Genomic DNA, 52947 nt, shown 5'->3' on the forward strand with positions numbered 1-52947 from the left:
GAGCACCATGCCCCTGCACCCTGCCTGTCCGGGCTGGCTGGTGCTGGGGGGGGACAGACCTGGTGGGAGGGTTGACCCCTTGCACCAGCATGGGCAGTGTGACCATGGGGCGCGTGGCCCGGGGCAGTGGGGAGCTGATGGCCCGGAAGCTGGAGGCGGCAGTTCCGTTTTCTCAGAGTCACTTCCACCCGCTGCAGGCTCAGGGTGTGATTCATCCTGTGACAGCCGCCACACGCTGGCCGGGATGGGGGGGCAGCAGGCTCCATGCTGGGGCCCTGAGAGGCAGGCGCTGGAGACCACTGACGCCGTGTCACCCTCCAGGAGAGATCGGCCCCTCTGCACCAGCCAGCCCCATCTGCAGGCAGGGGGGAGGGCACAGGGTGCAGCTATGTGGGGGGGTTAGCCTGGGGAACCCTCAAGTTCATCGCCTTACTGAGGCATTGTTTGGGCCAAACATGGCTCCAGAGCCCCCACTTCCCCTGGGTTACCCCCACCCCTACAGCTCCCCCTCTGCCCGCAGGGGTGCAGAATCCCCCCCGCCCAGGCCGCTGTTTGCCCTGGCTGGTCGCAGAGGGGACTGTTCCCCCGCGCAGCGCATGGACCCTGCTGCTGCCTCCTGCTGGCTGCAAGGGGGTTCTGCCCGTTCAGGGAGTCAAGGGGCTCGCCTGGCCAGTGCGGATACAAGAACCTGCCCCAAAGCTTCGCTGGTGAGTGCATGGGGCAGGGAGAAGCCTGTGCCTGCTGAGCTCTGTGCAGGCCCTGGGGAACAGCGCCCTGGCACCGCCCTTCGGGCCAGGCTTCCACAGGGATGTAGGTGCCTAACCCCTAAGGGTTCAGTGGGCCTTTGGTGCCTAAATCCAGCCCTTAGTCTCCTGTGCCTCAGTTTCCCTCACATGATGAGGGTAGTGACCCTGCAATTGGGGGAGGGTTGTGAGGATAAAAGCATTGAAGCCCCTGAGGGGCCCAGGCACTGGAGGTATGGGGGCCACCTTACCCAGAGCTGGCAGGATGGGAGTGGTGCTGGGTTTGGGTGCACCCCACCCAGGGCTCAAAGAGCCACCTCTACCTTCCTCCCCAGAGCCCACAAGCTGACTGTTGTCGCTGTGGGTTTTACCCACTTCAATGCACCATCCTGGCATCACCGTGCAGCAAAACAACCCGCTCGCTGCCTAGTGCACAGCTGAGCTAGGTGTGCTGTGGGGACCTGCCCTTTGCAGCCAGTGGGGCGCGGCCCAGTGCAGACGGGCCAGGCGGCTCCAACTGCAACTTAGGGCAGCTCTGCCTGTCTGTGCTGGGGCAGCAGCACCACTGGGCTCTGGGCTACTGAGGCCTGAAACTGCCAGTGCAGAAAGGCCTGTGTGCCCCTTTCCTACGACGGGCTCCCCAGTACCCTGCGCTAGCAGGAGCCCCTGGGTCACAGAGAGAAGGGCAGAGCCACAGCCAGGGGGAGGAGCCACAGCCTGTGTGGCCGTGATAGCGGATTGTGGGAAACGGGGTCACTCTCCACTGGGGCAGGGTCGCCCCTCTGCCCTTCCCCCTGGGGCTAGGCCAAGCAGTTTGGGTCAGGGGGTCACAATCTGAATCTGGGCCAGGGGGCTATGGGCTGCACTGAACGGGCGAGCGCAGCAGCTGGGCCTGGCGCTTTGTTCAGCTTTGAGCAACCGCTCGGCCACAGGGGCACTGGGCTGCGGGGGGCAGCCCCTGGGGGGCTCAGCACCTGCGCTGGTGGGGAGGCACTTCCTGCACTCAGAGGTCCTGTGAGTGGGGCTTCTAGGCAGGCAATGGAGAGGTCAGCCTGGGAGGGATGTTGGGGGAGGGGTGAGAAGGCTGGGCTGGGAGGAATGCTGTGGGGTGATGGAGGGTCAGGCTGGGCTGAGCTGGGAGGAATGCTGTGGGGTGATGGAGGGTCAGGCTGGGCTGAGCTGGGAGGATGCTGGGGGGTGATGGAGGGGTCGGGCTTGGCTGAGCTTGGAGGATGCTGGGGGGGTGATGGAGGGGTCGGGCTTGGCTGAGCTTGGAGGATGCTGGGGGGTGATGGAGGGGTCGGGCTGGGCTGAGCTGGGTGGGTGATGGAGGGTTGCCAGTTCTTGGCTGGGCTGAGCTGGGAGGGATGCTGTCGGGAAGACAGAAAGTGGGGCTGGGCTGAGCTGGGAGAGATGCTTGGTGGGTACCAAAGCTGGGGGTTGTAGTGGAGGAGAGAGGTTGTCTTCGCAGTGTTGCTCAAGGATTGTCTTGTAGCAGGTTGGTGTGGTGGGCCTGTGTGGAAGAATCAAGGGTGCGGGCAGTAGAGGTGACTGGGTTGGCAGTACCAAGCTACCTGTTTCCACGGAGCTGCAGCCAGCTTGGCCAGGGAAGCACAGGGCTGAACTTACAGCTGATGTCCCCGATTCAGGCCAGGTAGGTGCATGGTGCAGTGGAACCCGATGGGTGGGAGGAGACTACCTCTCCCCGCATGGCGCCCTCACAGACAGCCATTCGGCAAGGAGCAGCTGCCTATGCCCGGGGGGCTTGGTGTTTGCAGTGTAGCTGTAGCCGAGTGGGTCCCAGGATATAGACCGGGGGGGGAGTGGGGGAGATATCTTTCATTGGACCAACTTCTGCTGGAGCCACACCAAGCCCTTCTTCAGGTCCGAAGTTCTCCCAGCGTCATGGCAATGGGCGAGTGCACAGATTGTTCAGCGTAAGGAATTAGCGCGTGTTGTAAGTGACCATGTGAGGTGAGGTGGTGCGTTAACACTGCTGCAGGTGCAGGAGAACAAGGGGGCTGGTGGGTTACAGGTGGTTGTAATAAGCCAGAGCCAGTGTCTGTTTAGCCCATGATTTTCAGTGTCTAGCACAGCGGTGGGCAAACTTTTTGGCTCGAGGGCCACATCTGGGTGGGGAAATTGCATGCAGAGCCATGAATGTAGGGCTGGGGCAGGGGGTTGGAGTGCAGGAGGGAGGGAGTGCGGGGTGTGGGAGGGGGTGCGTACTCTGGACCGGCGCTGCTTACACAGAGCGGCTCCGGGGTGGCAGTGGTGCACAATGGGGCTCAGGCAGGCTGGCACCATGCCCCTGCGGCCCGGGGTGGAGGGCAGAGGGCTGCTGCGGGTACTTTCCCCGAAGCTCCCATTGGCTGCGGCTCCTAGCTGTGAAGGCGGCAAGGGAGACTTGACAAAGGGATTCCCTATCCCAGCTCTTCAGCGCCATCTGCTGCCCCAGCAGCTTGGTTTGTTTGACAGAGGCCCTGGCTTAAGTATTTATTCTCAAGATGAAAGTGTTTTGATTAAACACAAGAACAAAATCAAAACAAGTGTTTATACTGAAACAGATTCAGCAAAACAACCGGAATTAAAACTTATTGCAGCCTTTCTTGGAGGCAAAATGTTTGAGTCTCTGATTTTGATGAACATCCTTTCTTTGATGAAAAAGGAAGGGGGCATTTCACCTTTAGCCTTGCTGGGTGCCAGGTATTTCGTTGTTCCCAGTTTTAAGCCAGACAGAGCCTCGGTGGGGGAGAGAGAGGACAGAAATGTGGGGGAAATACAGCATTTGTTGCTGTTCTTAGACCACAGGACAGCAGGCTGCTTTAGGCTGGCAGGTCGGCCACAACACCTGGGCTGGTCTCAGGCTCACATCCTGTCAGGGACACCATCTGGCTGGGTCTGTTCTCCTCAGACAGGACTGGGTGGTCTCGTCTCGCTGTGGCGATGCGTGCAGTGCAGCTGATTTCAGGAGTCGCGGAAAAGCCGAGGGAGCGCGAGAGAGGATGGGTGGGAAGAAATAGTGGGGCAGACAGTAACCCAAAGGGGATGCAAGGTTCTTACACGCCCCTGCAGTGCTGCCCATCGGCTGGCCCCTCTGGCAGGCTGGGGATTGGGTGCCAGGAGGGTTTTCAGGAATCTCACAAATGAAAAACAAAGTTCCTTGATCAAGAGCAAGGCCTGCTGGCCTGCTTGTGGGGAAGAAAGTCCTCCGATCTGGTCGGCTCCCTCTGCCTTGCGGGTGGGCAGGATGAGACGACGCGAGCTAGACAAGATGAGCTGGGATGCTGTGATCCAGGTGTGGGTCCAGGTGAGAGCTGGGCTGGGATTTTTTTTTTTTTTTGCCTTCTCTTTTTAAGAACCCCACAAGGAAGGACATGGGGGGCACAGTTCCTCCACTCAGTATTTTGTCCGCCCCTTAACCCTAATACCTGCCAGACCAATTTTGGCCCGTTACTTTCTGGCCCCATCGCTTGTTTGTTAAGTCCAACTTCAGCCCAGTTCTTGAGTCACCCCAGCCGGCCGTGCTTTGCTTGCACTGACAGCCTCTCGGGTCTGTTTGCCCTGGTTCATCACATTGATTGACCCCACTTGCTTTCTGTTTCCATGGTTCATCTCCAAACAGGCAACAAGCTACAGGTTCTTGTGCCATCAGAGCAGCAGCCCTCGGAGACAGGACAGAGCCTTGAACCCTTCCCCTCCTCCCGGCCAGCTAGGCCCCCTCCCCTTGAGCAATATGGGAAGGGCAGGGAGGTCATGACCCCTCGGCTAAGAGTCCTGCCCTAGCTGGAGCAGAGCAGCAGGCAGACCCCAGCGTTTCTGGTCTCCCCTTCGCTGCTTTCACTGCAGGCTTCCCGCCCACAGGGCCCTGGGAGGGTGTTGGGATCATGAGCCCCCACATCTCTCAGAAGGAAACTGAGGTGCACGTCCTTGGAGCTGGTCAGCTGAGGGTCTTGTGTCTGCAGTGGGGCCGAGGAGTCCAACAGGCCCAGAGTCCAGAGCTGACACTGCAGGAAGCCACCCTGTGCCCCATGGCGGAGGGGCCGGCTGGTGTGGCCTGGCTGTCTCCTTCTTTGTGTTCTGGTACCATCCTGAGCTCCCTCGGAAGCAGGAATCCCTCCCCTCCCCTCTCCCCCCATAAGGGGTGCACGGGGCTGCATAGAAATTCGTGCCCCCCTCTGGCCCAGTCCTTCCCTGCCCCGTTCCCCCCCTCTGGTCCTGCCCGTCCTTCACCGCCCCTGTTCCCCCTCACTCCCCTCTGGTCCCATCTGGTCCTTCCCTGCCCTGTTTCCCCCTCTGGTCCCATACCGTCCTACCATGCCCCCGTTCCCCCTTCATCCGCTTTGGTCCCATCCCATCCTTCACTGCCCCCGTTCCTGCCTCCTCACTCTGCGTCCTGTCCCACCCTGCCACGCTCCCCGCCTACCTCTCTGGCCCCGTCCCATCCTTCCCCGCCCCCCTCCCATCCTTCCCCACCCCCCTCTTTCCCTCTGCACCCCGTCCCATCCTTCCCCACCCCCGTCCCATCCTGCCCTGCTACCCTCCCCGCCTTCCCCCTCTGGCTTCATCCCATCCTATCCTTCCCCGTCCCCATTCCCCCCTCACTCTTCTGGCCCCACCCCGTCCTGTCCTTCACTGCCCCCGTTAGCCCCTCTGGCCCCATTCCGTCCTTCCCTGTCCTGCGCCGCCCCAATCCCCACCTTCCCCCCCAGCCCCATCCCATCCTTCCCTGCTCCCATCCCTGCCTCCCTCTTCTGCGCCCCATCCCATCTTTCCCTGCTCCCGTCCCCACCTCCCCTCTCTGTGCCCCATCCCATCCTTCCCTGCCCCGATCCCCAGCTTCGCCTCTCCCCTCTGTGCTCTGTCCCATCCTTCCCTGCCCCCACCTGTCCCCTCTGCGCCCCATCCTGTCCTTCCCTGCCCCTGCCTCCTCCCCCATTTTCCTGACATCTCCATTGGCCCAGACACCAGGAGCAGAAGGGACAACTCTTTTGCCCCCCCAGCTGTGGGTTACAGGCACAGGGCCTGCCAGCTGGTGCTCCCGGCTCAGGGGAAGAAGCAGCCACAACATGAACTATGCCGCCATCCTGATTTCCAGAAAGGCTCAGCCAGCATGGGGCCCTGCTGCTTGGCAGAGGAGGGTGAGGGCTTGTCTACACTGGCACTTTACAGCGCTGCAACTTTCTTACTTCGGGGGGGTGAAAAAACACCCCCCTGAGCACTGCAAGTTTCAGTGCTGGAACATGCCAGTGTAGACAGTGCATCAGCACTGGTAGCCGCGCTCCCAACACTGGTAGCTACGCTCCTCGGGGAGGTGGTTTTTTTAGAGTGACCATACAAGCCACGTTAAAGCACTGGCGCAGCAGTGCTGTAACGTTGCCAGTGTAGACTAGTCCTGAGACTGAGGGAGGGGGAGGAAGGGCAGGGGGCTCTTCCTCTTCTCGCCTCCCTCCTCTCCTGACCATGCCAGATTGTGCTGTCCTTGGGGCAGGGACCATGGCCAATAGCCAGGGCTGGTGTTAAAGGGGTGGGGTGGGACAGGCTGCACAGTGCCTGAGGCCGAGGAGCCAGGCCATTTCCTCAGGAGCCAGGGGTGCTTTGCCCTGAGGGAGGCTGCTGCGCAGGGGCACACAGATCCCAGCTCCCCCTCGTGCCCACAGGATGGGCTGCGCTCTGCCTGGCTGGGAAGGGGTTGGTGGGCTCAAACCCTCCCTCCGGAGGTCACTCCCGTCTCCTGTCCCACGATGCCACAGGGCCATGCCTACCAGGGCAGCATCTTGAGAGGTAATTGCCACCTTGCCTCCCTCCCAAGCCAAAGCCAATGGGGAGTCCCCCAGGGAGCCAGAAACAAACCAGGCACTCTAAAGCTCATCCTTCCATGCCCCAAACCTAGTGACCCCAGCCAGCCACCCTGCCTTAGAATCCGACCTCGGCTCAGCTCACGGGGCAACATCCACCCCAGGGCTCAACTCTGTCCCCCCCTACACCCTGCTGGCTCCTTGTATCTGGCAGTAACAGGATAAGGCCTCTAGCTTGCCCTCCGGCCATCAGCTGCAGCTTACCTCAGGAACAGGCCTGCCCTAGCGCTCGCTGATTATGGATAAATGCCAAATTAACAGTTGGGTTGATACTTTATTTTTGCAATTAAGAAGTATACCTGCCAGCCTCCCCGCACTTGCAGGGCATTGTGGGGATTATTCACTCCACCGTGGAACAGGTAGTGGCTATATGCTTTTATCCTCTCTCAGGCTGAAACACAAACACAGAGGCTGAGAAAAGCAGGTCTGCAAAGAACCCAATTTAAACAAGTCTGCAAGCAAAGCCCAGAAGGAGATTGCACAGCCAAAGCCTCAATTGCAGCCTTCCAGCCACAAAGCGCCTCGGAAAGCAAGAAAAGCAACTCTCGGCCCCGCGAGGTGCCTGCCGCGTGTGAGAGGAGCGAACGTGAGGGCTGCGAACGCTGCCTGCCCTTCAAAGCGCCCAGCGTTGACATTCTGAAATAAGGTTTCCATCAGGCGGTCTGTATTTCACAGCCACATGAAATAGACAACACACAATTTGCTGAAGCTATTGACAGAAATATGCTGCTTCTTAAGGTGCCATAAAGGGGTCAACGGCGTTTGAGATGCTTCTCCAGCCTGGTGGGAAGGATGCTCAGCTTCCAGCCTGCTCTAAATACTCCACACATAAATAAAGGGGATTTCACACTCCTGTCTGACAAGCACAGCTGCAGGCCTTGCAACTGTTTGTGCTTTAAAAAATTTAGTCACAGGCAGCAAAGATAAACAAGGAGTCACATGCGTTGTGAGAACCCCAGGACTGCAGGGACCTGGGAGGGGTTATTTAAAAGGTTATTTTCCCCCTCCCCAAATCAGACATTTTTACCTGGATTAATTCTGGCAGGTGCTTGAAGTGTTTGTTTCGCTTTGCAGTACCCAAAACCCAATTTTGAGACTATTTTAAACTGACAGCTAAAAAATGCGATCAAAGCAAAGGCAGCAGAACTAATGCACTGCAGCACCAGGGAACTTAATGCTTTCTTAAAGAACCTTCCCAAACCGGAATCGTCCTAGGGCCCATTCAAACGTGAACTCTCGCTTCAGCTCCAGTTCTCAGGGCACAGCACTAACCCCCCACAGAACAAACCCATCCCAACATAGTTCTCTGCTTCTGAAAGCCAAACTCGTGAGACAAGCACGGCTGACTCGTAAGCCTGGGTCCTGCAAACGTGTATTTAACGCTATGTGCAGAGTCCCATTCAATGGGACCACACATGCCTACAGAAAAGCACGTTTAGATAAGCCTTTGTACAACCAGGTTTAAGTCACCTTCTTCGTTAGTTCTGGGCCAGAGCTGGCTGCGGGTATAGATTGCCATCGCTCCAGTGTAGAGCTCTGAGTTTCCCCTAGCTGCTGATGTCCTTCTGTTTTAAATTTTGCATCACAGGCTTCAAAATTATACAGATTTTTTCTTTCATTCATGAAAGATTTTAGAAATAGCTTCCAAAAGAGAAGTGTGAAGAATTACAGACAAGGGTTCAAGGAACAGTACTTTGGATCATCACAATCTGTTTACATTAAACTCAAGTTTCTCATTCACTTTTGAAAATGGGATTTAGGTCTTGACTATCAGGGGAATACCATGAAACTGACTGATATGGTTTACAGACTGCCAAGGCTGAAGATTAGGTTAGTCATTGTGATTGGTATTTTGTTTACATGTAAGGTCAGTGTCAATATTATACTTTACCATAAGTTATACACACTGATGAAGATACTGTAGCTATTGCACTTCAGACTCAAAATTAGGTTAATTAGAATTGGTAATTTGGTTCAAGCGAAGGGGGGGGAGGGGTGTGTGTTTGGTTTTGTGACAATAAATTAGGAGTCTTGCTATTTTACCAGACAATGGAATTTACATTTAAATTTTAATTTTGTATTTCCTAATATTGCATGCTTTGGAAACTGAGAAATAAGTGATGTAAGTAAGATGAAGTAAGGTCAATGCAGCTGTTTAGGACTAGTGATGCCAGTGGTTTAACCCGCCTGCAGGGGCACTCTTAGTCCAGTAGAAGAGTGGCTTAGGGAGGCGGTTTAGCTTAAATCCCTTCTCAATTGATATAAACCAAACCAACAAAGGCCTTTTGGATACTGAACTCAATGTCCACAAGCATCAGATCCAAGCAGCTAGAATGGTTAAAATTCAGACCTTCACTTAAACCAAAAAATCTTTTCCCACACCGACAAGGCCAAAGGCTCTTAAGTAACTTAAGCATTGGAAATGTTACCTATAGCCTAAAATGTATTTGTGCTGTTCTAGGTTGCCAGTACTGAGGGCTCATTTTCCTGTTGCTAGACTGGATCAATTACCTCCTTAAATCAGATTTTATTCTCCAATGCACAGCCTTGTTAAAGGCATACACAGCTCAGTCACACCAATCTCACTACAACCTAGAATTCACCAGTCGGTGCTGGAGGTAATGTAATCTACCATTCTGAGATGATGGAATTCTTGAGAGCAGACAGGGCTGCTTATAGGATTAGCGAGAGAGATGCTATAAATAGGGTTACCATATTTTGTGCCTCCCAAAGGAGGACACTCCACGGGGGCCCGCCCCCGCCCCGAGCCCCGCCCCAACTCTGCCCCCTCCCCAAAGTCTCCGCCCCCTCCCCTGCTTCCCGCGAACATTTGAGTCGCGGGAAGCCTGAAGCAGGTAAGGGGGAGTGTGGGGGGAGGAGGCGCGGTCCAGGCTGTCCCCGGCCCTGGGGTGCCGGCCCCGGCCCACCACCCCCGGCCCGGCCTGGCACCGCCGGCCCGGCCCCCGAGTCCCCGGCCCGGCTGGCGCCCCCGATCCCCCCGCCGGAGCCCCCGGCCCCGCCGACCCGACCGGCCCCGGCCCCCGCCGACCCGACCGGCCCCGGCCCCGCCGGAGGCCCCGGCCCGGCCGACCCGACCCGACCGGCCCCGCCGGAGGCCCCGGCCCGGCCGACCCCGCCGGAGGCCCCGGCCCGGCCGACCCCGCCCGAGGCCCCGGCCCGGCCGACCCCGCCCGAGGCCCCGGCCCGGCCCCGCCCGAGGCCCCGGCCCGGCCGACCCGACCCGGCCCCGCCCGAGGCCCCGGCCCGGCCGACCCGACCCGACCGGCCCCGCCGGAGGCCCCGGCCCGGCCGACCCCGCCAGAGGCCCCGGCCCGGCCGAACCCGACCCGGCCCGGCCGGCCCCGCCCGAGGCCCCGGCCCGGCCGACCCGACCCGGCCCCGCCGGAGCCCCCGGCCCGGCCGACCCGACCCGGCCCCGCCGGAGCCCCCGAGCGCCCAGCCCCGGAGCCCCCGGCCAGGCACCGCACCGCGGGCCCGGCCCGAGCCCCCGGCCCGATCCCCGAGCACCCGCACCGCCGGCCGGCATGTCCCGATTTTCCCGGACATGTCCGGCTTTTTGGGCTTTCCCCCCGGACGGGGATTTGGAGCCCAAAAAGCCGGACATGTCCGGGAAAATCCGGACGTATGGTAACCCTACTATAAAAAGGTTATTTTTCTCTTTTTTTGTGTGGGAAGACAAAGGAAAAGGAAATAAGATGGCCTGCTAAAGTGGTGTAAGAAGACAAGGCCGTCTGAGCAATCCAAAAAGCAGGTTTTATTGAAATACAAACAAAATTACAGCCACAGACAGCTTTTAGGAACAGCATTTCCAAAACATGGGAAACGAAACAAAAGCTCAAGCTCGGGTTATTTTAACCTCTGAGAAATGAGCTAAACTCTTAACTGTGTCTCTTTTCTCTACATGGCTCATTGTTTTAGCTCTATGCAGTGTAACATTACTGCCCTGTGCAACGCAAACACACACAAACACACAGCGGTGTCCCCAAAAGCACTTAAAATGCAACCAAAGCAGCTCCCTCCACAATGCTGGTTTGAGCGCGTTTGGCCAGATTTCCCAGTAGCCTCCATTCTTCTTAATGGAAGCTCCTGGGTAATCTTGAAAATCTGGTACCAAGTTGTGGGACCCCGTTTTCAGAACTGCACCTAACTAGTGCAGGAATGGTGGCCCAATGGCTATTAGCTAGTTACACTGTTGCTAATGGCCCCGTGTACCCATAATCAGACTAGCAAATTGTAGGTTTTCAGCCCATCCTGAACACTTCCAAAAATAAAACTTTAGCTCAAATGCATTTTTTGTTTTGTTTTAAAGGAAACCAGAGAGTAACTTTTGCCAACAGGCTTCTCAAACTTCCCCTTGGTTCTAACCCTGGAGGAGCATCAAGTTGCTGGGTGGTCAGGTGAAGCTTTCTTGTAAGGAAGACCACCACTGATTTATCCTGCATACAGACATTCTGCCCCAGCTCACTGCTGTCCTGTGCCTTGAGACAGTCACTCCCACCACTGCAAAGCTGCTGTGACAAGCTACCACAAGTGCAAGGGCACCAAGGAACTGGGCCCTGTGTCTCTCTGCAGGAGTCACTGTCCAAACACCAGATCTGGCTCTGATTTAGGAAAAGGGCTATATTTCTAGGGTTACCATTCGTCCGGATTCCCCCGGACATGTCCGGCTTTTTTGAGTTAAAAATAGCATCCGGGGGGAATTTGTAAATGTCCGGATTTCCCCCCCATGCAGAGCGTGCACAGCTTACAGGGCAGCCGGCCGGATCGTGCCACTCGCACGGGGCTCTGGCAGCCAGAGCCCCTCCTCCACTTCCCCCTCCTCTCCCCTGCAACTTGAGACCACTCCCCTCCTCTCTCTCCCTCCCTCCCCCTCCTCCCTGCATTCGCAGATCGCCGGCCGGCCGTTCGCCTCGGGCCTCCGGCAGTCTGGAGCTCCGACCCTGCTCCCCTCCTCCTGCTGCCGAGCGCGCTGCTCTGCAGCACAGTAAGGGGGCCAGCGGGTCAGAGAAGCGGCAGGGAGGTTCTGGAGGGGGGGGGTAGTCAAGAGACAGGGAGCAGGGGGAGGGTTGGATGGGTCAGGAGTTCGGGGGGGGCAGTCTGGGGGTTGGGGGTGTAAGGTTTTGGGCAGTCAGAGTACAGGTAGGGGGGGGTCTCAGGAGGGGGCAGTTAGGGGACAAGGCACAGGGAGGCTTAGGTAGGGGGTGGGGTTCTGGAGGGCAGTTAGGAGCAGGGGTCCCAGGAGGGGGCAGTCAGGGGACAGGGAGCAGAGGGGTTTAGATGGGTCAGGAGTTCTGGGGGGGGCTGTCAGGGGGTGGGGGTGTGGATAAGGGTTGGGGCAGTCAGGGGACAGGTAGGGGGTAGGGTTCTAGTGGGCCAGTTAGGATGTGGGGAAGGTCTCAGGAGGGGGCAGTCAGGGGACAAGGAGCAGGGAGGCTTAGGTACGGGGTGGAGTCCTGGGGGGCAGTTAGGGGCAGGGGTCCCAGGAGGGGGCAGTCAGGGGACAAGGAGTGGGGGGGGGAGGGTTGGGGGTTCTGAGGGGGCGGGAAGTGGGAGGGAGTGGAAGGGGCAAGGGCGGGGCTAGGGCAGGACGGGGGCGGGGCTCCTCCCGTCCTCTCTTTTGATTGTTGAAATATGGTAACCCTAATATTTCTGCACAAGGCAGAAGGTGCTGGGTGGTCTCTGACAGCATAGCCCTGGTTTCCAGCTCAGGTACAAGTGCCTTTGGTGGGTCCATTTCAGGAAGAACACAGCATTTTAGAGTTACATACTCTGGACCAGATCCTCAGCCGGAGTAGACAGGCGTGGCTCCACTGAAGCTGATTCACACTAGAAGAGGATCTGGCCCATTGTACACAGTTCCTCTGCGTACCACTAGTTACAGCTATATCTGGGTGCCAACAAGAACCACTATTTTCAAGGGATTAAGATTCAGTCACAGTTTTGGTCCAGGCTGAAACTTGGTCACAGGCAAGCACCTTCCAGCTGCCAGTTTGAGGGTGACAAACAAAAGAGCTTCAGATACTTTCCCACACTTTTTGAAGTGGTTCTCCTGTTCGTTAGGACATTCCCCCTCAGCCAATGCCAATGGGGCTTCTGAAGACATACAACAGAACAGCTTTTCTAAGCAAAGCAGCTACAATTTTTCTGAGTTCACATGAGATTGACACCTCATAGGGGAGTGACGTATCTTTGGGCTGCCTACAACACCAGTACTGCTAGAGGCCCTGCCAGAAAGGATTACGGCCTGGTTTCATTCTGGAGCACACTTTCCTGAAGTGACTCAAAAGCCTTGAACAGGGCCAGGCTTCAGCATAGCTCAGGGATACGCTGCTGTCCTGTGTACTATACACACTCAAACCCTGTTTTTAGCAGAGATGGATCTCTCCAGCACTGCTGTACTTGGTGGGGGTGACAGACCAAATGAACTTACTGCTCCCAAACTAAGGATAACGAATGTGGAGAGTGGGTTGAGAAGAATCAAAGGGATTGATTCCTCACAATCCAAACCCACAAATAAAAAAAATGCAATAAAAAAACCTGTGGGTGTTAGAGCAGCAGAGAGTTTGGCCTTGGCTACACTGGCAATTCACAGCGCTGCACTTGCTGCGCTCAGGGGTGTGAAAAAACACCCCCCTGAGCGCAGCGCTGTAAAGCACCAGTGTAATCAGCGCCTGCAGCGCTGCACGCTCGCTCGCAGTGCTGCAAGCTATTCCCCTCGGAGAGGTGGAGTACTTGCAGTGCTGTGAGAGAGCTTTCGCAGCGCTGGCGACGCGACTACACTTGCGCTTCACAGCGCTGCCATGGCAGCGCTGTGAATCCGCGAGTGTAGCCAAGGCCTTTGTAACCTCAAGAGACAAAAGCAGCTGAGTGCAGAGTTCAGCAGCACTTTGCCTAACTCTGGCGGAGCAGAGAGGACATCAGGGTAGGTCTCCTCTTCTCCAAGATGTCCCCTTTCAAATTAAGGTCTTATCTTTCAGAGGGTTAAGAACAAAAACACCCCTGCAGTTGCAGTAACTTATCTGCAACCTACTAGATAAAAGGTTATAAACAGCTTGCTTCTATTTCAGTTAGGCGCCCCCACGCTGCCAGACCCCTTTTGGGTATGCTTTGAAAGGGGGGTGTATGTTGGTTATTTATTGCATGGATCTTTTAGATCAAAACTCAACCCAGCTTCTGATAACAAGTTAGCTGTAAGGTCCCAAGTACATTTTGCTAATGCCCTACTAAGATGAAAGGGCAGAAGGTGGGGCAGGCAGGGTAAGGTCAGAGCTTGTCAGTATGAGTGCTGCGGGTGACAGGCTGGGACAAGACACAGCACTGACTGACAACAGGGGATTATTTCCATGATCACATAGTGGGGGGATGGGGTACTCTGCCCTAAACCCAACTGAGAATTTCCTTGCCCTTTAATACTAGAGAGTGGGAGTTTGAGACACATGCAGCTTTGGCCTAACTGCTCCACTGAAGCCAGTGCCTCCCACTAGCATCACCAGGAGCAGTCAGGGTCTCTACACATGGAAGTTTCCCCAGAATAGCTACATCTGTCTAAGCCCTGTGTAGACATTCTGTTCTAGAATACAGAGTGCCTTTTTCTCATTTAGCTTAAACCACTTTGGATGTGGATTAAGCTTTAAACTAAATTAGAAAAGGGTACACTTATTCAGCAGTAAACGTCCACACAGGGAGTTAATCCGGAGCAGCTATTTCAATAACTTTCCCACTGTAGACAAGCCTGAAGACCAACATCAAGCCCTTTGGGTAATCCCAGAGGTAGCTCCAGGCAATGCTGTTTCAATTCCTGCCCTGGTGCTGACGGGCATGCTCAGTATCTGAGGTCTGTGCACCTTCCTGCCTCCACAAATCTTTGAGAATAGCTAGCCTAAAAGCAGTCCCATGACATCTGTCCCCTGGAGGCGAACATGCTGCCCTAACAGGACACTGCAGAATGCATTCTTTACAGGCGTTACAGACTGTACCAATCTGGAGTGGAGGTTAGAGACATGCTGCCACTACATACAATCGTTAGGGAGAGTTATTCTGCATGCACTGGGATTTTCACAGACTAGTTTTAATGGCCAAATTAAAGATGTATAGTTTGCTTTGCTGCTAAGAAGTTGACTATTTAACTCTGCCTTCAAGAGAAATATGTTCAAGTTGCAAAGACTTAAAAAAGCTACCCAACAAGTTTTATAACAGAGCTGATGCTAACAGAGGGGAAGGTGCTACTGACCCGTTATCACAAGTTTTCAGACATTTCTCTCATCGGGTTTGCAAGTGGGACCTACTAAACCACAATGCCAGGTGTGGAGCACTGAAATCCCTACCAAGAGAGTATGTCGTGGATGCAACAATGGGTGCATGAAGAGCTCACTAACCAGAGAACACTTTTAATTTCTTGTCAGAATGGCTAGGTGGCAAAAGGGGACTTTGCTACACTTGCCTTCTGACCAAACACACTTCACTTCCCCAAAGGACCAGCCCTATATTTGTTTCCATGGTGACAAGCGGATGTCAAGCGCAGGATTAGTCTTCCTATGCAGGATCAAGTAGTGATGCTAGGCTAAGGGTGAGGAGGGACCTTTGCTCTTTACTCAGAATATCAAATCTTCTCTTTTGTGCAGTGGGGGGGAACACGACAGGGCAGATTTGACTAGAATGTGATGGGCCAGATCCTAGGTCTGGCTGACACTCCGATGCTGAGCCAGCTGGGGACGGAAATATCTTCTAGAGTAATTAATGCAGCCTAAGGACTACTTGAAACTATGCTGACTACAGCAGTTCTCCTGAGACTGCTCTTTGGGCCAAGAATGGCTGGAGTGTACCATGCTTTGGGGAGGCCCACTCCTGCACTTCTTTGCCCCAGGAGAAGGGGGGCAGGTAGTGTGAAACTTGTTATGCCAGCTTGATGTCAGGGAAATCCCTGGCTGCCCTCTGTCCCCTTTGCTCTGCTGGACAGACACAGATGGGACAGAGCTATGCAGGGGCGGCTTTAGGTTGATTCTCCCAAATTGGGCCCCATGCCACGCCCAGTGGCCTTTTCAATTTTTACTCTCCTGGCGGCGCTCCGGGTCTTCAGCGGCACTTCACAGGTGGGTCCTTCACTCGCTCCGGGTCTTCGGTGGCACTTCCACCGAAGACCCGGAGCGAGTGAAGGACCTGCCGCTGAAGACTCGGAGTGCCGCCGGGTGAGTACAAGCCCCACGAATCGGGCCCCACACTTCCTAAAGCCGGCCCTGGAGCTACAGACCAGGATCTGGCAGGATATTCTCATGCTTTAATGTTATCCAGCTCACCTGACACCAGGTGCTGGACTGGGGGACGTTCTGGCATGCATAATGCTCCTGACACCCCAGCCCTGTCCTCATAAAAATTAACATTCCGTCACCTTCCCCATGAAGCACAAGGACACAAACGCCCCTGCTCAGAACTAAATGCCACTGAGTATAAAAATCATTTGCAAGCCCCCACTGCACAAGAGAGTCTGAGTGAGACTAGAGGGGGGCGCCAGGCCAGAGGTGCTCAAGCAGCAGCATGCACTGGGCATCACGTATGTGAGGTGTGGACGGTGTTAGGGTGCCATGGTGGGAGGGCACAGTGCAACTGTTTTATTGATAAGGCAGCTATTTCAAGAGACTCAGACTAAACTCCCTCTGTGTTGGCTAAGCACTCGCAGCCCTAACCTTCCTGAATCCCCCATCCCAGCTCCCTTACAGATCAACTTTTAGGCCTAATCAAAACAGCAATGAAAATATTTTGTTTTAAAGGCTTTTTGCTTTGACTCCCCCATACACCATCTACAGTCTGAATGGCAGCTCCTTTTCACATGTAGGTGGATGGGCATAACAGGCAGGCCTTAGGGCTGCGGCTGATCTGACCCTGGGACACACGAGGACCAGTACACATTCAATGTCTCTCGAGAGAACCAAACATTCAGATGCCTACCTCCTCATCAGGGAGAGACGTACCACTTTGAGAGCTCACCCCCAGTGTGAGGGGGCTCACATGGACCAATGGTCTGACCTGGCACTGCAATCCCTATGAGAGAAACGTACCATCAGCACCATGCGGTGGTAAACAGACACAACACATTTTAATCCAAAGCCATGCAGGAGTCCAGCAATGATTTATGCAAACACCCTACAGGAGGTAACTTGTAGAGCATGCTGATCCAGACTGTTTGAACTCTGCTGGCTCCTTGGCACCAGCGTGTATGGAGTTAGTTTTTGAGAGTCTCTGGTATCAAAGATTAACAGCATTCTGTCTAATTACCTTGGTTGGGATAATTTGGGACAGCAGCCAGATATGTGAAGGACAGTTCTGCAGGAAGGTTAGGGCTGCGAATGTTCAGCCAACACAGAGGGAGTTTAGTCTGAGTCTCTTAACCAGCACCTCACATTTCTAAAGGAAACAGATGAGCACTCAATAGCAGCCTCTTCTCTGGCCTTCAGTTACCAGCTCCTGCAATTAGATTAAAAAGCAAGACATTTTAGATAATCAATAATAGCAGCTCTAACCTCATCCCCCAGTTGTAAGCATACTAGGGAGCATTAGTTCCTTCCCAAAAATAGACCCAGCCTGTCTGGCTGGAGCTCCAACACCTTCAGTGGAATGAAAACCAAGCAACCGTCCTTACTGCTGAGACTTTACCCCGCAGAACAAGGCTGATCCTGTACATTAGCCCATAGTGCAATGATTCATTAGGAAAGATCAAATATAAAGCACAGGTACGTTCTATAGGTCTCTGGGAAGCCCTGCTAGACTGGATCCGCACCACACCTTAGCTAAAAAGCTGGCTAAAGCTTTATATGACCAGCTGCTCTATTGGGGCACGTTAAGGGTCGTTATCACACACTTGGAATAAGTCCTTCTGCTTTAACTCACTCTTAACCAATCCAAATGTACGCAGACACATCTGAACTCATCTCCAGTGTTTGTGTCAGTGCTGTGACCTTCAGGCATTGAGCTAAGCCATTCTCCCTTCCTCCCAAGTATCCTTCTCAGAACACCTCGTCTTACAAGATTAATGAACTAGAAAATCTAATCAGATACAGGTGCACACACACCCAAGGTGGCCTGCCCATACAGTGACAAGACGGATTGAAGGTTTTGTCTGTGAAATGTTCCAGTACCTGTCCAATGATTCCAGGTGGAGAGTCCACATGTATCAGGATACCTACTTTCCAGCATCTGGAAATGGTCTATTATTCCATAAAACAGCCAACCAGCCCACAGTGATGACTGTAGCAAAAGCTGATGAGCAGTTGTTTTTCCAAGTACCAATTTCCCATCCATGCACCTCTGCATTTAAAAAAAAAAAAAAAAAGCAGAGGATTGCCGACAATGCATCCTGTACTCCCTAGACACATGCACCCAACAGATTTTATTGTGAAATTGGTACAATATCCTGGGCTGGCTGGCTTTTTCATGTGGGAGGTGATGAAGCATCTGGTTATACCTAAGAGCCATTTTGGTTAAAAATGATTCCAAAAGAGGGGTGTTTTGAAGGCAAAATGCAAACTTCACTGCTGCTCTAAGTAGATTGACTTAATGGGGCATTTTTAAAGTATAGTACTGGCTTGAAAAGCGAGGATATTAGACAGTTCCCTTTACTCTGATCTGCTACTTATGTGCATTTGCTTGTTATCTTTCTGCTTACTTTACTGACCAAACTACTTTCGTTAGCACTGCAAAGCCAGAACAGCTGAGAGTGAGAGCTGGCTTGTTTATAGCCAGATTAGTCAAACTGAGTTCCAGCTGCAGAATCTCTAATTCTTGGCGATGCACAAGCCAGTGTGACTTTCAGATTCTTACTTGGATTCTAAGCTCTTTGGGGAAGGGACTGTCTTTTTGTTCTCTGTTTGTACAACCCTTAGCACCATGAGGTCCTGGTTGTAATAACAATATAAATAATATCATCATGAATTTGCAGGCCTAACAGCTGAGGAAAACACATTTCCTTGGGAATTTATCATCTCTCTCTCAGCTTCCCTCCCCCATGGCATAGTGTATTACGATTTTCAGATTTTTCTTAAATCAGAGTATTACAGCCAGACTGTTAGACATTATGCTTTTGAAACGTATTCATCACTCCGCACCTCAGAGTTACAGTTACATGAATCCTGACCTGCTAGCTCAAAATACAGTGATAAAATTAAAGGGTGTGAAAACTACAGAAATAAGCTTCACACCAAGCCCCCATTTATGTGGAGTGTATTTTGCACTGCAAATAACTGAGTCCACGATGCTGCATCCTCAGTTCATTCACGCTTTTGCCTGGCAATTTACAGCTGGTGTCAAGTAATGGGTGTATTTCAATGGGGATCTCCTGCAAAAGTGGAGGCCTGCTTTTTTTTAAACTGGCAAATTCCTACTCAAAGTGTAAACCCTAATAATGCTATTTTGTGCTTCTCCATCACCTTTCATCTGAGGATGCTTCATAAGTTACATGTTTATCTTCTCAGGTAGCTAGTAATACTTAGCTTGCAGGGTAAGTATTACTATCCCTCCATTCTATAGATGGGGAAACCGAGGCACGGGGAGCTTAAGTAACTTGCCCAAGATCAAAGAGACAGTCTCTGTAGCTGGTGGGGCTCACACTGGGAACAGATGCCCAGATCACAGAAACTCTGTCATATACTTGGAAATAAAAGACCATAATCCTCCCTAATGTTTAAACTAATGGGCACTTCAAAGGAATTCTCTTGCAATATCTTGCTTTCTTTCAAGCCTCAGGCATCCCCAGAACAGGACAACTTTATGGCCAGTCTCATAGACTCATAGACTTTAAGGTCAGAAGGGACCATTATGATCATCTAGTCTGACCTCCCGCATAATGCAGGCCACAAAAACTGACCTACCCCCTTTCCCTTGACTCAGCTGTTGAAGTCCCCAAATCCTGTGATTTAAAGACTTCAAGTTGCAGAGAATCCTCCAGCTAGCGACCCCTGCCCCATGCTGCGGAGGAAGGCGAAAAACCTCCAGGGCCTCTGCCAATCTACCCTGGAGGAAAATTCCTTCCCAACCCCAAATATGGCGATCAGTAGAACCCCAAGCATGCAGGCAAGATTCTCCAGCCAGACCCTCATTGGCCATTGATACTATTTACCAGCGATGGCACGCTGTTGATTAATTGACTAAAATCACTAAATTATCCCATCAAACCATTCCCTCCATAAACTTATCTAGCTTAATCTTAAAGCCAGAGAGGTCTTTCGCCCCCACTGTTTCCCTCGGAAGGCTGTTCCAAAATTTCACCCCTCTGATGGTTAGAAACTTTCGTCTAATTTCAAGCCTAAACTTCCCCACGGCCAGTTTATATCCATTCGTTCTCGTGTCCACATTAGTACTGAGCTGAAATAATTCCTCTCCCTCCCTGGTATTTATCCCACTGATATATTTAAAGAGAGCAATCATATTCCCCCCTCAGCCTTCTTTTGGTTAAGGTAAACAAACCGAGCTCCTCGAGTCTCCTTTCATACGACAGGTTTTCCATTCCTCTGATCATCCTAGTGGCCCTTCTCTGTACCCGTTCCAGTTTGAGTTCATCCTTTTTAAACATGGGAGACCAGAACTGCACACAGTACTCCAAATGAGGAGTCCATCACAGCTACAGTTTGACAAGGGGACCAAGACAAACACTCAATGGGTCACCCCTCCTTCCAGTTAGTGCTTGTTGCTGTCTAAGGGGTAAAAGATTTTCAAGTAAGTATAGTGCAAGTACATGAAACTCCCTCCTAAGATCCGAATGGCATGGAATCCCACCAGGCTGTTTAATAATAGTTACTCTGAACTCAATGCTTTGGGGATCGGGCTATTAGGACACCGGGCAACTGAATCCGTTTTTAAAGAACAAAACCTTGTGAAGAGTTAGATGTGGCAAGAGTTCATAAGAACATAAGAGCTGCCATACTGGGTCAGATCACGTTCCATCTTGCCCAGTATCCGGTCTCCAATGGTGGCCCCGACCAGAGCTTCAAGGGGAGTAAACAGAACAGAGCAATTAGGGAGTGATCCACCCCTCTCTTCCACTCCCAGCTTCTGGCAGTCACAGGTTTAGAGTCACCTAAAGCATGGGGGTAACATCCCTGATCATCTTGGCTAATAGCTATTGATGGATCTATCCTCCAGGAACTTATCCAATTCTTGCTTAAACCCAGTTACACTTTTGGTCACCACAACATCCCATGTCAATGAGGCCCACAGGTTAGTTGTGCACTGTGTGAAAAAGGACTTCCTTTTGTTTGTATTAAACCTGCTGCCTATTAGTTTTATCAGGCGATTCCCCTGGTTTTTGTATTGTGTGAAACGGTAAATAATGCTTCTCTAGTCACTTTTTCTACAACAGTCATGATTTTATAGGCCTCTATCGTATCCCCCTTAGTCATCTTTGTAGTCTCTCCTTGTATGGAAGCCATTCCAGACCCTTGATCATTTTTGCTTCTCTTTTCTGAACCTTTTCCAGTTTCAGAGACCCCCATCCTCTCCACTGGCATGACGTGTAGCTGACAGGAAAGCAGGACAGCCATGCAGCAAGGGGCTGAGATAGGGCATTCAGAGTAAGGCATGGAGCTGAAGCCCAGGATCAGACTCTGGAAGGGATAACAGCCATTTCAGCACATCAGGGATGGACTCAGATGACTGAGAAGAATGCCAAGTCTTGAGCCCACACTCCCGAACAATGACAATAGACTCATCCATAGACACCGCTGTGCACAGACCCAGGTGTTTATATAGGGGAAATTTTCCAACATTTACTTCAGGGGGAATTTTGTGCCACAACACAATGCAGAATTTGCGCAGAATTTCATTTCCTCCCTCTCACAGCAGAATTGGTGCTGCAGAGCTGCTGGCTGTCAGTAGCACATGTGGGACCTACCAGAGCCTGGCTCTCCAGCTTGCAAATACATGACACTGTCAGGGGAAGGGGGAGGGGGAGGGAGAACTGGACTGTTCCATGCAGGTGCAGTTCCCAGCATGTCCTGAAGGAAGGAAATGGCATGCAGGAAACTCTGTACAAGCCTGCTGGGACCCAGCATCAGGCTGTTTCTCCCTCTCGATCCTTGGACTCTTGGTGGTAGGGGGTGCAGGTGTCTGGGCTAGGGGGGTGCCCCACAGCTGGACTCTGGGGGTGTGGATGTCTAAGACTGGAGGGGCAGAGATCTCTCCCAAGATGTGCCCAGCTGACACATGTGACACACATTCAGACAGGTGCCCAACAAAAGCATAACAAAGAAACAGGGACTGGGCTGTCATAGGAGTTTCTTTGACTCTCTGCTCCTGGGGGAATCTTTTTTTCTGGCTGACAGGTATTTTGAAACAAATTACCAAAATAATTGAAACTGGTGTGATTATATTGTGTTATTTTGACAAATAAAATATGCAGAATTTTAAAATATTGTGTGCAGAATGTTTAATTTTTTAGCACAGAATTCCCTCAGGAGTACACATTACTACACCACTATGCGGGTGGCTTCCTACATTCCAAATAACAATGGCCTTTTCAGTTTAGGTTACATCCCCTTGGAAGTAATACTGTTAGGTTTCCTTGGATAGACACACCCTAGCTATAAGATTTCAATCAGGTTTTGCAAAACCAAACCAAATGCTACAGCTGCTACACACGTGTACAGCTTCCACTGACTCCAGTAGCAGCTATACCTGAAGAGCTACAACTGTGTTGTGCTCCACTGTGCCAAACTCAGACCTGTCTGTAAGCGGTGAATAATAATCTGACATTTAGATGTCAGATGCTATAGTAATGGGGGCAATACATGGAGCCAGACCACCTTTGCCACAAGTGAACCTTTATTACAGCGAAATAAAACCTGGACACAGAAGACACTCCACCCACCACAGAAATGCAGCTGCTTCTAGGGAGGACTGTGTTACAGAGCTCTCCATCTCCACTTGCTGATGGTGGGAATAAATGCATTTCAGTTTATGTAGGAGAATGCTGACACGTGGAATCAAAATACAGAGGAAAGTTGTCCTGTTCCACTTTGAGCTAACATGTAGGTCCCAGCTTACAGCAGGGGGAGACCACCTGTCTTTGCACTTACTGCTTTTCCAGGATAGGCTATATGGCAAGGACTTGGGTGCTCTCATGCCTGGCATTAGCTTATTCTTTGGTTCCATCACTACGCTGGACCCAGGGCTGAAAGAGATCAAATAAGAATTATCCTACACATGTGTACTTCTTTAGCCAAGTATCTTTTACTATAAATATTTGAGTATTTTTCTAACATTGAAGACAGAGTATGTTAATTTAAACAAACCTTCATGCAATCAGAACAGTTACTTCTCCTCGCAAAGGCTAGAGAAAAGTGTAAAATACGTTGATGCCATCTACTTTTTGACTAAAATCCCCAGTTAATCAGTCATCCAAACAAGAAAGAAATAAGCCAAAGACAGCAAGAAAAATCAGAGTTAAAGCTTGATTATAAATATTGCTCTGCCCTCAACTTTAAATGGCATCTCAGCACACATGCCCTAGTCGTCTCTATCTCCATGCAGATGTCTAACAGTGAATGCCAATGAAAATGAGGTAGGATCAGAGGCTAAAATAGGGAAAGAAAAAGTTAAAAATTACGTAGACAAGTTGAATGTCTTCAAGTCGGCAGGGCCTGATGAAATGCATCCTAAAATACACAAGGTGCTGACTGAGGAGATATCTGAGCCATAAGTGATTATCTTTGAAAAGTCATGGAAGACAGGAGAGATTCCAGAGGACTGGAAAAGGGGCAAATATAGTGCCAATCTATAAAAAAAGGGAATAAGGACAACCTGGGGGATTACAGATTAATATCAGTTCCCGGGAAGATAATGGAGAAAATAATTAAGCAATCAAATTGCAGAATCCTAGAAAATAATAAGGCGATATGTAACAGTCAGCATGGATTTGCCAAGAACAAATCGTGTCAAACCAACCTAATAGCTTTCTTGTCTGTCTACACTACGAAATTAAGTCAAATTTATAGAAGCCGGTTTTATAGAAATCGGTTGTATACAGCTAATTGTGTGTCCCCCTGTGACAATGCGGTTCTGGCGGAACCCAACTGAGAGTGCCAACTCAGGACAAATTGTTCAAATAGGGCAGTTACAGCCCAAGGCTGGGTTTTTTTCCACCTCTAAGGCAAACCAAACCAGCCAGACTAAGAGGACTTCAGTCTCACCCCACTGGCTAACTGCAAGTCTCACAAGCAATCTCCTTAGACACTCCAGTTTCCCAGTATTACCACCAGTACCACTCGTTATGGGGACAAATGGTTATGAAAACCAATACCCCAGTAAAAGAAAAAGGTTCTCCTGATCCCAAAGGACCAAGCCCCAGACCCAGGTCAATATACAAATCAGATCTTACCCACAAATCACGCTGTTGCCAATCCTTTAGAATCTAAAATCTAAAGGTTTATTCATAAAAGGAAAAAGATAGAGATGAGAGTTAGAGTTGGTTAAATGGAATCAATTACATACAGTAATGGCAAAGTTCTTGGTTCAGGCTTGCAGCAGCGATGGAATAAACTGCAGGTTCAAATCAAGTCTCTGGAATACATCCCCCGCTGGGATGGGTCCTCAGTCCTTTGTTCAAAGCTTCAGCTTGTAGCAAAGTTCCCCCAGAGGTATGAAGCAGGATTGAAGACAAGATGGAGATGAGGCATCAGCCTTATATAGTCTTTTCCAGGTGTAAGAACATCTCTTTGTTCTTACTGTGGAAAATTACAGCAAAATGGAGTTTGGAGTCACATGGGCCAGTCCCTGCATACTTTGCTGAGTTACAAGGCGTATCTGCCTTCTCTCAACGGGTCCATTGTATAGCTGATGGTCCTTAATGGGCCATCAAGCAGGCTAGGCAGAGCTAACACCAGTTTGTCTGGGATGTCACCCAGCAGCATAGCATAAGTTTGAAATACAGACAGTATAAAGCCAATATTCATAACTTCAACTACAAAAGTGATACACACATATAGACAGCATAATCATAACCAGTAAACCATAACCTTGTCTTAGACACCCCATTTGACCCCCTTTATACAAGATTTGCGTGCCACTACAGGACCTTGGTTGCAACAATGATCTATATGGTCCCAGATTATATCAATAACGTCACACCCCCCACATAAAATGCTCTAAGTGCTCTAGTCGGCGGACCGCGTCCACAGTACCGAGGCTAGCGTCGACTTCCGGAGCATTGCACTATAGGTAGCTATCCCACATTTCCCACAGTTTCCGCCACCCATTGGAATTCTGGGTTGAGATCCCAATGCCTGAATGATTCAAAACAGTGTCGTGGGGTGTTCTGGGTACATGTCGTCAGGCCCCCTCCCCCTCCATCAGAGCACCGGCAGACAATAGATTCGCGCCTTTTTACCTGGGTTACCTGTGCAGACAACATACCACGGCAAGCATGGAGCCCGCTCAGCTCATCGTCACCATATGTCATCTGGGTGCCGGCAGACGTGGTACTGCATTGCTACACAGCAGCAGCAGCAGCTAACTACCTTTTGGTGGTAGATGGTGCAGCATAACTGGTAGCCATGGGGCTGGCAGCCGTAGGGCTGCATTGCACCAGCCCCTTGCCTTTTGTTAGAAGATGGTATATTACGACTGGTAACCATTGTCATCATACTGCAGTGGCTGTCAATCATGGGCACCTGGGCAGACATGCAACTGTCTCGATGATGATGGCTATCAGTCCTAGTATGCTATTTTCTGCCAATCGCCCAGTATTGTCTGCTAAGCACCCAGAAGAGGCAGAGGGCGATCTGGGTGCTGGCAGACGTGGGGCTGCATTGCTACACAGCAGCAGCCCCTTGCCTTTTGGTAGAAGATGGCATATTACGATTGATATCCACCATTGTCATACTGCAGTGGCTATCAGTCATGCTGCACCGTCGGCTGCCAGCTTAAGATGTAAAAAATAGATTTGTTCTGTATTCATTTGCTTCCCCTCCCTCCGTGAAATCAACGGCCTGCTAAACCCAGGGTTTTCAGTTTAATCTTTGGGGTGACCATTCTGTGTGACAGTTGTTTGTGTTTCTTCCTGATGCACAGCCACCTTTCTTGATTTTAATTCCCTGTACCTGTACGCCATGTCGTCACTCGGCCCTCCCTCCCTCCCTCCCTCCTTCCCCTGGTCCGTCAGATACTAGTTTCGCGCCTTTTTTCAGACCAGGCACCATAGCTAGCACTGGGATCATGGAGCCCGCTCAGATCACTGCGGCAATTATGAGCACTATGAACACCACGCGCATTGTCCTGGAGTATATGCAGAGCCAGGACATGCCAAAGCGAAACCTGGACCAGCCGAGGAGGCGATTGCAGCGCGGCGACGAGAGTGATGAGGAAATTGACATGCACTTAGACCTCTCACAAGGCACAGGCCCCAGCAATGTGGAAATCATGGTGTTACTGGGGCAGGTTCATGCCGTGGAACACCGATTCTGGGCACGGGAAACAAGCACAGACTGGTGGGACCGCATCGTGCTGCAGGTGTGGGACGATTCCCAGTGGCTGCGAAACTTTCGCATGCGTAAGGGCACTTTCATTGAACTTTGTGACTTGCTTTCCCCTGCCCTGAAGCGCCAGAATACCAGGATGAGAGCAGCCCTCACAGTTGAGAAGCGAGTGGCGATAGTCCTGTGGAAGCTTGCAACGCCAGACAGCTACCGGTCAGTCGGGAATCAATTTGGAGTGGGCAAATCTACTGTGGGGGCTGCTGTGATCCAAGTTGCCAGGGCAATGAAAGACCTGGTGATATCAAGGGTAGTGACTCTGGGCAACGTGCAGGCCATAGTGGATGGTTTTGCTGAAATGGGATTCCCAAACTGTGGTGGGGCCATAGACGGCACCCATATTCCTATCTTGGCACCGGAGCACCAAGCCACCGAGTACATAAACCGCAAGGGGTACTTTTCAATGCTGCTGCAAGCCCTGGTGGATCACAAGGGACGTTTCACCAACATCAACGTGGGATGGCCGGGAAAGGTACATGATGCTCGCGTCTTCAGGCACTCTGCTCTGTTTCGAAAGCTGGAGGAAGGGACTTTCTTCCCGGACCAGAAAGTAACCGTTGGGGATGTTGAAATGCCTATCGTGATCTTTGGGGACCCAGCCTACCCCTTAATGCCATGGCTCATGAAGCCGTACACAGGCAGCCTGGACAGGCTGAGCAAGTGCCGAATGGTGGTGGAATGTGCATTTGGATGTTTAAAAGCGCGCTGGCGCAGCTTACTGACTCGCTCAGACCTCAGCGAAAAGAATATCCCCATTGTTATTGCTGCTTGCTGTGCGCTCCACAATATCTGTGAGAGTAAGGGGGAGACATTTATGGCGGGTGGGAGATTGAGGCAAATCACCTGGCCGCTGATTACGCGCAGCCAGACACCAGGGCGGTTAGAGGAGCACAGCAGGGCGCGGTACGCATCAGAGAAGCTTTGAAAACGAGTTTTGTGACTGGCCAGGCTACGGTGTGAAACTTCTGTTTGTTTCTCCTTGATGAACCCTCTGCCCCCCCCCACCCGGTTCACTCTACTTCCCTGTAAACCAACCACCCCACCCTCCCCTCCCCACTTCGAGCACTGCTTGCAGAGGCAATAAAGTCATTGTTATTTCACATTCATGCATTCTTTATTAATTCCTCACACAACTAGGGGGATAATTGCCAAGGTAGCCCGGGATGGGTGGGGGAGGAGGGAAGGAAAAGGACACACTGCATTTTAAAACTTTAACTCTTATTGAAGGCCAGCCTTCTGATGCTTGGGCAATCATGTGGGGTGGAGTGACTGGGTGGCCGGAGGCTCCCCCACCATGTTCTTGGGCGTCTGGGTGAGGAGGCTATGGAACTTGGGGAGGAGGGCTGTTGGTTACACAGGGGCTGTAGCGGTGGTCTCTGCTCCTGCTGCCTTTCCTGCAGCTCAACCATACGTTGGAGCATATCAGTTTGATGCTCCAGCAGACGGAGCATCGACTCTTGCCTTCTGTCTGCAAGTTGACGCCACCTATCATCTTCAGCCCGCAACTTGCTCTGTTCATCCCGCGATTCAGCCCGCCACCTCTCCTCTCGTTCATATTGTGCTTTTCTCATGTCTGACATTGACTGCCTCCACGCATTCTGCTGTGCTCTATCAGCGTGGGAGGACATCTGGAGCTCCGTGAACATATCGTCTCGCGTCCTCAGTTTTCTCTTTCTAATGTTCACTAGCCTCTGTGAAGGAGAAACATTTGCAGCTGGTGGAGGAGAAGGGAGAGGTGGTTAAAAAAGACACATTTTAGAGAACAATGGGTACACTTTTTCGTTACAAGGTCGCATTTTTCCTCTTATAGTGAGGGCCTGCCGGTTTGGTGTGAGAGATCACTCACGCAGTGCCAGGCAACAGATTTCGGCTTGCAGGCAGCCATGGTAAGCCACAGTCTTTTGGCTTTTTTAACCTTCTTAACATGTAGGAATGGTTTCAAACAGCAGCGCCCTCATTTCCCATATCAAGGATGAATTGGGTTGGCCATTTAAAATGGGTTTTCAATGTAAAAGGAGGGACTGCGGTTTCCGGGTTAACATGCAGTACAAACCCAACTAAACCCCCTGTCCCCCCCCACACCCAATTCTCTGGGATGATCACTTCACCCCTCTCCCCACCACATGACTAACAGCGGGGAACATGTATGTTCAGAAGAGCAGGAACGGGCACCTCTGAATGTCCCCTTAATAAAATCACCCCATTTCAACCAGGTGACCGTGAATGATATCACTCTCCTGAGGATAACAAAGAGCGATAAGGAATGGATGTTGTCTGCATGCCAGCAACCACTGGGACCATACGCTACAATGCTTTGTTATGCAATGATTCCAGACTACGTGCTACTGGCCTGGCGTGGTAAAGTGTCCTACCATGGCGGATGGGAAAAGGCAGCCCTCCCCAGAAACCTTTTGCAAAGGCTTTGGGAGTACATGAAGGAGAGCTTTCTGGAGATGTCCCTGGAGGATTTCCGCTCCATCCCCATACACGTTAACAGACTTTTCCAGTAGCTGTACTGGCTGCGATTGCCAGGGCAAATTAATCATTAATCATTAAACACGCTTGCTTTTAAACCATGTGTAATATTTACAAAGGTACACTCACCAGAGGTCCCCTGTGTGCCCTCAGGGTCTTGGGTGAGTTCGGGGGTTACTGGTTCCAGGTCCAGGGTGACAAACATTTCCTGGCTGTTGAGGAAACTGGTTTCTCCACTTCCTTGCTGCTGTGAGCTACCTACATTACCTCCATCCTCATCTTCCTCGTTCCCCGAACCCTCTTCCCTGTGTGTTTCTCCAGTGAGGGAGTCATAGCACACGGTTGGGGTAGTGGTGGCTGCACCCCCTAGAATGTCATGCAGCTCCGCGTAGAAGCGGCAAGTTTGCGGCTCTGCCCCGGACCTTCCGTTTGCTTCTCTGGCTTTGTGATAGGCTTGCCGTAGCTCCTTAATTTTCACACGGCACTGCTGTGTGTCCCTGTTATGGCCTCTGTCCTTCATGGCCTGGAGACCTTTTCTAATACTTTGCCATTTCTTTTACTGCTACGGAGTTCAGCTAGCACTGATTCATCTCCCCATATGGCGAGCAGATCCCCTACCTCCCTTTCTGTCCATGCTGGAGCTCTTTTGCGATCCTGAGACTCCATCACGGTTACCTGTGCTGATGAGCTCTGTGTGGTCACCTGTGCTCTCCACGCGGGGCAAACAGGAAATGAAATTCAAACGTTCGCGGGGCTTTTCCTGTCTACCTGGTCAGCGCATCTGAGTTGAGAGTGCTGTCCAGAGCAGTCACAATGAAGCACTGTGGGATACCTCCCGGAGGCCAATAACGTCGAATTCCGTCCACACTACCCCAATTCCGACCTGCAAAGGCCGATTTTATCGCTAATCCCCTCGTCGGAGGTGGTGTAAAGAAACCGGTTTAAAGGGCCATTTAAGTCGAAAGAAAGGGCTTCGTTGTGTGAACGTGTCCAGGTTTAATTCGATTTAACACTGCTAAAGTCGACCTAAACTCGTAGTGTAGACCAGGTCTTTGACAGGGTAACAAGCCTTGTGGATGGGGAAGGGGAGTGGTAGATGTGGTGCATCTTAAGTTTAATAAGGCTTTTGATTCTGATTCGCATGACCTCCTCGTAAACAAACTAGGGAAATACAACCTAGATGGAGCTCCTATAAGGTGCGTGAATAACTGGTTGGAAAATCGTTCACAGAGAGTAGGTGGTTCACAGTCAAGCCGGAAGGGGATATTGAGTGGGGTCCCACAGGGATCAGTTCTGGGTCCGATTCTGTTCAATATCTTCATTAGTGATTTAGATAATAGCATAGAGAGCACATTTATAAAGTTTGCAGACGATACCAAGCTGCGAGGGGTTGTAAGTGCTTTGGAGGATAGGATTAAAATTCAAAATTATTTGGACAAACTGGAGAAATGGTCTGAAGTAAATAGGACGTGCGACACTACACTCCATATTCATCATAGTAATATTATTAGGATATGATCATGGCATAATTATGAAGCATTTTGTACAAGATGGATCATGTAAGGAGTCATTGGGAAAATTATGATTTGCTGAATATGATTATCCTATTTGTATGCATGTATCATTTTTGAATCTGAAGTTATGAATATTGACTAGGTATCTATATTTCAAATGGGCTTACTCTAGAAAACACCCACAGCCAGCCTTTCAGATACAATAATGAAGAAGCCAAAGAGTGATAATGCCTCATCAATGAAGACAATGGGCTGTGCAATAGCTTAGCCTTCCTGTGGAAGGCCAGCCTGTAAGTTATGGCTGTTAGGACTCTGCAATGGCATGTGACCAGGTCACATGTCTCTGGACTCCATTTTGGGTATCTGAATTTTTCCACAAACTGGTCTGGAAACCAAGTTTGAAACAGAGTTCCCGCCATATTAAAAAGCTATACAAGGCAGGGAGTGACATCACCAGTTGTTCTTCACTCCCACACAACTCAACAACAGACAGAAGCTCTGAAAGAAAAAGTCTTGGAATGGGGTACGAGATCCCAAGCTGCAAAACAAATGCAGCTTTTCCCTTAAGAATCTGCAAGCGTGCTTATATCATCAGCCAGGGTGAGAAGCTGCTAATTCATATCCAATCTTTCTAGAATTTTAGGCTTAGTTTGTGGTTCTGTTTATTTTCTAGGTAATCCGCTTTGGTCTGTTTTCTATCTTTTGTAGTTAATAAACGTGTTTTTTGCTTTATCTAAACCAGTGTGCCTGAGACCGAAGTGTCTTGGGAAAAATCTCAGCCTGGTTAACACAAGTATGCATTGTCCTCTCCACATTGAGGGAGTGGCGAACTGGGTAATAAATTCATACTGGTCGGGGCAGGACGGTACAGCTCTGGGGTCCCAGGCTGGGGGTTATTTTAGCTGTAGCCTCTCTGTTGTTGGTTCATGCAGTGGCTGTCCAAAGCCTGCATGCAACTGCAGCTGGGTGTGTCCCTGCCTGTGTGAATGCTGGTGGGAGTGTAGGACTGGGAATGGTCTATAGCCGGTCACAGCAGCACAGTGCTAAGAGGGAGCCCAGGCTGGTGAGTTATAGGGCTCAATGGAACCCATCACTGGATGAAATTCAATAAGGACAAATTCAGAGTACTCCATTATCAGTTGCACACATAGAAAATAGGAAATGACTGCCCAGGATGGAGTACTGAAGAAAGAGATCTTGGGGTCATAGTGGATCACAAGCTAAATATGAGTCAACATCATTTTGAGATGCATTAGCAGGAGTGTTGTAAGCAAGATTAGAGAAATAATTCTTCAGTTGACATTTAATCAGCATGGAGTAGAGCAGGAGTATTGTGTCCAATTCTGGGTGCCACATTTCAGGAAAGATGTGGACAAACTGAAGGAAGTCCACGGAAGAGCAACAAAAATTATTAAAGGTCTAGAAAACATGACCTATGAGGGAAGACTGGAAAAAATGGGCTTGTTTAGTCTGGAGAAGAGAAGACTGAGAAGGGACATGATAACAGTTTTCAAGTAGATAAAAGGTTGTTATGAGGAAAAGGGAGAAAAATTGTTCTCTTTAACCTCTGATAATAGGACAAAAAACAATGGGCTTAAATTTCAGCATGGTTTAGGTTGGACATTAGGAAAAACTTCATGTCAGGGTGGTTAAGCACTGGAATAAATTGCCTAGGAAGGTTGTGGAATCTCCATCATTGGAGATTTTTAAGAGCAGGTTAGACAGACAGCTGTGAGGGATGGTCTAGATGAGGGATTTTCAAACTTTTTTTCTGGTGACCCAGCTGATCCAACAGAACTGGGGATGAGGGGTCTGGGGTGTGGGAGGGGCTCAGGACTCGGGCAGAGAGTTGGGGTACGGGGGTGAGGGCTGCGGGGTGGGGCCAGAAATGAGGGGTTCAGAGTGTGGGAGGGGACTCTGGGCTGGCACAGGGGGTTGGGGTGCAGGAGGGGGGTCAAGGCTCTGGGTTGGAGCCAGGGATAAGGGGTTTGGGGTGCAAGAGGGAGCTCTGGGTTTGCGGGGGCTCAGGGCTGGGGCAGGGGCACGGGGTTACCTCGGGCGGCTCCCGGTCAGCGGCGCAGCAGGGGTGCAGAGGCAGGCTTCCTGCCTGTCCTGGCACTGCGGACCACGCTGCGCCCCGGAAGCAGCCAGGAGCAGGTCCGGCTCCTAGGCAGAGGTGTGCAAGCGACTCCGCGTGGCTCTCGCCCACAGCCACTGCCCCACACCAGCTCCCAGGGCAGAGCCGGTGCTTGGGGCAGGATCAGCGCATGGAGCCCCATGCTTCCCCCTGAACCCAGGAGACAGACTTGCTGCTGGCCACTTTGAGGGCGCAGCACAGTGTCGGAACAGGTAGGGACTAGCCTGCTTTAGCTGGGCAGCACCGCCGACGGGACATTTAACAGCCCGGTCGGCAGTGCTGACCAGAGCCACTGCAACCCAGTGCCTTCTGTTCCGTGACCCAGTTCTGGGTCACAACCCACGGTTTGAAAAGCACTTGTCTAGATAATACTTAGTCCTGCCGTGGGTGCAGGGGACTGGACTAGATGACCTCTTGAGGTCCCTTTCAGTCCTACGATTCTATGTCACTGTTACAGGCTGTGGAAGACCGTAAGTTGATGACCTCTGATTAGACAGGTAAGGCATAGTACAATGATTTGGTTGTTCAGGGGTGAGACAGAGATAATGACCAGACACAGTATGCTTTATTTCCAAACCTGCATTGTGATTACACTTCACAAATAAAATAATTATTTCTGACTCAGGGCTCTAATTGCCTGCAAAATCTCCTGGCTGTTAAAAGTTACTTGCAGCAGGTCATGAGAGATTAGATTAGCGGTCGAAGTTTAAGCCTAAATTGCCTAAGGGCTGACATCAGTCTGCATTCCTATCAAGCCCAGCATAACAGTTTAGTGTTTAACCCCCCAACAAATATATAACCAGTGGGGATTAAATCCAGAACCATCAGCACTAATAGTACTACAGTAGAACTAGAGGAGTAACCATTAGCTGGTAGCAATAGTATGTTCTTATACTCTCATATGGATCTGCAACTAAAAGGAGACAGGAAACACTGACCCAGAGGCATAGGAATGATGATTCATGCCGGTGGGAACTCCCCCACTATCACCCAAAAATAGGATTAATAAAGTAAATTGCATCTGCCCATCAACACAGCAGCGTGAGTTAAAAGTAGTTTGAAAACACATCTTCTATGGAAAGCACTGTCACAAGAAATACACCTTTTGTTACCTGTTGTTTATGACACTATTGAACGTGCCCCAAACAAACATAGAATTTGATTGCTCCTGTAGATCTGCCAAAGGAAACAGACATCACTGTGGCTCAGTACTGAGTAACTTCTGCAAGCATCATAGCAACATAAAATGAGAAATATGGCAGAGATGCTGCTAGGTTTACAAAACGGAATGAGAATTGAGCTAAGGCTTGGCGTAAGTGACAGCAAAGCAGACATTTAATTGAAAAATATAAAGTGTAAAGGTTATCATCAATTTCCACTTTCATCAAAGCACAGATGGGGCAACAGACTACATGGAAAACAACAGATGTTTTGTAGAGAATAGCAGGCATGTGGTAGAGCCTCTGAAGCAGGAGAACTTAATTTGTTCAGGGACATTATAATTGGGTGTCCCAACACATGATCTGTGCAGAAGGATCTATGGGACCTCTCTCTTAGTCCATGTCACTTCTTTGGGGGCAAGAAGAAGGGAATAGCATGGGGCTGACAGCCACCCTATGTCAATCTACTTCCTCACCTTTATCCCAGTCTTCGTCACATGGGGACGGCTGCCACATACTGACAGTGTTCATCTTCTCTCTGTAGCAGTTATTCGACTGACTCACTTAAAGCAAAGAAGATTCTTAGTGAGAAAATCTTTTTGGATAAAATACAATCCTATTTTAGGGACAATCATGTTTTGACCTAGCTGCAGAATAGCTCTAGGCTTTGGAGAGGAGCATCACACACTGGAAGCTGATCAGTACTCCCCTAGCAAAACTCTTTAGGCCAAAGATGGGCACCTTGAAGGTAGCAAAGGGACAGAAAATCCACGAGAACCCTTTGGTGGCCCATACCTTAAGAGGCTATATATTGCCTAACTCTGAAAGGTTTGCTACAACACAGAATGTTTGGCAGGCCAAAGCAAACCATCTGGCAGGGTGGTTGCAGCCCCCCATTTGCCAATCCCTGTTTTAAGTCCAACATACGCACTGGGAGAGGGTTCGGGTGTGTTTCTATTGTCATGTCACAAAAATCTGCTCAGGGTTTTTTTACTACTATCATGCTCTAAGCCCCATCTACATTAACATGCACATTATTGCTAGCTTCAGTACAACTCTACTTTTGCCAGAGAACAGGTATGTTTTCCAGTGTGGTGATAGCCACATAGACATCAGTGGGGAGAGAAATTGGAACACGACCCACATAACCAAGTGATTTAGGTGCTGGGGTGACAGACCTGGACAGTGAACTCCTCGTCAGAGCTGACAGCATGGGCAGTGGTAGGAAAGCTTCCCCATAATCCCCTCCCCAACTTGCCCCACTCTGAACTGGAGGAACCCACCTTCAATTGGGAAAAGTTATTCAGCCTCCCTGGCCCAGTCATGGCTTTTCTGCTAAGATAGTCAAGTAGGATGTAACAGAAGTGAGGACTGTTATGATCTAGACACTTGTCCATTAAGAACTGGACTGAGACCAATTTATTTCACATATCAGGGGGTAGCCGTGTTAGTCTAGATCTACAAAAACAACAAGGAGTCTGGTGGCACCTTAAAGACTAACAGATACAAAAACAACAAGGAGTCTGGTGGCACCTTAAAGACTAGTCAGATAGTCTGTTAGTCTTTAAGGTGCCACCAGACTCCTTGTTGTTTATTTCACATATGCCACTAGACAGGCTATAAAGATTTTTGGTCACTATCAGGTCAGATCTGCATTGCAGACCCACCTCTCTCATGGCTGTTGAGATGAGTTCCTGTCTGCATCCTGTAAAACTTGCCCTGGCCTCTTCTTTTGTCATTCAGTGTTGCATGCATTCTAAAACAATATGCATTTCCTCACCTTTTGGGGGCAAAGCCAGACTTTGAGGCACCTGTTCCCCTACTTGGTGTAAACTTTGCTTGTGCCAATCAGAAACGAACACAAACAGGTTTTGGGCCCCGTCCCCTATGACACTTCTATGATGTCATAGTTGGTACTTTATGGGCTGCCTGCCATGTGCAGGCAGGGAGAGGAGAAAGAAAAACGAATCCTGTGTATCCTGTGTACACCCATAACCGAGGCTGATCACCTCGAAGCCTCTCTTAGCTCACGTGTTTCAAACAGAGTTTCTACGTTTGCTGGTCGTTATGCGTTGGTTTGTATTTGTAAGGATCAGTTATTACTAAATGCTGCATCTTTGTTTATAAATATTGTTAGTAGATATTTTAGTCATTGTGTGTTTTAAGTTTCATTAACTCTATTAGCTAATCAAACGCTGCTCCCTTACCCCTTGTAATTATCCCCAATAAAACTTTAAATTGATTAATTTTAGTTGTTTGTGTGTGTGTGTGTGTATCTGCAGTTTGCATCGTGACCCATACTCTCCTTGCAACCCTTACCAATATAGTCTATTCCCACGTGCAGCCTGGTAAATAACAGGCCTGCATTTTCTTTCGCCCCTGCGTGCCCGTGGCAATCCACAATGGCCACTATCTTTCCGCTCTAAGCGGTCCAGATTACCAACTAGATCTCATTTCAACACACACAGTTTATGGCACAATGTACAGTTCCCATTTTAATGCTAAAATCTCTGGCAGATAACACGTGTAATGCAAGCCAGTTGCCTCTCAGATGCTTAGAAAAAAGAACAGGAGTACTTGTGGCACCTTAGAGACTAACCAATTTAAAATCATGAGGTTGATGGATTTCCACTCCATACGGCTAAATGCAGTGCCTTGCATAATGACAGGTTTCAGAGTAGCAGCCGTGTTAGTCTGTATCCGCAAAAAGAACAGGAGTACTTGTGGCACCTTAGAGACTAAATTGGTTAGTCTCTAAGGTGCCACAAGTACTCCTGTTCTTTTTGCGGATACAGACTAACACGGCTGCTACTCTGAAACCTGTCAGATGCTTAGGAGAATTTGCATGGACACAGAATGAATGAAACTCAAGTCTCCAAGGGCTCCTGCTGTTTCTGTATCACATAGCACTACAGGTAAAGGGTTGCTTATGGAATAACAGAGTATTAAAACTATCTTTAACAGCAAAAATTAAGTTAGAACGCTGTTAGCCCAAGAGCTCCAGAAGTGACTTTACAGAGCCAAAGGAATCTAATATTTTCTCACCAATGTCTTGCTCAATGCAGCTTTTGTCATCACAGCTTGAGATATGATGGCCGATCTCAGCTCTGGGAACCTGATGGTGGGCATTAAAGGGGCATGTGGCTAGCTGCTTTGCAATATCAGGGTGGTTCTAGAGAAACAGAAAAAGTACGTGCTATCTCACTGAATTCATCCTAACCCTTGTGTTTTCTAGTCACTAGTGAAGGGTTTGTGCAATCTGCATCCTGAAATAGGTTGAAAAAATGTAAACAAGGAAAGCCAAAACTCAGCCCAGGTCCTGAGCACAAATGCAGTGTAGAAACAGCAAAGCATATGCATCCTTTATGATACAGGCTATGTTTGTTCATTTTTACATTTAAACAACACCCTGAATTTATCTGATTGAAGATCAGCCCCAGAACAAACACAGTGAAACTGTTGCAGTGTCATCACTGGCATGGTTCGATGCACAGATGAAATTGCCCTAAAAAGCTACACGGGGAGTAAGTGCCTTGAAACCCTAAATAATTCAGCCACTTTATTTTTAAATTAAGTGAGCGACAGACTAGAGAACAAGTTCCTGCCTGCGCTAGAGCTTAAGTCTTTGCAGTTAATTTAACCCGCCTGAAACAGGAGGGAAGTTACTCGATGTTCCAGCTGAGGTCACATCTATATTGGGAGCACTTTGCCAGTAGAGGTGAACTAGTGTGGACATAGAAGAGCACTACTATCCCCCACTGAAAGAAGAAACTTTACCCTTAGAAAAGATCAAGAAGACAGCGAGGAAGAACACACACTGCTCAGGCCTGCTCTGCATGGCTTTTATATTACTATAGCTATGTTGGCTAGGGGTGCGATTCCTAACCAATACAGTTATACCGGTACATCATCTTAACATGTGGATGCAGTTATACCAGCACAACTAAGATACACTAGCACTGGAGAGGTTAAAACATGATCCTGACTGAGAGGACAAAAGAAAGGGGCAGCTTCTCCTGTTAAATATATAGCATTCTAGCCCAGGATAGAAGACTGAGAAGAGAGAAAGTTTCAGACAGATGTACACTGAATAGACTTAGTAGCAATATAAAAAAAAAAATAGATGTCTTAGCAGCTGCACTGCTCTAATGGCAAAGTCAAGAATTAGCTGCAACATCAGCTCATTTCTGCTTTGGCCAGCCAGAAGGCATCCATACAACGCTGGCCGCATTTGCTCCATGGCCTGAAGTGGGAAGTAAATACCCTGTCCCATGAGTGAACAGTTGGAAGAGAATAGGATCCTGTCACTGACCTAGGTATTCTGAAGAACCTGTTTCACCTTTCTTCGGGGTAAACGCACTGATCTGAAGCGCATTACTAAATATGAACTGGATGCTTTTACTAAGTGGTAAATGGATGACAAAGATATAAAGACGGCTTCTTCCAGCCTAATAAATGCAGGTTTCAGAGTAGCAGCCATGTTAGTCTGTATCCGTAAAAAGAACAGGAGTACTTGTGGCACCTTAGAGACTAACAAATTTATTAGAGCATAAGCTTTCGTGGACTACAGCCCACTTCTTCGGATGCATACCATTCTTCTTGGATATGCATCCGAAGAAGTGGGCTGTAGTCCACGAAAGCTTATGCTCTAATAAATTTGTTAGTCTCTAAGGTGCCACAAGTACTCCTGTTCTTTTTGAGGATACAGACTAACACGGCTGCTACCCTGAAGCCAGGACCGGCTCTAGGCAGCAGCAAAACAAGCTGGTGCTTGGGGCGGCACATTTTTAGGGGCGGCATGGCCGGCAACAGAATGCCGCCCCTAAAAATGTGCCCCGGCCGACCTAGCTCACCGCCACGGCACGCGAAACAGCTGATTCGCGCGCCGCTGCTCCCCCTCCCTCCCAGGTTTGAGAGCCTGGGAGGGAGGGGGAGACTCTGAGTGGCTGCAGCGTGCGTGCCACTTCTCCCCCTCCCTCCTAGGCTTGAGAGCCTGGGGAGAGGAGGCAGGGCTGGGGATTTGGGGAAGGGGCGGAGCTGAGGCGGGGCCGGGGGTGGGGGTAAGAAAAAAAACGGGGGGGGGGCCCAAAATTGTTTCTGCTTGGTGCGGCAAAAATCCTAGAGCCGGCCCTGCCTGAAACCTAATAAATGCATCCTTCTACCAAAAGGCAACACAGCATACTGAGTTCACCATGCATTAGCATTTACAAAAATAGGATTTCCCCTTAACATCCTGTCCTACCTTCCTGCACTTTATAAGATGATAGGGAAACCGACAGGCCCTGATTTGATGAGATTTATCACATGGACATTGTATTAACCTCTCCGGATCCAAAGCATCAACTGGAAGAGAAGGAATAAAAAGACAAGAAAACATTCTATAAAACAAGATCTAAGAACATCATGAACACAATTAACAAGTGTGGAAACATACTAGGTACTGGAGATTTCCTCTAATGGGGTTAAGCCATCAACTGTTAATAGCCTAGACAAAAATGTAAAATTGCTAAGTTGGCACTCGTGTACACGCAACCAAATTCACTTTGGACTTCTGGTGAGTGGAATATTAAATTAAAAATGAGAAAAGTGCAGTCAGTAGTGCAGAGTGGCCAGTATATATCAACGAGTACACTTATGCAGAACAGTGAGCTGGAAATAAACTCATTACTATAAAAATCCTTGAAGCTACCAAATTAGCTAGTTGTATAGTAGTGACATGCTAAGGGTCAGCAGAAGAACAACATTCTGAAATAAATCCTTTTGCATTTACCTTCATGCTCAAAGGCCATCTCTGCTGGAGTAAGAAAAATCAAACTAAAACAAACATGTCTGGAGTTAAGGCTGCAATTTGCACTACAGTGCACTTGGCCCTGTAAAGTGCAGAGGGTTGGCAGGTGCTTAGGGTGACCAGATCACTGACAGGAAATATCGGGACACGGAGGGGGGAGGGAGAGCAAAAAAAAAAAAATGCGTTTGGCAGGTGCCGGGGGAATTAGCAGGCCCTAGCCATGCCGCGACCCCGTCCCCCCTCAGGGCCCCGGGCACGTACCACCGCCCCGCGGGGAATGAGCCACTGGAGCTAGAGGCGCGGGGCTCCGGACCCCGGCAGCAGCGGGGAAGAGCGGTTCAGGGCCGCGCGAGTGGGCACGTAAAGTTTATCGGCTTGGAGGGGGACCCCGGCCGGCTCCTTGCCCCTGTAGGGGGGTAGCGTCCCCGCCCCGCGCCAGCATGTCCCGCCGGCCCCTCCCTCCACCCCGCTCCTCAGCTAAGCGGCATTCCTCCTCCCTCCCTCCCAGGCTTGCAGCTGGAATGCTGGCGCACTCCTGGAGGGAGCGGGTGGTGGTCGGCTTCCAGTTCCTGGAGCTGGTGAGTAGGGGCACCGGGTGGGCAAGGGGGGCTGGCAAGGGGGCTGCTCCCCCAGGAGGGCGATGGGAGAGGCTCATCTGAGGAGCCAGGACGAGGGGGGAGGGGTGAACGCTACCCCCCCACAGAGGCGAGGAGCCAGCCGGGGTCCACCCCGAGCCAATAAACTTTACATGGCCACTCGTGCGGCCCCGAGCCGCTCTCCCCTGCTGGGGTCCGGAGCCCCCCCCCCATCGGCCTCCTGGGGAGCAGTCCCCTTGCCAGCCCTCCTGCCCACCTGGTGCCCCTACTCACCAGCTCCAGGAACTGGAAGCCGGCCACCACCCCCTCCCTCCAGGCTTGTGCCGGCATTCCAGCAACAAGCCTGGGAGGGAGGAGGAATGCCACGTGCTTGGGTAAGAGGTGGGGCCAGGGCGGGGATTTGGGGAGGGAGCCAATGGGGGAAGGAGGGGGTGGAGTCAGGCGGGGCGGGGGGCTGAGACAATGGACAAACAAGCAAATATCGGGACAGTCCCGATAAAATCGGGATGTCTGGTCACCCTACAGGTGCTTAAGAGCCCAACACCCACTGAACATAGTGAGGGCCTAAGTCACAGGCACTTTTTGAAAATGTTCCCTCCTAGTCCACACTAGGACTCAGAGAGCCACAAGTCACCTTAATCACTTAAAACTTACATAGAGGGGACAAGGTAGGTGAGGACCAACTTCCGATAGCGACTCTAAGGTGCCACAAGTACTCCTGTTCTTCTTTTGGCGGATACAGACTAACACGGCTGCTACTCTGAAAGCTTTCAAGCATACACAGACCTCTTCTTCAGGATTCAGTCTGTGTTCGTGCAGCAGCTGTCTCCCCTCACACCTTCCAAGCTATTTACCCACATTTGTATCAGTGTACAGAGGGCATGCACACAAAGAAACAAGGGACAACAGACTGTGGGAGGTTTTCTAGATAGCTGGAAGTAAGGGGGACGGGCCAGACTGATTACATAAATCAGTGATTTCCAACCTTTCTGATACCAGGGACCAGCTTGCAGCCTTTCTAAACAGGGAGATCAGAGGGACAGGCCATTGAGAAAGACTGACACAGGTAATTGGGACAAATGGCTACTTGTGACAAAGTGGGAATTGTCAATGTTTGTATGAATACTTGTGCGCCTCATTTTCCCTATGTGTTGCACAAGTATCTAGGCGGTGGGATAAGGGTGTGAGAGCTTTGCAGATACCCCAAGAGGGAAGGTACAAGTGCCATCTAGCTACCTGGGCCCAGACAATGGTTCGACATTCTGTATCCTAGCAACTGATGGCTAGTGCCCATCCTCTGCAAGAGCCAGTCAGAGGAATTAGAGAACAAAGAGGTAGAGGCCAGGTGACCGGTTTGCCTGGGCAACAGCATACAGGATGGAGGAGGGGCAACTGGGTGTGACAGAGTGAGCTGCTGGAAGCTGGTCAGTCTCCTGGTTTGGGACTCAGGGGGAGAGCCCAGGGCTTTGAGTCTCCTCAAGATGGACTTTGCTTTAACTTCTGTGCTAACAAGATTCTGCTCGATGCTGTGTTTCAGATGACTAATAAACCCTTCTGTTTGACACCGCTGGCTGAGAGTCACTCCTGACTGGCGAAGTCGGGGGTGCATGGCCCCTTTGGGGGGCATGTAAGGTTCCCCAGGTGTTCTAGTCAGGTGGACTCGCTGCAGGGAGTTTATGGCATGAAACAGGGATGCTGAATGCTCAGAGATCAGACCCAGGAGGAGCTGAAGCCCAGGAGGCTCGTCCTAGTGAGTGTGCGCCCCGAGGGGTAGTCACACTACAAGAGGGTCTTGTCTGAGGGCTAGTCTACATTACTGCGCTGCTGTAGTGTCTGGTGAAAACGCACTATGCTGACCAGAGAGCACTCTCCCATCAGCATAATTACTCCACCTCAGTAAGAGGCGGAAGCTATGACAGCAGGAGAGTGTCCGCCACTGATTTAGCACTGGTGTGGACAGCTCAGGTGGTGCGTTGCTCAGGGGGGTGGCTTTTTCACATCCGTGACCGACAAATGACATTAACTTAAGTGGTAGTGTAGACAAGCCCTGAACTTCATTCAATGGTTCCAGTGCACCAAGCCTGTGCACCCATGAATTACTGGGATGGGGGCGGGGAGGGGAGGAGTCCCCAATGCATCAAACCAGTGCGATATGCCAGGCTAGGCCTCTGAAGAGGGCAGCTCCCTTACCTGACCATGGTACTAACTAGGGCTGTATATTAATCACAATTAACTCACGCGATTAACTAAAAAAAATAAAAATAAAAAACCCCACACAATTAAAAAATTAATCACGATTAATCGCAGTTTTAAGTGCACTGTTACACAATATCATACCAATTGAAGTGTAATAAATATTTTTGGATGTTTTCTACATTTTCAAATATATTGATTTCAATTACAACAGAATACAAAAGGTACAGTGCTCACTACTGTTTTTATTACAAATATTTGCACCGTAAAAATGATAAATAGTATTTTTCAATTTACCTCATACAAATAGTGTAGTGCAATCTCTTTATTGTGAAAGTGCAACTTACAAATTTAGATTTGTGTTACATAACTGCACTCAAAAACAAAACAATGTAAAACTTTAGAGCCAACAAGTCCCCTCAGTCCTACTTCTTGTTCACCCAATCGCTAAGAGAAACAAGTTTGTTTACATTTATGGGAGATACTGCTGCCCGCTTCTTATTTACAATGTCACCTGAAAGTCAGAACAGGAGTTCGTATGGCACATTTGTAGCCAGCATCGCAAGGTATTTACATGCCAGATATGCTAAACATTCATATGCCCCTTCGTGCTTCAGCCACCATTCCAGAGGTCATGCTTCCATGCTGATGACACGTTAAAAAAATAATGTGTTAAATAATTTGAGACTGAACTCCTTGGGGGAGAATTGTATGTCTCCTTCTCTGTTTTACCTACATTTTGTCATATATTTCATGTTATAGCAGTCTAGGATGACGACCCAACACACGTTCATTTTAAGAACACTTTTTAATTACAGATTTGACAAAATGCAATGAAGGTACAAATGTGAGATTTCTAAAGATAGCTACAGTACTGGACCCAAGGTTTAAGAATCTGAAGTGCCTTCCAAAATCTGAGAGGGATGAGGTGTGGAGCATGCTTTCAGAAGTCTTAAAAGAACAATACTCCAACGTGTAAACTACAGAACCCGAACCACCAAAAAAGAAAATCAACCTTCTGCTGGTGGCATCTGACTTAGATTATGAAAGTGAACATGCGTTGGGCCACACTGCTTTGGATCGTTATTGAGCCAAACTTGTCATCGGCATGGACACGTCCTCTGGAATGGTGGTTGAAGCATGAAGGGACAATCGGAGGGTCTCAGCCGATTGAAGTCACTAAAACACAGGATTGGGGACTTCAACGGTAGAGTCCAGGGAAGGGTCTTGCGGCCTGCAGCATGCAGGGGGTCAGACCAGATGATCATAATGGTCCCTTCTGACCTTAATGTCTAATGTCTAATGAATCTTTAGCGCATCTGGCATGTAAATACCTTGCAACGCCGGCTACAATACTGCCATGTGAACGCCTGTTCTCACTTTCAGGTGACATTGTAAACAAGAAGTGGGCAGCATTATCTCCTTGTAGTGAGTCGGTGTGGCTCCCCTCCTGTCCAGAAGAGGGAGCCCACGTGCCGGCACCAGAGTGGGTGGGACCACCACCGCCTGTCCCCGCCCCCCGGAAGTCAAGGGGCGGGACAGGAAGTATAAAGGCCGGCCGCCAGAGCTCAGTTGGGTCTCAGCCACCACAGGGAGCAGATGTGCGGCCGGTAGCTCCTGGCCAGGAGACCGTCGAAGACCGGGGCTTGGACCCTGGCTGGCCTGAGCTACCCCGGGCCCGCTACGAGGAGGAGCCGCCGGAGCCCGTTCACGCCCGCCACTGGGAGAACCCCTGGGAACCGGACCCCACTAACCCTGAGGATGAGACTGGACCCGAACCCCTTCGCCCCTGCTGCTATCCAGAGGAGCCGCCTGAGGACCATTGGCCGGACTTCCCGGCAGAGCTACCAGACTTGCCGCCGAGCCCGGGCAGAGAGGAGCCCATGGAGATGGACTGGCCCGATCCCGGCGTAACGAACGAGGTAGGCTGTGAGGGGGATCACGGAAGTAGCCCGGGGATAGCCGACCCCGGTCCGGCTGCAACTGAGTGTGAGCCTATGTCAGTGTGTTGCGGCCTGGATACCCCACTGACCAGCAGCGGCAGCAACCGCTGTTAGGGCCCCGGGCTGGAACGCAGTGGAGTGGGTGGGCCTGCGTTCCCCCCTGCCACCCCCTGCATGGGTGGCAGGCTTCCCCCTCACCCAACGCTCGGCTACAGCAAGCCTAAGCGTACCTTACCAGAACTATTTGCTCGCTCAGCCCCTGCAACAAGGGCCTGAGCCTAACTGTGTTTGCCCCGCCCTGATCCAGGGCCTGGGCTTTGAACTATTTGCTCGCTCAGCCCCTGCAACAAGGGCCTGAGCCTAACTGTGTTTGCCCCGCCCTGATCCAGGGCCTGGGCTTTGAACTCCTTGCTCGCTCAGCCCCTGCAAACAAGGGCCTGAGCCTAACTGTGTTTGCCCCGCCCTGATCCAGGGCCTGGGCTTTGAACTATCTGCTCGCTCAGCCCCTGCAAACAAGGGCCTGAGCCTAACTGTGTTTGCCCCGCCCTGATCCAGGGCCTGGGCTTTGAACTCCTTGCTCGCTCAGCCCCTGCAAACAAGGGCCTGAGCCTAACTGTGTTTGCCCCGCCCTGATCCAGGGCCTGGGCTCTGAACTATTTGCTCGCTCAGCCCCTGCAGTCAAGGGCCTGAGCTTTAACTGTGGTTGCTCCGACTCTGCACTAAAGAGCCGGAGTTTCGGGACTAACTGACTACTTGTTCCCACAGTAGTGAGTCGGTGTGGCTCCCCTCCTGTCCGGAAGGGTCGAGCCCCGGCTAGGACCTACTACACTCCTGTAAATGTAAACAAACTTGTTTATCTTAGCAATCGTCTGAACAAGAAGTAAGACTGACTGTACTTGTAGGCTCTAAAGTATTAAATTGTTTTGTTTTAGAATGCAATTTTTTTGTACATAATTCTACATTTGTAAGTTCAACTTTCATGATAAAGAGATTGCACTATATTATTTGTATTACATGAATTGAAAAATACTATTTCTTTTGGGTTTTTTACAGTGTAAACATTTGTAATAAAAAATAAATATAAGTGAGCACTGTACACTTTGTATTCTGTGTTGTAATTGAAGTAAATATATTTGAAAATGTAGAAAACATCTACAAATATTTAAATAAATGGTATTCTATTATTGTTTAATCGTGCGATTAAACTGTTTAATTGTTTGACAGCCTAGTACTAACAGGATATTAACCATGTTGCGTCTGTAGCCAAACACATTTTGGAGGCAGCCACTGGTAATAAAGTCAATTATGAATTGTGGCACAGAGAGAGCCTTAATAAGAACAGTCACTTTACTGGGATGATCCCCAGGAATCTGATTTAGGCCCTGTCTGCACCAGACGTGACTGTAGTTTTGTAACCAGTTTGTACCACACACAGCAAATCTGATCTGCTAGTTCGATCATCCATTTCTCCAGACCGCAGACATGCTGTAGCTGGGGGACGTAGTCCACTAGGTCAATGTGGAAACCCACAAACCATGACGCACACGGTGGAGGACTGCAAAATGACAACTTCCTGGAGGCCTTCATGCCTTGAACATTACTGATAAGAACACTGTGGTTGGCCAGATTGCATATGCTAAATAAATAAAATGAACCACACACAGCTGAGTTATGCCCCCACTCCAGCCTTCCTGGCTCACAAAGGTTGGGGCATGGTGTTGCGTGTCTGCACCCAATATGCTGCCTAGAAGCATTTGTCTCAGTACACCCAGTAACCCACCCAGCAACTACATATTAGCCAAGCAGTCTCACACCCACCTTGCAAAACCTAGGTATGGTTTCTTGCTGTGATATTGATCCACATCATCCTCTATTGTCTCTAAAATTTGTGTGGTTTTGAACTGCAAGAAGACCACTGCACCTAATTTTGGGTCCCAGAATGAAAGAATTTGTGAACCGCTGCTCTAATATACAGATACATATATCCACCAAACTTAATGCCTAGAGTGGAAAGTTACTTCCCTACAAGCCACTCCCTCCTTTAACCAAGTTTAAGATACTTTAATACTTTCAAAGATCTAAGCTGTCTCTCACTGTATCTTTGCAGGAACCATGAATAGGATCATAGAATTGCAGGACTGGAAGGGACCTCCAGAGGTCATCTAGTCCAGGCCCCTGCATGAATGTTACAAGCCAGCAAAGAAACACTTACCATAGTTGTCTTCTAAATCTGTTTTACTGATGCTGAAAGAACACTGACTGAAGTTTCGCTGGACGACCCTTTGAGCCAGACTCTGAGTGTTACTCCCCCCCCTCAAAATATCTACCCTATAGACCAAAAATGAGGAGACTGACAGATTTCTAAGGCCAGAAAAGACAGTTATGATAATCTAGGAGTAGTTTTCAACCTGTGATCCGCAGAGTCCTAGGGGTCCACAGACTATGTCTACAATTTCCAAAGGGGTCCTGCACCTCCATCTGAAATTTTTTAAGAGTCCGCAAATGAAAAAAAGTTGAAAACTACTGATCTAGGCTGACCCTCTGTATAACACAAGGCATGGGACTGCCCTGAATTAATTCCCGTTTGACCTAGAGCAGATTCTTTAGAAAGGTTTCAAAGTAAAGACGTCCAATCTTGATTTCAAAAATTTAATGGAGAATCTACCACAACGGCTGGTAATTTTTCCGATGGTTAATTACCCTCACTGTTAAAAATAAACCTTATTTCCATTCTGAATTTTTCTAGCTTCAACTTCCAGGCACTGGAAATAACTTTAAAGTTATTTCAGTTTATCCATCACAACTACTAAGGGTCAAAGATCAACTGCACGTCAGCAGCCAGTAGACTTTACATCTATGCTATGTACGCATAGGATACAAGCATACTCTTGGTGGCCCACGTATAACATAGGGTACCGGGAACCTCATATTCTTCTGCTCCACAGAGAATGGATTTTAGCATCTTGGAGGAAACCTAAGATTTTTGTCTGAAACATCCTCTTTGCCCAATACATTTAAGAGGGTTAAAAGAACCAGATCCCCAAAAAAATTAAGCCATGTATTTTGGGAGCTCAGTTATCTTTTCTTATACACCCTTTAGTGCTCCATCCCTGAGCCCTTCCACCTGCCTGACAGGTCAACACTTTTACACCTACCTTGTGGCTCATGATCTGTATGAAGAACTTTGTTCCTAATGCTTTGGTTAAAAAACAAAAGACAAGGGTTAGATTCTCTCCTGTCTTCACTGCAATTCATACAATTTGAATGCATCAGTCATCTAAAAAATCCTTCCCCACAAGATTATAAATCTAAATAAGACAGAATTTAAAGGACCGTAGATTTGGTTGCCTACCAAAAAATATGGTTGCTGCTTTTAAAAAACGCCAAAATGAGATGCCTACTAAAATTGGCACACATAGGCCAAGTGTGTCAGCTGCGTATCCCTCTCTCAAGGGTGAACTGCAGATCTGACCAGCACCAATAATTTTGGAGGTGCCTTTGACAAACTGGCACGGTCTGACCTAGGACACCCCAGCGAGGGCACTGGTATGTCCTTCCCCACCTGCCCCCAGCGCACTACAAGGAGCATGTCGCAGCCAAAGGACACTGAAGGGGGCACAGACCATAGCCTGGGGCCCGGGGTGGCGCAGTGCGAGGCTGAGCCGTGGGCAGCCAGTGACCTGGGCACTCACACCGCAAGCCAGGGTGCTGGGCAACATGATCCCACCGGCCCCCGGCAGGGCGCAGGCTTGCAGTGCCCCGCACAGCCAGGACCAGGCAGGGGCTCGACAGCCGGTGTCAGCCCCAGAGCCGGCAGCAGCAGGGCCCTAGCCCAGCCCCACCCACGGGAGGGACAAGCGGGGTGGTCCCCCAATCACCAGCACCTAGCGAGAGAGACGAGCTCCCCCAACGACCCGGCCCACGTCTCCCCCGACCCGGCTGGGGGCACCTGAGGGAGAGGGGAGAAGCTACGCCCTGCGGCCCCGGCCCGGCCGTGCTGAGGGGAACCAGGCGCGAGCCGTTACCCAGCAAACTTTGCGCTGAACCAGCGCGTGGCCTTAGTGCGAAGGCGGCTCCTTGAGCTCCGGAGCAGCCACTGCGAAACTCCTCCCTCCGCCAGCGCGAGACCACAGCGAGGCTCTAACCCCCACCCTCCCTTTCAGGCACCATAATGAGGCTGCTCAAGTCACCCTTCCCAGCTGAAGGGGCGGGGCTAGCCGGGCAGCGCAGGGAGGGGTGGGCTGTGAGGGAGATGCCAGGTCAATCTGCGCCTGGGTTAGTAGTAGGGTTACCCTACGTCCGGATTTTCCCGGACATGTCCGGCTTTTTGGTCATCAAATCCCCGTCCGGGGGGAAATTCCAAAAAGCTGGACATGTCCGGGAAAATAGGGAGGGGTCATGGGGCTTGGATCCGCGCTGGGGCCAGAGCCGGAGTCACTGGGGCCGGCAGTGCTCGGCCGCCGGCCGGTGCTGGGACCGGTGCCAGCCGGCCCCGGGGCCCGATCTGAGCTGGAGTTGCTGGGGCCGGAGCCGCTCAGTCGGTGCCCCGGGGCCGGGGCCAGTGCCCGTTCCCCAGGGCCCAAGCCGAGCTGGAGCCGCCGGGGCCGGGACGGGCCGGAGCTGCTCGGCCGGGGCCAGCGCGCTCGGCCGGATCCAGGGCCGGTGCCCCGGGGCCAGAGCCGGGCTGGGCCGGAGCCGCCGGGGCCGGAGCTGCTCGACCGGGACTGGTGCCCGTGTCACGGGGCCCGAGCCGAGCTGGAGCCACCGGGCCCGGGACGGGACGGGGCCGGCGCCCCAGGGCCCAAGCCGAGCCGGGCTGGAGCCGCAACTGCTCAGCCGGGGCCGGTGCCCCAGGGCCCGGGCCGAGCTGGTGCCGCCAGGGCCGGAGCCGCTCGACCGGGGCCGGTGCCCCGGGGCCCAAGCCGAGCTGGAACTGCGGGGGCCGGGGCGGGCCGGGGTTGGCGTCCCAGGGCTCGAGCCGAGCTGGGCCGGGCCGGAGCCGCTGCCCCAGGCCCGAGCCGAGCTGGAACTGCCGGGGCTGGGGCGGGCCGGGGCAGGTCGGGGCTGGCGCCCCAGTGCCTGAGCCAAGCCGGGCCCAAGCCATTCGGCCAGGGGGCTGGACTGGGCCGCACCGCCTCGCACCCTCCCCCCACCCCAGCTTACCTGCCACCTGCCTCCCGGTTTCAGGCTTCCCGCGAACATTTGATTCGCGGGAAGCAGGGGAGGGGGAGGAGCAGGGGGCAGAGCGTTCAGGGGAGGGGCGGAGTTGGGGCGGGGGCTTTGGGAAAAGGGCAGAATTGGGATGGGGCCGGGGTGGGGAAGGGGGCGGAGTTGGGACAGGGCCCCTTGGGGTGTCCTCTTTTTGTTATTTTAAAAAATGGTAACCCTAGTTAGTAGCTCCTACTGGGGTTGGGTTTGGAATGGAGCAGGGCGTGTTTGGAGGGCCGGGTGCATGGTGGGAGTGTGGCTAAGGGGTCACGGTGCATGCTGGGACAGCAGTGGCAGCAGGGGATGCAATGCATCCTGGATGGGAGAGCAGTGCATGATGGGACTGCACCCTGAATTGGGGCAGTGCATGCTGGGAACATGGCTAAGAGGTGGAGTAGTGTATGCTGGGACAGCAGCTGAGGGGGATGAGCAGTGCATGCTGGGAACATGGCTAAGAGGTGGAGCAGTGTATGCTGGGACAGCAGCTGGTTGGGGGGAGCAGTGCACTCTGGGAGTGCAGTTTGAGGACCAGGGAGCTGTGTATGCTTAGGGTTGCCAATTTCCTATCCAGTGGTCTCCAAAGTGCAAGAGCGTCCTTGGGGGTGTGTGGCAGGAGGAGCGCTTTCTTTCTTTTTTTTTTTGCTTCGTCAGGGGGGAGTCTGAGCGGCTTTTTTTTTTAATTTTTTTTTGCTTCGGCGCGGCAGGGAGTGCATGCTCAAAAACTTTTTTATTGATAGGGGTGCGTGATCAAAAAACTTTGGAGACCACTGTTCTAATCACACAAAACCAAACACCCTAGCCCTGCCCCTTCCCTGAGACTCCGCCCCCCACTCAGTACATTCCCCCTCCCTTGGTGGCTCGCTCTTCCCCACCCTCACTCACTTTCACTGAGCTGCGGCAGGGGGTTGGGGTGCGAGAGGGGGTGAGGGCTCTAACTGGGGGTGCAGGCTCCAGGGTGGGGCTAGAAATGACAGGTTTAGGGTGTGGGAGGGGGCTCCAGGCTGCGGCAGGGAGTTGGGCTGCAGGAGGGAGTGAGGGTTCTAACTGGGGTGGGGCTGGGGATGAGAGGTTTGGGATATAGGAGGGGGCTCCAGGCTGGGGGGTGGGGCCGAGGGATTCAGCATGCAGGAGGGGGCTGTATCTTGATGCAAGGGGTTGGGGTGCAGAGGGCATGAGGGCTCCAACTGCGGTGCAGGCTCTGGGGTGGGGCCAGGGATGAGGGGTTTGGGGTGAAGAAAGGGGCACTGGGTTTGTGGGCAGTGCTCAGGGCTGGGACAGGGGCTTGGGGTTGGGGCACAGGCTTACCTCGGGCGGTTCCCAGTCACTGGCGAAGTGGGGCTAAGGCAGGCTGCCTGCCTATCCTGGCTCTGCGCTGCACCCGGGAAATGACCAGCAGCAGGTCCAGCTCTTTGGCGGGGGGCCAGGACTCCCTGTGCACTGCTCTCACATGCAGGCACTGCCCCACCAGCTCCCCCTGGCCGTGGTTCCCGACCAATGTGAGTATGGAGCTGGTACTCAGGGTGGGGACAGCACACGGAGCCCCAGAGCCCCCCTGCCTAGGAGCCGGACCTGCTGGTCACTTCTGGGGCACAGCGCAGTGCCAGGACATGTAGTGACTAGCCTGCTTTAGACCTGCAGCACTGCTGACTGGACTTTTAACAGCCCGGTTGGCGGTGCTGACTGTAGCTGCCAGGGTCCCTTTTCAACTGGGTGTTCCGGTCAAAAAACGGACGTCTGGCAACCCTATGTATCCTGGGAGTGTGGTCAAGTAGGGAGGGTGTATGCTCATGAGCTATGGGCTGCCCGGCCCATGCTGGGGCCTCTGGAAGATGTCACTTCAGTACCATGACGTGCTTTTGTTCTGAAACATGACTGTCTAAAAATGGCCTCTCCTTAGCTGGCCTGCTCTGTTTGTGTGTGTATTGGAATCAGAGCTGTGACTGTAGTGACAAAAATGTGAAGGGGGAGGATTTGTTGCATTTTGCTCCTCTTAACTCTGCAGAGCCAGCCCAGGTAGAGGAGGGAGAGAGAGCTTGGGTTATCATTGTGATTATTTATTTGTCTTAGCCCAGTGCCCAGGAGCCCTAGTCATGGACAAGGATCTGTTGTGCTGGACACTGAATAGTGATTAAACAAATGCAACATTAACAGAATGAATATCATATTACCTCTATATAAATCCATAGTACATCCGTATCTTGCATACCGTGTGCAGATGGATTCGCCCCATCTCAAAAAAGATATATTGGAAATGGAAAAGGTACAAAAAAGGGCAACAAAAATGATTAGGGGTATGGAACGACTTCCATATAAGGAGAGATTAATAAGACTGGGACTTTTCAGCTTGGAAAAGAGACGACTAAGGGGGGATATGATAGAGGTCTATAAAATCATGACTGATGTGGAGAAAGTAAATAAGGAAGTGTTATTTAAGACTTCTCATAACACAAGAACTAGGGGTCACCAAATGAAATTAATGGGCAGCAGGTTTAAAACAAACCAAAGGAATTATTTCTTCACACAACGCACAGTCAACCTGTGGAATTCCTTGCCAGAGGATGTTGTGAAGGCCAAGACTATAACAGCGTTTAAAAAAGAACTAGATAAATTCATGAATGGCTATTAGTCAGGCTGAGCAGGGATGCAAAACCATGCTCTGAAGCGTCCCTAGCCTCTGTTTGCCAGAAGCTGGAAACGGGCAACAGGATGGATCATTTGATGATTACCTGTTCTGTTCAGTCCCTCTGAAGCACTGGGTATTGGCCCCTGTCAGAAGACAGGATACTGGACTAGATGGACCATTGGTCTGACCCAGTATGGCTGTTTTTATGTTCTGATTGCTCATAATCTTAATCCGTTACTACTGTGCCAACTAAGTGCATGTGTCATTTAAATTGACCCACAGAACAGTTATTACAGGCAATGGTGCATGAGGACAAAAGCCCAGCTTAACTCTTTGATCCTGGCATTAGTTTGCAGGGTAAGGAGAAGAAAACCTCTGCTTGCTTGCAAGATGAGCACATTTACTATGACGTCTCAGATAGATGATGGACCTGTGCCCCCTTGATGGAATTTAGACAGTCTCTCTTTTCAGAGTCAAAAGCACTTTGAAGACAATAGTTCCTGCAGTTTGGTTCATCTGATGCAAATTAGTTACTTTCTGCTGGCTCTGCTCATGTCTCCTGTAGCTTTGTTTAAAGTTGCCGTGGAAATCGTAAAGTTCCCAAACTGCTGTCTGCTGGCTTATTACAACCCCTTCCATGCAGGCTGTGCATGGAGCATCTTCCCCATGTCTCCTCAGACGCATCTAAACACTGACGTTCCATCTTCAGTCTGTAAGCTGTGATAATCACAGTGAAATTGTTCATACTGAGCTTCGCTGACCCATAAATGTTATTTGTTCCGATCCCAAACAGATTGGAATTTCTATAGAAGGAGATATAGGGCCTCCTAAACAAACACACCAATGTCAGGCTTCATTACATTCAGTAATGGCTGTCTCAAAGCGGCGATGCCGGTGCCTGACAAATCTGCTCCGTTGTGCACTCGGCCACCAAGCCCAATGAGTGTTCAACAGCCCAGAAACGAGTGACGTTAGCTTTGACTTTCAGTAGAGGTTAAAATATTGGGCCTGATTCTGATCACACTTGTACTGGTATGATCAAGTTTAGCACCTTTGAAATCAGTTGAGTTAGAGGCAGTATCTCGTTTTCATTGAGTTCCCCACTTAATTTTTAACATAAGAACAGCCATACCGGGTCAGACCAAAGGTCCACCTAGCCCAGTATCCTGGCTTTTGA

At 50.8% G+C, this 52947-nt stretch overlaps 1 protein-coding gene across 1 annotated transcript; it reads right to left on the reverse strand.

Annotated features, from left to right (window-relative positions):
- Window positions 1–6987: 6987 nt before the first annotated feature.
- On the reverse strand, window positions 6988–47106 carry LOC128828443 (gametocyte-specific factor 1-like). Its single transcript, XM_054013138.1, is given in 9 exon segments — window positions 6988–6992; window positions 22681–22775; window positions 33372–33435; window positions 33896–33982; window positions 36465–36591; window positions 38662–38762; window positions 46152–46251; window positions 46253–46267; window positions 47095–47106. Coding segments are annotated over 9 exon segments (606 nt in total).
- Window positions 47107–52947: the final 5841 nt, after the last annotated feature.

Source organism: Malaclemys terrapin, chromosome 23 (assembly GCF_027887155.1).
Source record: "Malaclemys terrapin pileata isolate rMalTer1 chromosome 23, rMalTer1.hap1, whole genome shotgun sequence".
NCBI classification, from domain to species: Eukaryota; Metazoa; Chordata; order Testudines; family Emydidae; genus Malaclemys; species Malaclemys terrapin.